We start from the raw sequence: 72,089 nt of genomic DNA on the forward strand, positions 1-72,089 counted from the left end.
GAAAGCCTTGGAAAAAACTCGCTAATATGCACTCCTTTGTAATGGAATTACGCATATGTAGGAGTTATATCAGCACTAAAGACTTAAACGTATAAAATAAGGATAGCCTGAACTGACTGAAGTCGCTTAGCCTCCACGTGCAAGTACCCAAATGTATGACGATGGCAAAGTGTGGCAACGTGTAAAGGCAGAACTTTGTCGTGATAGAAGGAGAGAAAAAGCTGAAAATATAGATGGAGTATACTTTCCTATGAAGTGAAAAACTCCTCCAAATTGTTGTAGTTGTAGGGTTTAACGCCGTTTTTCAGCGCAGGATAGGCAACATATGGCGGACAGTATAACTGGTTGAGAAAGAACCAGAGAAAATCCCGGGAAGAACCACCGACCCACGAGAAGCTACTGGCAGGCTTTCTCATTTACCCACGTTAGCCGAGCTTGAGACTCGAACCCACGCAGACAGACGAGATGACAGTGATCCGGAACGGCAAGTGATTTAGACTACTCGGCGCCCCATCTCCAACTTGTAGTGGTATATCTTCCACGTAGCTTCTGACTTTTGCGAGGTCTCTCGTGACGATAGCGTACTTCTTGGCACGCACAGAAGTAAAAATTAAAATATCCTTACAAGTTGGCGCCAAGTCTTATATGTAAGGGGATATCACTCTGCCTGACCATCAAATAGGTTGGCAAATTTTAGTTCCCTTGAGCTAAAAGTAGTATCTGGGAGGGCTTGACTTGCGAGGTATTGATAGTTCTAACGTATTATGGGTGGGTAATTTATTCGAATTGGAAATATGTGCATTGTAATTTACCTGCTGATTAACACATTAATATAATCCAACAGTGGATTTACGGTGTACATGTTGGTTTGATAAATTCCAATATACTTAACCAAAAACAATTACAATGCAGACCACTCCGGTGGTCTAGTGGTTAGAGCATCCGCCTCGGATGCGGGTTTGAACCCTGGCCCAGTCATACCAAATACTTATTTTTAAAAATGGCACTAACAGCTGCCTCACTAAGCACTCATCATTAAGAGGATAGTGTTAGGACTGGTTAGTCTGGTGTCAGCATAATGTGACTGGGTGGGACATCATGCCGCATGATTTCCCAGTGCTAGACATCACTAGGGAGACAGCCACACTGCAGCCATCGTAACGATATGACTGAATTTTTTTTAAAGCTATGTTAAATTCTATATGACAAACAAAATACAATGACGAAATTCACACATAAACACAGCCTGAATTATAGCATATTTATTATGAAATCTAGAGAAGTGGAATTTTAAGATTAAAATTTTGACTTTTTGGCTGTAATTGTCAGAGTTTGTGCATTCATTTTGCATTTCCTTTGTCCGGTTTGTGCATTAATTTTGCATTTCCTTTGTCCAGTTTGTGCATTCATTTTGCATTTCCTTTGTCCAGTTTGTGCATTCATTTTGCATTTCCTTTGTCCAGTTTGTGCATTAATTTTGCATTTCCTTTGTCCAGTTTGTGCATTCATTTTGCATTTCCTTTGTCCAGTTTGTGCATTCATTTTGCATTTCCTTTGTCCAGTTTGTGCATTAATTTTGCATTTCCTTTGTCCAGTTAGTGCATTCATTTTGCATTTCCTTTGTCCAGGTTTTCATCCGCTAGTCCTTGGTGAATCATTAGTTGTCTGACAGTCCATAGAAACAAAGTATTTTGTGTCACTATCAATATGGCATCAGAAACGTTTTAACACAGTAACAAGGAAATAATTCATATCAAAATTGCTTAAATCACAGTTGGTTTTGCATTTATTGCTTTAAAACAACTTGAACTACTTGTCACAATTTTGGTGTACACAAAGATATAAAAAATCAATTTTGGTGTTGGAGCATCTTTTGGTGTTACTAAAAACAGCACATTTCAGTGGGTTTTTTTCTGCAGCATGTATCTTTATATGTTGCTTATCTTGCGAGACTTTGCTCTTAAAATAAGAGAGAGAGAGAGAGAGAGAGAGAGAGAGAGATTAGGATTTTTAACGTAGCTTTAACAATTTTTCATTCATATCACTACGATGTCTCCTGTGTGACAGTTTATAGTGATGTCTAGCACTGGGGCATCATGCTGCAGATATTCTGTCACCAGGCCGACCAGTTCTAACACTAACCTCCTAATGCTGAGCATTTAGAGAGGCAGCTGTTAGTACCATTTTTAACAGTCTTTGGTATGTCTTGGCCGGGGTTCAAACCTGTGACCCTCTGCATCCAAGGCAGATGCTCTAACCACTAGGCCACCTTACAATAAGTAACAGAAAAGAGTGAAAAGCACCAAGCTTTGTAAAATTCAACAGATAATCTATTTCCATAGAATGCAAAGCAAAAGTGCAACAAATAAACAATTATAGTATTGCAAATTAAATCCCAAATAATGCTAGAAGTACAAACACACATCAAGATAACAAATGTTCTGAATAAACTTGAATGGAAATCCAAATTAAACCAAATGCTGAATGTGCCTATATTGGCCAGTATTGTGGTATTGTAACAACATTGTCTTTTGTTGTATCACAACAACAAAAATCCAACTTTGAATTCCCAGTGAATGTCTCTGTCCAAAAATCTTACCTTTTTATGAGCAGTCTGTATTTCCTGAGAAAACTCACTTAAATTGAACAATTTAAGAAATAAATTCCAGCCCAAATTAACCACTGAACAACAACCGTAATACAATTGTGCAAATTACACTGCCATCTCACCTCTATCTGCGGGTTCGAGTCTCGGATTCAGCCAATGTGGGTATGTCAGAAAGCTTGCCAGAAGCTTCTCGTGGGTCGATGGTTCTTTCCGGGGTTTTCCTGGGTTCTTCTTCCACCATTAATACTGGTCGCCATGTATAGCCTATCGTATGCTGAAAAATGGCGTTAAAAAACACCACCACCACCACCAGCCCAAATTAATTACTCAACAACAACCATAATACAATTCTGCTAGACCTTAAAACAAGAATCAATAATTTTCCCAGTGACAAGATTAATATAATCTTTGTTGAGGTCTGGATGGACACAAGGAAGTCCCTGTCAAGGGGTTATATTATTTGTTTCCCCCGAGACAATGCCAAGAGGGGAGAAAAAATAATGTAACCCTGCGACTGGGATTACCTTATCTTGGTACTAAACACCATCAGATTATTGTTCTCACCCAATTTTGTCCGACTGAATTAAAATAACCCTGCATCCTTGCAAATAACTTAGCATATTTAAAACACAGCATCAATTAGGGAATATTATTGTTCTCACTCTTTATAGAGGTCATCAGGTTTTGGCCACTTGTATGAAAATCCTAATAATTATTTAAGTGGAATCTAGCTTTATATATGCTGCTCTTAGAAAAGGAAAACAAAATCTAGAAAAAAGTTATAACAGTAGTGTGTTGAAAGTATTGTGCAATGAGCATCTCAAGCCATGTGCATGTGTGTATATCCAGTGCATTGAGATGAATATGTTAATGACGGCAATGGGGTGACCTTTTGACCCTAAATACACAAGTTCTACGCATGAGAAAATAGAAATATAAAATCATTGGATATTATTACTGTACAATGTATTACCACATTTCATTGATGGATGTCATATGCAATTGATGATATAAAATTAATTATTTTATATAGTTAAGTTTTAACTTTCACCAGTTCTAATTTGCAAGATGTTTTATGGTAGGGTACAGTATGATACTGTGCTTAACAATGGGCCTGCTGTGTACAGTTATCATGAAGTGTATACAGACATCAGGAAATTTCTAATTTCATGACTTTCTTGGAAATCTATATATTCTGTCCTAGAAAGAAGGCAAGTGTTGCTAACTAGTGAATAATATGCCACATGGATACATCTGTGTTCAACAGTGTGTGAACTGATGAATAAACCCCTACTGTTGATAAGTGCATAGGTTTTATTTGCAATACCATTCAGAGATCTCGCTAGGATTTTAAAACAAGGAGTACAGGACTCCCAGTTTGGTAAAAATAGGAGTCCCACCATCAAAAGTAGCAGTCCCTTCTTTCCTACAGAATCAACACAGACGTGAGTGCATCTAATTTTAGATGGAGAGGTTTCCGTAATGTAATCGCTCACTTTAATACAGCTTCATTACAACAGTCCATTGACAGGATTGCAAATTTATGGTTTATTTATTTGTCTACGTCCTTGTAGTAATTTTAGGCAATGGTTAAATAGTATCTGATTTGCTGTTTTTTTTTCCCCCAGGATTTTCGCAAATACGTGTAAAGTCGGAAAACAGCTTAAACCTTAAAGCGCATCTCGCGAATTCCACAACATAGCATTGCCCTCTACGTTTCTGACCTACATAATTTGCAGTTTAAAGTTAAATCTTTAATAAAATAATACCCTGGCTTTGCTTTCAATTATTTGTGTATTTTTCTGAAAATATTTGCCCGATGATGAACGAAAACAGACAATCTGGTACATCCCAGACTTAGCGAAGTCCGCCATTATTTCCCGTTAGACCTACTGGTTCACTTACAGTTTCAAACTAATTTTAAGACGAAATAGTGTACAAGAGGCAGTTATATATATATATATATATATATATATATATATATATATATATATATATATATATATATATATCCAGATCACTGATTCTGATCTTAAAAAATATGTTTGTATGTTTTATCATCAAAGGATATCATGCAGGAAATTGATAGTTGCTAACTTACTCGAAAAAGGGTTAATGGTCAATCAGCTTATCAAAACATATGCTTGTGAATGGGCAGGAGTTTGTCAACGTAAATGGTATCAAAACTTGGCCTAGCTACTGACCTATTGATGAATACATTTCGCTACAAGCACTAAAACTAACCGGGCTATGGCTAGGGGCATTTTAAAAAAAGTATGGTCAGTCAATGTACCTCTTAAATAGTTCTTGTTCGTCCATCAGAGTGATACTGAATTTTGTCAATCTAAGTAAGGATTTATTCCAAACACTAAGCTAGGCATCACACACTTTCTTACACTTAGCTACTGTCCTATCCGAACTATCAATTCTAGCAGCAGCAGGGGGGGGCGAATCGGACATTTGTCTGAATCGTCATTTGGCTTAATTAATACTTTCTGCACTCAGCGGATCCGGTGTCGTCAGCGCCCGGTAAAAAAAAAGACGACGTCGTCGTCGGGGGATCGTCCAATCGTCATTTAGTTTAATTGATACCTTCTGCACTCAGCGATCCCAGCGTTGTCAGCGTTCGGTAAAAAAGCGCGACGACCGCGTCGATGTCATCGCCCCCCCTGCTGCTAAGTGGCTACAATGATCTTACAAAGAGAGTGATCACTAACTCCTCCTCTTGTAGATCAATTAGGTTATTTGACTGATCGGTAAGTCTAAAATTAATTCTCGTTAAAAACCGATTATGGCATCTCATATAGACCGGATTAATTGGACTCTCAACGATTAAAAATCCCGGAGGGGCTGTTGGTGAGAATGAATAAAGGATATACCCCTGTTGAGTCTGATTTGATTGCTTGGTATCCACCTGGTAACTCCCTTCGATAACATCACACACTAGATTAATCGCTATCACCGATGCGATATTTACGTTGTACGGGGCAATATGCCTACCACCCTCTCCGTTATCGTGTCTGAGGATAGTTGATGGGGCGAGAAAATCATTAAGAGATTTTTTTAGTTCTGGTGCGTTGTATCCTGGAAACTTGAAATCGGGTAAATTGGCTTCTGTGATATTATACTCGGTTAGGAATTTTTGTTTATTATCATCGCTGTTAGCAGATATTGTTTTAACGATTCGCTCATTGATATATTCCATGTCTGATATAAGTTGATTTAACACCTCAACGTGTTTTCGTGCTTTTGTTTTCCGTAGCTGTTCTAGTTGTAATCGGTAATTACGATTAATCTCGGCAAACGCACCAGTGATACCATTTAAACTAACTGTGACCACGGCGGATGATTCAGGAGTTTCCTTATACGGAAAATACCATTGCATGGTATTCCTGTCTTGAAATATAAACCTACTGGGTAATAACGTGTTTCTTATAATAGACAAATCATCTCGATACCGGGGGGTAATCTCATGATACGATTGCTCATTCGTGTGCAAGTCCTCGGGGATTTCATGAGGTGGATTCTTGGGCCAACCTAGTATGGTTCTTATTGAACTGCCATAAATATCAACCATATACCCCGGTGTGCTTGTTTCAATCGTCGACGATAACGTCGGTTCATGAACCGTAATAGCGATTTTTGATTCTTTTCCTGTGATCGATTTTATCCTGCGTTGAAATTCTTCATTGATTTGTTCTATTTGGTATGACCCAGTTGGTATTGTAACCTCCTTCCAGTCTGGGGTCCCATCGGGTTTATTTGTCCATGCAAAAACCAGCGAGTTATTAGGTTGTTGTCCGTTAAATGCGTTCGCTCGGATATTAGGCCAACTGTGATATATTCGCAATTTTGCCAGCGCTATTTCCTTCACTGGAACCGGTGATGGGAAGTTCACACTGAATTCGGGGTTCGTTGATGTTATTGATATCATATTTGTTTGTACCGGAGTGGTGTTCTCCGCGATCCGCTGAAGTAATTGAAACCCTTCGGGGTTCAGCGACATTATTATTATTCGTTGTTTTTAGTGTTTAATTTTGACACCGAATATTAATAACCTGTTTGTTTTCAGGAGAATGTTTTAAGCCATTGAAGTGGTTTCCGGCTTCCAGTTGAAAATTTTCGATTTTTGACATCGCGGAGCCATACAACTGGACCATCGTGGAGAATTCAACATCGGATATGAACGAATTATCGATCGACAACGAGATCAACCCGGATAATTTCGAGTACGCGTCGGATACTATTTGATGTTTTACTGTATACTCGTTGAGTTTTTTCTGAGAACACGATGATATCTTTCTAGTGATTGCGTTGGCAACTCCAGCAATTGTTGTCATTGCGGAGATAGCGATTGGAACAGCGATCGGGGCTATCGTGGTCACCGTGGATAAAATAACACCGGTACCGGCTACTATACCCGACACCGAGTACACGACCGCGTCGATGGCGGTTATTTTTCGGCGGTATTTTTTTATTTTTGCGCGGTATTGTTCGGAAAGCGTTTTCAAGTTCGCGGAGAATTCTTTTGCGGTATCGAATCGATATTGATGTGACGTCGGTGATACCTCTGATTCAATTATCCTGGTGGTCATTTTATTTTAAAAGAGCTAGTGTTTTTAATTACTTAGATTCGCTACAAATTCCACATACCATGTAATGTTTGCCTTGGTTAAATTTCTATCAACGGCATAAATTGTAAACGGTTCAGTTGCGTCCTTGTCTATAATTGTTGATATTGTATTGTTAAACCCGGATGAACTCGACGATAATATATTAAACTGCATCATTGAAACCAGTGTCAATCGATAAATGCCCTTAACAGTCGCGGTAATATTTACTATATTCTGTGTAGGAGTCCAAGTGAATGATCCATGCCGAATCGTGTATACTGTGTTGATGGTGTTCTCATGAGGGATTTTTATTTTTTCGAGTTGCTCTGTTATATTTTTTTTGTTCGCTGCAACATCAAGTTTGATCGTTCCTATTTCCTGTGTATTTTCGGTCATACTAGTTCTGATCGCTGCATTATTAGCAGCGAGTTTAACTATTTCCCTCCAATGCCCGCTCATACCTCTTTCGTTCGCTTCAACATAAGTTTTGAGCGTTATTATTTCCCCTCCATACGCGTCTACACTAGTTTTGACCGCTGAAACATCAGTTCTGAGCGTTATTATTTCCCCTGTATGCGCGTCTATATTATTCTTGTTCGCTGCAACATTAGTTTTGATTGTTTCTATTTCCCGTGTATTCTCGGTCATACTTTTTTTGTTCGCTGCAACATCAAGTTTGATTGTTCCTATTTTATATGTATGCACGTTTATGCCTTTTTTGTTCGCTGCAACATCAGTTTTGATTATTCCTATTCCCCGCCTATACGCGTCTACATTTTTTTTGTTCGCTTCAATATCAGTTTTGATTGTTCCTATTTCCTGTGTATGCTCGTCTACACCCTTTTTGTTCGCTTCAACATCAGCTCTGATTGTTATTATGTCCTGTGTGTGCGCGTCCACATTATTTATGATCGTTGTAACATCAGTTTTGATTGTTTCTATTTTCCGTCCATGCGAGTCTACATTATTTATGATCGTTGCAACATTAGAGCCGATTATTTCTATTTCCCGTTCATGCACGTCTACACTCCTTTTGTTCGTTGCAACATCAGTTTTGATTGTTTCTATTTCCTGTCTATACGCAGTGATATCATTTATAGTTATTGTAATCTCATCCGGTTTGACATTTTTTTTACCAAGGAATTTATCAACGGCGCTATCAACCCTGTTAAAATTTTTCCGTAACGAGGTAAATTGGCCCGACAGCGTCGTAAACTCCAAAATAGTATTTTTTATTGTTGCAAGATTCGGTTCGGTTATCGTCGGGGTCCCAAAAAAACTAGCAGTAGTGAGTTGTATATCGGTGACAGATTTTTTCACCTCGGTGACAGATTTTTTCACCTGCGCGTCGAGTTCGGTCACCGATCTATCTAACCTTGTAAAACCGTCTTGGACTAATGTTACCCTATCCGTCACCGTCGACAGATGTTGACCCGGTTTGAGTCGTCCGTCGCTTGAATACAGCGCGATAGCGTTCTCGGCGGCATCACGCTGTCGTGTTAAAACGTCATCCAGCGACACATTACTGGATTTTAATTTACCCTGGCGGTCTTGAAATACAACTATTTCACCTGGGTCAACACTGGTTAAGTTTAACGTATCAGCGATTTCATCCTCGATTAGTTTTTTATGTCATCGGTGGTGGGCGTTTCCGTAGATTTTTTCAGCGCCGAAACCGGTCGTCCCCAAATATCAATCATCGTTATTGTAAAAAAAAACGGTGTTTTTAATTAACCCGCCGGGCCTCTACGAACCCACTAGTGTATTCGTTTACAACCACATGAGGTGGTTTTCGCGATGATGAAATCGCCGCGAGCACGTTCAATACCTCACGGCCACATATCGGTGGGTCACTTAATCGCTGTGTTGGCAGCGTGGAATAAAAAACCGGGGCTGAACACGCCCGGATATACCGCATGAACTCGTTTGGCGGGGCTAACCCGTATGAATCAAAATAGACGATCGCACGCGGATCAATCGCGTACGCAACCCAATGAGTTCCCGCTCCGGAGGACCCATCGAGGTTAATTATGCCGGTTTCAATATTCCTTGGTGCCGCCGGTAATTGATCCCTCATAAAAACACCTCTGAAGTTTTTTATCGCTAACGCGTCGGCGGCGTCTATTAAATCAAAATTAGACATAGGAGTCATTAAACGGTTCCCGGTAGTCTTAGACCCTTTCCCGAATACCATGAATACGGGGTTCCCGGTAGTCTTAGACCCTTTCCGGCTACGGATCGTTTTTTTTTATAGCCTTTCCCGGTTGCCTTCTTCAATGCCATTCCCGCCGCGGTACCAACGGCCCCCAACGCCGCCGCCTTAGCCACCGCTGGTGCGGCCGCGGCAATCAACGCTGGAATCGCAGCTAACAGCGGAAATATCCCACCGGTCTTTTCCATGTTTTTAATCGCTGCGGCCGAAAAATCTATTTGAACACCCTTTTTATTCTTCATCGCATCATTGAAATGTTTTATTTGACGCGCCGTCAACGATATCTTATGATTACCACCTGCCATCTGTGACGGCTTCAGCGTTATTGTGGTCCCGCATTGTTTAGCCGACTTTGATCGTAATTTCTTGACTTGACCATCAGTCAACTCTACACTGACAACACTATACGACATTTTATTGTAAACGCGTTTGTGCTTTCAATTACATGTTTTCCACTGGCGCATCAACGATTCTCATTCGTCCGCCAACACCTTCTAGCAGCATTGATTTATCGCTGAGAATGACAGCAACCGCTCTATAATTGGCACCAGCCGGGGCTATACGAGCTCGGAAGTGTATATCAACGACGGATTGTCTCGTTAAATCAAGATGTTCCAGCGAAAAATAATAAATCGGATACAGGTTTTTAAAATCATATTGTGATATTTGCAAACCAGTGTCGACGTTTTGATCACGACCCATATATGACAGCAATCGATGATACACACGTGCGATATGGTTGTCGCCGTAATTAAGCTGTATATCCTCGGATGGTTCCTGTTGTCCGTTTATTCTCAGCGAAACATCCCTGACTCCTAATTGATCAAATATCATATGGCTGCGTTCTTGATTACCCAATCGTTCCCTATTCTGTAGCGCTATGAATATATGACGCGGGGCTGAAACACCCTGTTTTGATGCCAAGTGCCATGTAAACGTATCGGCGACGTTATCCTCTTTAGCATCAGTTGTTACCGCTAGCCAACTCAACAACGATTTTCCTCCCTGTTCCATAAATGCTACCAATCGTGCTTCCGTGGTAACTGATGGAGTCAGCACCGGCATCCACAATGCCATTTTAGTTAAAATGACTTTACCGGCAGCGACGCCAGCAGCACGCCATATTGCATTGTTATCATCGCCCCTTCGCGTCAGCGCGATTGTATGCTTAGCCCCATAGATAACTTTTCTGACATTTCTGCAGAATCCAAATATGTGGTGGAGTGGAATCGCGCATGAAAACTTTCGGCGTGGTCTTTGCAACATCCCTACTCGTGTTGCGAATCCTAGATTGTAATTATCGTTAAGACTTTTTATAATAGTGAAATCAGCGCCTGGTCTTGCCCTGCGGTCTGGATTGGCTGCTTCAGCCTGTGGGTCAACTGCGTTATCTCTTGCCGTCAGCACGTTGACGTACTGAAGATGATCAGCGTTATCGGTGGAGTCCTTTGCGAACATCATAGATGGGCCCGCCGATCTTGTATAATCATCCGAGTATCTCGCTAACCCAATTATCGTCGTTGCAACATCAACCTCGCGTTCTATTGATTCAATTTCTCGCCCGTCAATAAGATATCTGGCGCTCTCAAATAACGCCATGATACCGTTGTTGACAAAGCCAACTCGAACACGATTGTCATCTGCGTATGGTGCATTATCGGCAGCATTTGTCACGAGTTCTCCCTCGATTTCGATAAACGCTTCACACGGCAAAAAATATTTACTGGTATCTTGGACTTGAAGTTCAATTCGCTATCGTAGGTCGGGTTGTACTGCATAATAAGAATAATATTGATAATCACGGACAGAATCATCCCTGCGCACTGGGGCATCCATATCAAACGCGGGATCAGCGGTTCGCGCAAACATTTCTATTATTATTCATGTCGGTGTTTTCAATTGAAATCCATCAACGTCGTTTTCGTCGTAAATTCTTTGAATTCTGTTTAAGACCACTTCCCGCTATCGCGTTCATGAGCGCGTTGGTTGCCGCATCGGCGGATGACTGAGCCGCCAACGAGGGAGTCGTCATCAATGACTGAGCCGCCAACGACTCTAGTTTTTCTTCCACGGCGTTATTTATTACTTTGCTGACATTTGCAGGCATCACCGTCGTTGATGGCATCACCGGTGGTTTCTGTTTTCTTTTTCTCACCAACGACATTAGTTTGTCCTTTGCTGCAGAAAACGCCTTTCCGGCAACATCTCCAATAGCGCTGATTCCCTTATCACGAATAACATCAATAGCCTTCATTCCTAATTGTTTGGCTAACGGCGCTACTTTTGGAGGCATTCTTGTAAATAACCCCGCAATGGTGCTACCGAGACCATCTCCATAGTACGCGCGGTAAACAGGCAATCGCGAGTTTACCACGTAGACGAGTACTGGTTATCGTGGTTGTAGTGTATGATCATCTTTATTATAAAAACACCAGTTTTCCAATTAGTGATTGATCACCCCCCCCCCCCACCACCACCGAATCATAAATTTTGTCAAAAACATCGATTTTCTCTAAATGATTTCCTGGGGTTTTCATCGGCGGTAAAAATCCGCGTTTTTTGTCAATTTTTGTCAATTTTTGTCGTTTTTTGTCGATTTTTGGTCGTTTTTGGTTGGTTTTTGCCGGTTTTTGGTAAAAAAACATCGATTTTCTCTAAATGATTTCCTGGGGTTTTCACCCGTAAAAACCGACCAAAAACGACCAAAAAACGACCAAAAACGACCAAAAATTAACAAAAATTAACAAAAACGACAATTTTATAATTTTTTTAATCATCCACTAACTCGTCTATGAGCGTTCGATATGCATTAATGTCCATGATACCGCCTGCAAATAACCGCTTGCAAATATCAGCGGCCTCATTGATTATTTCCGGAGAGTTATTTCCGGCTCGTTTTCCTCCGATTAGTACCTCTAGCCGTGATATATCACTGAGAACACTATTAGGACAGGTAACGCCGTAGGATTCTTTGCCAACAGAGTATCCTTTTCCTTTTTTTAGTTTTACCCTTTTTTCAACTTCCTTGTGGAATGCGTCGTAATCGGGATCACCACGATGTGGTAATGCATTCTCATGTTTACTCGCTAAATACACTATTCTTGTCCAATCCTTTAACGTCTTTATATTTTTCTCGTAACCGCTATTGATATGCTCCTTATCTCGTATGCTCTTAGCAAAATTAGAGGCAGTAAAATCAACTAATTCTTCCCTGCTGCTGAAGCCTCTAATTTGATCTATTGTGCTCTTCTTGAGTACATTACGGGGTATATTCCCCCCTTTCTCTTTTTCTTCCGGTATTTCTTCCGGTATTTCTTCCGGTATTTCTTCTTCTGGTTCTCTTGCGGTAGCACCTAGTTCTTCTTCGTCGGCCATTGTAACATAAGGTTCTTGTGGGTCCATTATAGCGAGTGGTGGTGGCCTCCGTGTTGTTTCTAAAGACCTCTTCGTTTGTTCGGTCTGAGCCGCTATCTTTTCAAGTACGCCAAGCAGTGACGCCTTTTTCTTTCTTTCTTCGTCGGGAATATCCCCGTATATCGCTGTTTTCACGTCTTTGGTTGCACTCGTTATCGGAGCAAAGAGTTGTTCGCTTCCAACAGTAAAATCGGTTTGTAGTTGCTGCCGCGTTTGAAGTTGTTCTCAGACCCTGTCTCGTAACGGTATGAACTTTTTAAGCGCCGCTAGCCGCTCTCTGGCTAGCCGAGTAGTAAGTGATTCGCCTACCATTATTGCAATTGCTCCGCAATTTCTAATTTCCCGCCGAGTGTACCATCGGGGGCTCCACGGAGTTTTCGTCTATAATCCTTCTAATGTTTTTGATCTTACTAGAAATCTCCCGGCGTCGTTCATAAACACGTCCGAGTTTTTTTCGTATTATTTCAACGGCAGTGAATAGTCCAATGAATGCATTTGCGTCATTGTGGTACAAGTTTTCATTAATCGTATGTTGTAATCGTTTTATAAAAAAGTACTCGCGGGCCAGGGTAAAACGCCCCCGTTTCGATTGCTCGTTAATAATCTCATAATCGGATAATATTTTTTCGCTGTCGAGACTATCAGATAATTCAATTCCTTGATTTTTTAATTTTGAAATCTCGGCTAATATATTATTGATGTCTTCGATATTCATTATTCTTATAAAACATCTTGTTTTTAAATATAAAAAAATGAACTCTAGGCAGTGTGTTAACATTCGATAAAACCGTAGAATAATTCGTTTTCTTTCGGTGTAGCGTTCGCACTGTCATGGCGACTTCGTCAGCGCCATGGGCGCCGGTGACCTTGTCACTCGCTGATATTTGTGTACGAAAATCGAATTCTGTGTCCGGTCCTTTTTGAGATCGCTGTTTGATATACTCGTTCTGCTACTTTTCGTATTGAGGCGATACAAATGTCAAAATATTTTCCTGCCTCATTCATCGACTGAAATATTTTTTCCTCGTGAGTTGTTGTATCAAATGACTTTACGGGTTTTGCTTTCTTTGAGTATTTACCAGTTTCGCCTTTTTTGGTATTTTGACTTTGCGAGATAGCTTGCAAGTTTATAAGAGAGTTATCAGTCTTATTATTATTAATATGATCAATCACAAGCCCATTCTCGATTAATCCGTTGAATACTTCAAATACCATCCTGTGAACATAATACTTCTTCTTTCCGGCACCAAACATCAAATACCCCTGATTATTTACGGTGCCAACCGGTTTCTTCAGTCTACAATTTCTAACAACACCGTCGCGAGATGCCTCGTAATTAACGAGCACAGGGTGAGGTCTGAACTCCTGGTCCATTTGTATAATAATACTACTTGTCTAATTCATTATTTGGTTTAATTATAAACCTTTCAACGTAGTCTTGGGGGGTTTTAATGACGAAGTCAGCGGTGGGGTCAATGACGGCGTTTTTTATTCGTTTGTCATAATAGCGTTTTAACTCTCTGTATCGCTTTTCGCCACAATTAATACACAACTGCGATTTTCCTCTTACACCAACGTGGCAAACCAAGCACGGGAGGGGGCCAAGAGAACCATTACGAACGCTTTGTAAATGATACCCGCAGAATTCACCTCTACATGATTTATTGCACGGGGTTGTCGACCCAATCATCAACCATTTGCATTTATTCATTATACTATATTCTTTCATTTAAATACTTGTTTTAATTATATGGATGAGTTCGAGAGATTAGCAGCAATTAAGCCCTGGAAAAATATTAAGTTCAATCTCAATAGAGTCCTCAAGGACGCACCAAAAGCGTTAATAAACGATAGAACCCTGCTGAGTAAAATACGCGATTGTATCAATGAATTCAAGCGTGATGGTGCATCTCATAGTTGGTCAACATTTCGAATTGATGGTGTTGCTGATGCTACCATGAACGACAACCGCGCAGCAACGACAATATCACAACTTGGCTCCAGCGAGTATTTCTTCAGAGTAAAATTCATTGTCCGGGTGGAATCAGGTAATTGGATCATACGTGATAAATTTGAACCGGTTCTCAGCGACAAGAAAACAGTCATTGTTAGCCGCGACTCCAAGCCGGGGCTGTTAACCGGAATTGACAGACCATACTATGAATGAGCGTATCCTAAAACAGCAGTTGTTTATGGAATATACCCGTTAAATAAGAAACCTGATATCGGAAAACTAGCGCCGATGAAACAGTCAACGGGGATAAATTGTGTAGCAGAACGAATAATAGAGCATTTTACAAATGCATGTCGAGGAAACAAATTGACTGATTTACGACGTAGCAAAATCAACCAGTGGGAGGAGACAGTGCGCGAGCGAGGAGCAACCATCAGCGACATAGCGAGATTAGAAACGTCGTTAAGATTTCCAATAACCGTTACAACGATAACCGGTGAAGTATTACACGAATCGAAGAATAAATCAAAGGGAGCCCCAATTAAAATTATTGATCATAACGAACACGCGTGGACGCCCGCGATCACAGTGTTTCCACGGGATAGAACAGTAAAGTATATCCCCGGGGAATTTATACAAGATAGTTTTCTCGCGGAGAGGAAACTATTTGATGTTATTGCCTGCTTGTGTAAAAACGACCCTGTGTCAGTGTGGTTACTTCGCAGCGCTGAAAACGATGCGAATACTTTTTATCAGTTTGTAAGACCAAACGGTGAATTATACCGCACTGAAGCGTTTCACAACAAGATGAAAAAAACCGCCATAGAATTTGAGGAGCATGATGAACAACTGCTAACAAATTGTTTTACGATTTCATCGGTTGCGGCTCATGTTGCAGCAAGGAAAAATGCGTGGAGTCCAACACGCAAGGAATTTCTACCGGATGTACAATCCAGTTGTTTGGAATACTATCACGGTGGACTATGGAACACTGAATACAGCCGCGACGCTATGATTTCCGTTGATATGGTTGCCTGTTATCCAGCGAGTTTTCTCGGGTATGGATCCGCCGCTGAGTATTTCAAACGATTTGGACACCCCAGACATGAAATGACTCGTGTTGCTATTAATGGACCACTGCCTGATTTTGATTTAACCGGATTCGCTCGCATAGTATCATTTGAGTTCGCGGCAGGACTTCATCGCTGTTGCTATATTTGGATCGGTAGACACATGGCTGAAAAGAATAGCGCTGCTACGGTATATGATTGATTGTAAAATGCTAGTTTCGTTGATTGTCAGTGACGCGATTATATCATACCGAGCGCAGACTGAAGTCTGGTTACCAGAACCGGAGCGTCTAGATAGCATAATTGACGAATCCAGAAAACACATCGATGCCGACGAGGAATATATCATCGAATGGTCCAGGAGGATATTCAACCAACGAAACCGCGAGGCAAAAGATCTCGGTAGAAGAATAATCGGCAAGTTCACACAAGGTGGAAAAAACTGCGACTACAAACGATATTGCTCACGACTGATTATAGATGACGCAGAATATGATTTCGTAATCAAGGACGCAGTGGCGAAAAATAAATACGTGAACTGTAATACAGCTTTCTTGTCCAATGGAACAAGGTTGGGTACAGTTGTTACCTACAGCGATGGAGGCAGCCCAGCATACCCGCATTTGAGGGCATCTATGCTGGGTTACGCCGCTATCAATTTATTCTCGACGATAAATAAATTTCCCGACACCGCGGTTAGAGTAGCCGTTGATTCGTTTTATATTAACGTAAAGTATAAGGAAAACGTAGCCGAGTTTACTAGTCCGGACGAGAGTTGGGGTACATGGAGAATTAAAAATGAAATACGACGCGATTATTCCCCGTCAGCAGATGTCACCGTTGAGAACAACTACTTACGCGGTGATAAATTGTCAGAATGGTCTAATGCACCACCGTGTTCTGATCCAATTTGTAGGCACAAAACAGTTTATTTAAGCGGCTGTGGCGGGTCAGGAAAGACGACTCGGGCAATTGAATTATTTCGAACGCGGGCAAGTATGATCGTGCTTACACCGACCCATAGACTAGCGCGAGAGATAAAACAACGAAATGTTGACGCCGTTACTTATCACAGCTTTTTTCGATACAGCGGCGGTGAGTGGACTCCTGATCGAATGGGTGAAAAATTTATTCCTGAGGTTATCATCTGGGATGAGATATGTACTGTTTCGTTAGATGTTTTACAAATGTTTCTTGATTGGTTGTTGCTCGCGAATACAGCGGTGATCATGTGTGGCGACCATGGCCAACCACCACCATTTGTCGGCGAGGGTCCACATGATTGGTTAAAGGGTTTTGTGGACTATTATGAAGAAACCGATACTGATTACCGGGCACTTGATGAACAACTGCGTGAGGTTAAAAAATTAATCAGATTACAGCCGGATAGAATTCAATGTGAAATAATACGCGAGGTGATTCCGGAAACACCGTTAAATGAATTCTGGGAAACATGGAGACCAAATGATTTGATTGTAGCGAGTAGAAAGATAGTCAGGGACACACTTCAGCGGAAGTTGTTTACGTTGCATAAGGAAAAGTTTCCAACGCGTCCAGTGCCGTTATGTTATAGACCCGTGGACACACGGCGGCAGAACATTGAAGTTGAAATCCCGGGCCCGACAGCGTCGGGGACAAAAAAACAGGTTCTCGTGCTGAATGATATCGTGCTCGTTGATATCAGCGTCGTCGAGGACGCGCTACGTGCTGATAAATCCCCGTGGACGCTAGGATACGCAACAACAATACATTCCTCGCAGGGACTAACCATCACGGACACAATTGTTTGGATAGTTGATAATCGCATCGAATGGTCAAATCTAGTCTATCTTGCAGTGTCCAGAGTACGGAGGATAAATCAGCTTCGAAGAATTGTTATTGACGGAGTCAGTGACGGAGTCACCATCGATGCAAGCGTCATTGATAGAAAACTCTCGGGTTACCGCCAACAGGATAAAAAAAAACAGCGGCGTTTTGATATTGATGCCGAATTAATAATCTCGCTACGACAACAACAGAATAATCACTGCGCGAGTTGTAATTGTATAATGAGTTGGCGCTATTCGGATAAAGACGCTCGCCAATTTACCGTGGACAGAATCGATAACAGTCTCGGTCATGTTAAAAACAATGTGAGATTGACCTGTCTTGAGTGCAATAGACGCAACGGCGCTAGTTAAGACCACGCGGGGGCAATTGAGTATCGTCAGGTATCACTTGTAGTTGCTCGCGTGTAAATATGCGCTGAGAAGCTGTTGAATCCAGTCTATAGATCGGTGGTCTACCAGTTGATCGTGTTATCGTTGATATGTTATGTGTGGTAACACTCCAGATAGGATCAGTAGCTCTTTTTTTACCGCCTTCAAGCTCTCCTGGTTCATATAGATATCTCACGTTGACATCGCCGAGAATCGGCTTGGAAACGCTATCTATTTTTGATCTTCCGGGTATATACTCGTATTTAATCGCGTCGCTGGGCTTCATGTTGATTGCTCGGGTAATCTCGTTATTTAACGCTGCAATTACGCCTGGCAACCTTTTGACCCATTCACGAGATCGTTTTTCTTGGATGAATTCCTTCGCGTATTGATATCCAAATAACCGTTCAGCAAGAGTCCGATTGAATCGTTCAACAATTGCCTGATCACGATGTAGCGCAGTATGACCTCGTCCTACCGCGACGCTATGATGTTTCAGCGTTAATAAAACAGCGCCGCGAAATTCACTACCAGGATCAACTTGTAATAGATTTGGCCAGCGCAGAGGACCTCTCCGATAAATTCTTTCAAACGCAGCGGCTACTTCAGTTGCTGACTTTGTTTTTAACGGCTCCGCTTGTTTGTATCGACTCGCAACATCAACTACGGTTAGCGCGTATTTGTAACCGTTGTCATGCGGCAGAAATAGTATATCAGCCTGATGAACTTCATTAGGTACGTCAAAGCGCGAGAAGTTGATTTGTTTAGGCGGTGGTAGATAGATTTGCCATATAGCCTGTTTGGATAACCAATTAGCCGCAACGGCCCTCGTTACTTTTGCAGCGCTTGCAAGCTTACCAATTGCGGCCTTCCCCTTCCAGTATCCTCTCGGAGAATAATAGATGGATTCCATGTTGTTATTATAAACGCTAGCGTTTTCAATTACCAGCGCGAGAAGCTCCGCTTCCAGTCATTAATTTACCTTTCATAGCCGATTTTACCAACCATGAGGGCAATTTTTCTTTGAAGGATTTATCAGGAATAGCATTTAACGCGTGAATTAATTTTACATCCGCGATATGACGCTGTTGCAGATCGCTACTTTTGTAGTAAGCAACATCATGAGCATGACACGCCTTATCGATAGCGTTTATTGGGTACTCACCGGGTTTGGGCTGATTTTGATCATCGAGTCTAATATCTAATCGTGTTCCGGGGCCACAGTAGCTATATCCTGGGAGGTGCTTTTCTCCTGGATACTTTGCCCACGGTGTTCCGGGGAGTTTTGATAACTTGCCTGCAATATCACCTCCTCGCTTTTTTTTAAAACATCCCCGGGTTTAATAGAAATAAATCTAAATTTCTTTGTACCGCATTGTACACACTTACCAGTAAGCGCCGATCTGTTATTTCTTGTTGTAGCGGTTGTCATATCATTTGTGCCAGTACGTACTCTACACTTCACACAATATAGATCCATAATTTATGTATAGAGACATGAATATAATTGATTTTTCGGCGACTAAAACAAGAGAACCAGTTAAGCATGTTGCAGCGTTACCAAACTCGATCCGGATGATTATCATCGGACCATCTGGATCCGGCAAGACGCAATTGCTACTTAATTTAATAATGAGATGGATGAAGTGGGATAAGTTGTATTTGGTTGCTCCTAGCGTAGATGATCAACGATGCTACGAGGTGTTGAAAGATTTTAACGAGAATGCATCAGCGATCGCTAAAAAAAATGTTATTGAGTTTATTACAGATATCAATGATGCACCAGGTATCGATGATATTGATGGCGGCGTTAACAATCTAGTCGTGTATGATGATGTTATGTTAGACAATCAAAAGAACCCAGCTAGGATATTTTCCAGAGGCAGGCATAAAAACACTGACGTGATATATGTCACTCAACGATACACCCAGATTCCAAAAGTAATTAGAGACAACTGTAATATTCTTGCTGTATTCAACGGCGTTGATACACACACGCTACGAAATATTTGGCAGACATGGTGCGGCGGTGACATGGACTTTAATGTTTTTCGAAACCTTTTTAGTCATGCTCAGTCGAACCCACATGGATTCATAACGATAAATTTACATGATCCTCGGACACGATATCGTATCGGACTTGACCAAATATTCGGTTAAATTGTAAGCAGCGGGGGGGGGGGCGATGACATCGACGCGGTCGTCGCGCTTTTTTACCGAACGCTGACAACGCTGGGATCGCTGAGTGCAGAAGGTATCAATTAAACTAAATGACGATTGGACGATCCCCCGACGACGACGTCGTCTTTTTTTTTACCGGGCGCTGACGACACCGGATCCGCTGAGTGCAGAAAGTATTAATTAAGCCAAATGACGATTCAGACAAATGTCCGATTCGCCCCCCCCCTGCTGCTCTAGCAGCTTTAGCACTCTTCTGAATCTCGTTACAATCTTCATAAGTTTGCCGTTTAACCCCAAAATACTTATCCAAATTTACCAATGGCATTTTGTCTGTCTCAACATGTCTTGATTCTCGTGCACTACTTATTCCGATATATTCGGAAATGAACACAACAACGAAAGCTAAAATTGTTTATTTGATGTACTGTACCTTCATAGATGACCACATGTACATCTCTGGGTCTTTCTGACTCTGAATTCAATCACTGTAAATATCAGTACATTTTCCCACACGCCCGCCAGTCAAAGCCTTTGAACTGGCCGCCCAGCTATTCCATCATGTTCTTTTTTTTATGTACTCTTATAATGGCAACATGTATGTACATCAAGGGGTCTTTCAGTCACTAAATTCTGTCATTGTAAATATCAGCAAAGCTAACTGATCAACACATTTTCCCACAAATTAGGTGGCTGAAGCAGGACTGGCAAGCTTTGAATTTTGCCGCACACCTATTACATGCGCACGGAGGACTCCCGCATCAGTGATTTTCTCCATCCCAGATCAAAAATTGGCATCCAAATACACGTAGTTAAGCGTTTCCAAGATCTCTGCGATTATTATATTTGATTCAACTGGGACTGACGTTGGGTGTTTAACAAAGTTAGAAGAAACCAGTCTGACATAACACATTTCTGTTCTTTTTTGCTTGATTTTATGTAGCACTTGAGAGAGTTCAGTTTTGTGTGGCTAGTTATGTGTATTGCCTGTGTGTCTGGAGCTCTATCAAAGAAGTTTTATGTGTATGTAGAAACATGTTTTGCATGATGGTACCAAAGTTCGCTGGAGAGATTTTAATTTGCTTTTTGTTATGTATCTGTTGGTGTTGGCTTTTATAACAAACCCATCAGACACAGTGGAAGACATCAAGGTTTCTTTTTAAAAGTAGTACCCAGTGCGTAGACTACATCACTGAGACAGCACGTATGAGATAACTAGCCTGAGATAGGGAAAGAAAGTTTAGCTAAACAGGTAGATTTCTCTTTCACATGGGTGAGACTATATAGTCCTCTACTTGACCTCAGGTCACAATTAGCATTTTCTAATAAAAACTATTACCGAATGGAAATCTTCTGTCAGAAAGGTTCAAAATGTTAACAAGGAAAAAAGTTGGTTATAGTTAGGTCTGTTACTACAATTATAATATAGAGCATGGACTATGTCAGGTACACCTGGGAAATCCCAAAAACCTACACCCAGACCCAAATAAACATGTTTAATTCTATTGATAATAATCCTAATATTAAACCTATACACATAGAGAATATTTTACTTATGTATTAATGTAAATTAAATACATATTACACTTAAATTCACCACAAACTTCACAATTAAAATGGTTTTCCTCCAGTATGTATTGTCATTTCTTCATAAGTTTAGTCCTCTGACTAGACACTACACCACATTTAAATGGTTTTCTTCAGTGTGTAAGCCAGTCTTCACATACATTTTCAAATTATGATCCTGATTTAACATTTATCCCATACTTAACACTTGAATGGTTTATCTCTAGTACCAGGTATGTGGCTATTCAAGGTGAAGCAATTCATTCCTTCCATACCCAAGTCATTCCATAGTATACATCTCTGTGTGTTCCAAAATTCACTACTCCAAGTAAAAATTGAATCAAAACACAAACTACACATTGGAATGATTTTACTCCAGTACTCATCTGCTTTATCAAATAACTTCAACTAATAATTTATCACCCACTTCACAATTAAAATGGTTTTTGTCCAGTATGCGTGATCATGTGGTTCATAAGTTCACCCTCAGACTGTATAACAAACTTCGCTTTCGAACGGTTTTCTCCAGTATGTGTCTTCATATGTGTTTTTCAAAGTACCATCCTGATCGAACATTTATCAGAATCTTAACACCTGAATGGCTGACCTCTGGTATGTACTGTCATGTGGCTATCCAAGGCACCACCCAAAGCAAAACATTGTATTGTCTACTTCACATTTGAATGGTTTTATTCCAATGTGTATCTTCATATGTTTTTTCAAACTGCCACCATAACCAAATATTTTATTACAATACACATATTTTAATGTTTGTTTGATTTTTTTCAGTATGCCGCCTCAAGTGGGTCTTAAAGTCACTGCTCTGACTGAACATTTTATTACATTTTATTACAAACTTCACATTTGAATGGGTTTTCTCCAGTATGTATGATCATGTGCCTTTTCAAATTACTGCTGTTTGGGAACATCTTATCACAAATTACACATTTTAATGTTTTTCTCCTGTGTGCATCCTCATGTGTCTCTTTAAATGAGAACTCCGACTAAACAGTTTATTACAAACTTGACATTTGAATGGTTTCTCGCCAGTATGAATTCTCATGTGGGTTTCCAAATTACCCTTCTGGATGAACATTTTATCACAAACTTCACAATGGAAGGGTTTTTCTCCAGTATGTATCATCATGTGCTTCTGTAGAACACTGTACTCACTAAACCTTTTATCACACACATCACATTTGTATGGTTTTTCTCCAGTGTGTTTTCTGGTATGCCGTTTCAAATCACTATTAGTTCTGAAGAGTTTATCACAAACTTCACATTTGAAAGATTTTTCTCCAGTATGCGTTCTCATGTGGTTATTTAAATGAACATTCCGACTGAACAGTTTATTGCAAACTTCACACGTGAATGGTTTTTCACCAGTATGAGTTCTCGTGTGGGTCTTCAAAATACTACTCTGTCTGAACATTTTATAACATACTTCACATTTGAATGGTTTTTCTCCAGTATGTATCCTGGTATGCTTTCTCAAATCAGCACCACTGATGAACATTTTTTCACAAAATACACATTTAAATGCTTTTTCTCTAGTGTGTATCCTGGTATGCTTTCTCAAATCACCACTATTGCTGAACATTTTTACACAAATTACACATTTAAATACTTTTTCTCCAGTATACATACTCGTGTGATCCTTTAAATTAACACTCCGACTAAAGTTTATTGCAAACTTTCATATTTGAAAGGTTTTCCTCCACTATGTATTCTCGTGTGCCTCCGTAAAGAACAATTCTGATTAAACATTTTATCACAAACTTTATATTTAAAAGGTTTTTCTCCAGTGTGTATTCTCGTATGCTTTTTCAAACCAGCACAACTATTAAACAATTTATCATAAAATTCGGATTTGAATGTGTTTTCTCCCATAGCGTTCATGTTGATCCTTACTCTAACACTCTGACTTAACATTTTATCACGGAAGTGTCTATTCGCACGGCGGCCGTGGGCTAAATTTTGGAAAGACTCTTCGCCGTGCGACCGATAAACTCATTAGAGACGAGTAAAAATATTGCATATTATGTAAACTCGTCTGAACTTAACTCATACCCATCGATGCCCTTATAGGTTTGGTGACCTATTTTTTAAATTATTTTTTCCTTTTTTTTTGTGGTGGTCTACAAACAAAAAAGGAAATTGCTTAGTAATAGTCTATATTTCGTGTGACGGCCGCGTACTAATTTTCGCACCGTTGGCTATAACGCGTGTCGCTCTGCGATCAGCGTCTGTCTTAGATTGGATTAGAATAGAAATGTCATCCAATGCAGTAATTACCCTGGTCTCCTGGAAATACGTAGACATGTCACGCACAAGACCAACAATGGAAATCCACCTACGGCATTTATTTTTAAACGTATGCATTATCTTCAATTATGAAAGAAGTACGTTACTCGCATTTACAGTGCGAATGTACACTTTCATTCTGAAAGAACTCTGCTACTCAGATAGTATGTGCGAATATGTACACAAAACAACGCAGAACAAGTTTTAACTAAAGTAACTTGCAACTATTGATACAAGTGCTGAAACGAATTTATTTCGCAGATCAAGTACGTGATAGCCGCACAAATAGCTTTACATAAATTAGACACACTGATGTGTTTTTAGACGATGTACATAGCGGCCATGCGAATAGTCTTTCGCAGCTATTGTGCACGGCGGCCGTGCAAATAGCCTGGGTTTTTTTACCACAAAGAGAACACTTGTATGGTTGTACTCACCTGTATTGTGTGCTTCTTGAAATCACCGCATGGAGGCCAAAAGCCAGCCGGTTGGAGGCCAAATAATCTGAATTAATAGTCAGTCCGTTTGGACAGCTGGATTTGTTGACATATCAAGTAAATTTAATGAGCAAATTGAAAATTTTATTATAATAAAAGAAATTACTGAAACCACGAGAAAAATAAACAACATCGAATGGATTACGGTCTCCTAGCCCTAGCACAGAACGAATCTAGGTTATGAAGCAGGAACGCTGTAATATCGCGGTACTGAACGTTGTCATCAATCAATAATTAAACGGTTTTGTGTTTCCTGGACGTTTAAAATTTGTGAAGTTTCTATGAAAGTTTCTAAGTTACCGTACTAGGTCACCGGCCATATTACAACATTTTTCATTTTACATCAGATCTACATTACATGATTAAAAGTACTTATACTCGCACATAAAGGACAAAAAAATTATCAAGCGTAAAGAAGAAATAATAATTTAACTAAGCGAAATAGAAATATAAAACGCTGTTACTTCCTCTTAGCTATGATCTCCCACCTAGAGACAACGCCAACCGGAAATGACGTACATTTATCCCCACAAGAAGAAAGTAGTGAATAGGGCAACCCTAGCGACAATGGGATTTTAATGTTAAAATAGGGTATATCCACTCTGGCGACAAGGGAGATTTAACATGGGGAGCACAGGAGATCCACTATAGGGACAAGGGGAATTAACATTACAGTCCCAGTTGGGCCGATATAGGGACAATGAGAATTTAACATGGGGAATTTGAACATGGATGGGCCTGTAGAGCGACAAGGAAATTGAACATAGATGGGCTTGACTAGCGACAAGGGGAATTGAACATGGATGAGCTTGTCTAGCGACAAGGGAAATTGAACATGGATGGGACTGCCTAGGGACAAGGGGAATTGAACATGGGATATGGAGATAACGCAGACAACAGACAAACACTGATACAACACATTCAAAAATGGGGAGGCAAGAAAAGTCAATTATTCTCGAGGCCTATGAATAACCCTTACATTCACTTCACCTAAGATCTAATATCCACACACGCGAAAGAGCCAAAACTAAACACTCATCTACAATCCACACACGCGGAAAAGCCAAATAAAACCCAAACTATACTATCCACACACGCAGAAAAGCCAAATTAAACCCAATCTCTACTATCCACACACTGGAGAAGCTAAAAACATAACCACAATCTACTATCAACACACGCGAAGGAGCAAAATCAAGCCCACAATTTACTATCCATACACCCCAAGGTACAATAACTAAACACTAAATATATTCTGCACACGCGATGAGGCCAAATCAAACCCCAAACTCTACTATCCACACGCGGGATAAGCTAAATACATAACCACAAGTTTCTATCCACACACGCGAAGGAGCATAATCAAACCCAAAAATCTACCATTCACACACAAGGGAAGGTTTAAACAACCATGCACTCTACTATCTACACAAACTTACATGAGCGCATACAACCCCCCAAAAATCTACTATCCACACAAATGTACGTGAGCTCATACAAACACACACACGCACACACACACACACACAATTACATTAGTAAAGAGTAAATGTTTATAATCACACTACCTCACATTCACATCCATTGGCAAATGGAATAGTATCTCTTTTCCATAGCTTTGGTTAGCCCTAAAAAGGGCTGTTCTTTTGGAACTTTAGAGGCACATGACTAATGCTGATATCTCCCATGTCTGGCACAGCACACGTATCGTCTGCTTCAATCCCCTTTCCAATTTACCCTTGTGGATGGGAGTGCAGAGGCTTGATGAGTAGTCTCATTACTCAAATCTTCAGTTTCTGGGATAATGAAAACTTCCCTCAGTCTTCTTCTTCTTTTTCTTCTTCTTCTTCTTCTTCTTCTTCTTCTTCTTCTATCCCGTAGTCTAGGATGCTGTCCTTTTCTAGGTCTCATCCCAGGGTGAAACCTGATTCTCTCTTCTTTCTCTCTTCTTCTTTCTTTCTTCTCTGCCCCTCCTCCTCCTCTTTCATTCTTCCTTCTTCTACAATGGCCTCCGTTGCCAGCTCATTCAGGAGGCGCCTAGCGTATTCCAGGTGCATCTGGAGTTTCAACAGTTTGCTTATTCTGCTACTCATTCTTCACTGATGTATCGTCGACAATGGGTAGCCAAACTGACTAGTGCTTCTTATAAATACTTGAAGCGCGGACGCGAAGGAGAACATCCCTACACGGTTTCGAGTCGGAACGTTCAAATATTGTCATGTTAGGGATAGAGAGAAGTCAAAGAGCATGCTTCATGATACCCATAACAAAATAAACCACAAACATATTTTTTTCAAAACACATGTTTTATTCAAAATAACTTACGACTAACAATTCACACATTTTTTAACCATACAAAATTCAATTCAATCACAAACATTTTTTCAACTAACACTCTACAAGGTTGACAACATGGTGAATGAAATTGAGATTTCTACTGTTGCAAGTAATTGAGTCATTGATGGACACTATGTTTCCTAGCTGAAAGACAAAAGATAAGTATAATGGTCAAAAAACCATCGATCTACTTTGTCATCGTTTCTAGAAGAATGACGATCAAAATGAGTCACTAAATGTTCTTTTGGTGATAATAAGTGATCAATTCGATCCGGACTTTCTCTTTGAATTTGTCTGACATGTAATCGTTTCTTAGTTTTGTCTTTGCACTCTGATCCAAGAGGACTTCAATGCGATGGATCTCTTGAGGCGTTAATGGAGGACAGGAATGGTCACGCAAGTCTTTATACCACCGATGAAACACGTCTTCTTCAAACATGAGACTCCAAGCTTCGTCCAAATATTCGTTCAATTTTTCTTATTGACTGATGTTTTAACATCCATAGTAATCTTTCTTCATCCATTCCGTAATTGTATGTAGCAAAGCAGGAGTCTAAATGCTGTTCTTGTTCTGGCCATCGGGACTTCATCATGATGACTTCTTCGTCTTTGTCTTGTCATTCTTCTTCCATGGTCTCCTCAAATTCCATGTCCAAAGTTTCTCCACTTTGTAAAGAGGGGTAACAGTCTTCCAAGGCTTCTAATAGTCTAGAATGATTTCTCTCAAACTGTTTATTTCTATCGTATTGTCAAATTCTGCATACAGAATGACGTTCACCGTCTCTGTTAGTTTTGAAGCAAACTGAATTTCCACACGAATCTGGATGGATTTTGTAGGGTTGAGATGTCCCTCGTCGCTGTCTTGGTCGGGAGTGAAATCAAAAGCCCACAAAGCATAGCCTCCTGCATAATCCTCATACATAATGCCGTGACTGGTGTTAGTTCATAATTGTCCCGTGGCTTCGTACAGGGACAAGTACGACCTCAAGTAATTCTTCTTCTCAAAGTCAGGTTCAAAAGGTGAGGTACACAAAGTCTTGCAATCGCGACTGACTTCGATCTTGGACACACTGTAATGTTGAAAGTGGAAAGGATTTTGAGTGTGAACTAAGTTGAAGGCTGTATTCTCGACCATACCTAGGATTAAACGTTTGGGTAACTGTCCTTGGAACAGATGATCTTCGATCATGGATCGCTGTCCAGTGGGAATGGTGAACGTTTTCACTTCCACACGTCGTATTCGATGCTTGGCGGTCGTTCTGCTCAAAGTGTGACTGATGTCGTTTCCCACTTTAAGTAACCCTTCCACACAACGCACGTAGAGCCTGGCTTCTTGGATGATGATTTTGTAATCGGCACTATCAGCCATTAAATGGAAAGTGGTACTGCTACGATTCAGTCTCAAGCGGACATCCACCCCGATTAGCAAATACTTTTCTTGCAACCACATGTCCAATTGCAGACGATCCATCAGTTGTAAGCTCTTTCCCTCTTTGATTTTGCCTCTACAAAATCCTTCATTAGGTGCTCTTTTTTGTATCAATTTCGGTTTCGTCAAATTCTCCCGCATCGTCAGGTTCCCATAACACACAGGCATTGATATCAGTGTTCTTGGCGTCTATTCCCTACGTCCCGAGATTTTCCAGGTAGGCACGATAAGGGTAAGTATCCATGCTGCTACTGACTAGTTTGTTATTCAAGTACAAGTCCACTCCACTAAACAAGGAATACTTGAAATTGTTGACGGGAGATACTTTCTCTTCACCGTCTTTAGTATATCCTGTCTTATCTACAACTTTGACTTTCTAATACAAGTAACTGCTATTCAGATCAATGTAATCTTCGGGCTGTCCTTTGATTTCAAACTCGATTGGAGCTGAGGCTGTCAAAGAGGAGACCGGGTGAAATTCCACCCATTGGGATTTTTGCATCGTCATCATGGTAGGCGGCATGGCAAACAGATCCAGTTCTGACTTGGAACAGGCGCAAGACTCTCGGTGCATCATTTTCTCTTTCTCAATACTTTAATAATCAAAAACGTCTAAGTCTCGAACGATTCTTCTTTTCTTTGTCTTTCTAGCTTTAGACGTGTGAAGTCTTGTGACGGTGTTTTCTTCGTCGCCTTTTTCTACCGTGTCCTTGCTGTGGCGTCATGGAAGCGGGAATGCCTGACTCGGTAGCGTTCAGGGCATTTATAGGTGTTTCTCGTCGGCCCAAAATGTCTCTGCCCGTTTGCAACAAGACCTTTCTGCCTGCCCTCAAAAAGGCTTCTTTTGAATTTTGTTTGTCGATGATGACATTTTGGAGAAATTCTTTGCCTTGTGTCAGTGCGGCATCTTTCAATTCGTTCAATCCGCGTGTCACCATCGGTTTCAACACAGGAGCCACCGAACGAAAAGCCGATTTTAACATATCTCCCAAACCATGTCCTTGCTGTCAAGCAACACCTCGGTACACTGGATACATGACTTACATCTCGTTAGAGAACCGTTTTCGAAAATGGACCGTGACTTTTCCTTTGGTGAATGGTATATTTTGTCCTAGATCTCCTTTTATATCAATGTTGACCGTGTCCAAATAAGACTTACTAACAGGTAAATAATGAGGATGTACAAATTCGCGGTGTACGTGATAAGTGTTTCCACCTTCCTCGTCAGCGTTCGTGGCAGAATCCATTTTGAAAGGAATGACACGTAGTAACGGTACGGAGGTGTGTCCCACCACGTTATACTCCACCACATCGGAGTACACAAACATCAAATTCAGTCCTTGGTTCAATTCTACCGGGGTACGAAAATACTTGACAAAAGAATCGTTGTCGGAAATGACTACTAATTGGTTTTCTTCTTGTTCCACTTTCTTCTTCAAGATCAAATTCAGTGCTTGGTTTAGTTCTACTGGGGAACAAAATAACTTGGCAAAGGAATCGTTGTCGGAAATGACTGGCAATTCGTTTTTCCTGATCATGGCCATCCTCATCTCCATGTCCCCGCCCAACATGTCAAACAATTCAGGACAAAATAAAATGGATATGGTTTTACCCCCCTCAGGAAACTTCATCATTAAGCGACGAGGTTTTATTTGAGGTACTCCAGGGTGACACTTTTTCTGACACTCCAAAACTTTAAAAAACACGACATTAAAAACCCGGAAGCCATGGTGTTCACTAAATGTTGACCACTAAAATATTAGCCTGGGGGAAACACGTGATAGGTGGTCGACCTTTGATTTTTCGTGCTAGTTGTTTTCTTATTATATTTGACATGCGTATCCAAGTACTGTTGCAATTGCTCGTTATGAACTTCCACTGAAAAATTTTTTGATTGGGAAGGACATTGAGGACTTGGGGCGGGTGAATGATTTCTACCAAAGCCACTTCCCAATGGGCTTCTTGATCTAATTGGATGGCCTGATGTAATGTGGCCGTGTAACAGCACAAAGTGTTGTTGGGAAACACCACCATGGAACTGTCACTGGGTAAGGTTAAGTAAAATTGATTTTGGTGGCTCATAATTCCAGTTCTGTGACTGTCCGAGGGGTTACTGGAAGTCAGAGGAGTATCTCCGCCCAAAATGGGGTTAATGTTGTTGTTGGTGTGGTGACTGGAACTGGCACTGGAAACAAGATTCAGGTTGTTGCCGTTCGAGAAGAATTTCAGGGAAGGATTGGAAAGCAGGTAACCGATGCAACTGCTCAATAAAATGGTCCACAATTGTTTGTCCCCTTGTTGCAAACTCAAATTGGCAATAGCTGCCCCGATGACACAATACGCCACAAAGATTTGGCAGAAAATAGATGATTTGCGTTTTAGGCACACGTTCTTCACACCAAACCCACAAGGGTTGTTTCTGTAAATCTTGCAGTGAAGAACTGGGTGAAGGAGTGGTCGCTGCAGTGGTAGCGGAAACTGAGTCTGACTGAAACGGCATGATAGTCACTTCTTTTTATAATCGATGACTTGCGAAGCGTCGATCCAAGAATCGAAACTGGATGGATATCCTTTCCAACGTACTTTGACTTATTTGACACGTAGTTTGCCTACTTTACGGGTTCTGCGTTCGAGAATGCTTTCAATGTCGTTCGCGTCGTCTTCTATTTTGGTGACACGTTGTAACTCAGGCAAGTAAAACGTTCCTTTTAACACTTCTCCGTTCATGTCTTTCAATTTATAGACGGCAGGCTGATGGCCTTTCACACGTTCAGTGACACGAAACAATTCGGTGGTCCAGTTAGGTAAGTATCCTTTGTCAAAAGTACGTTTGGTTTTGCCAAAGCGCACCCAATCTCCTTCGACCAACACTTCACCTTTCTTGGGGACAGCCCCCGTAGGGGACGTACCAAACAGTCGATCAGAAACCAGCTCTTCGTTGTCGGGAGTCACTTCTTGGGGCACCAGATGCGGTAAGATGTCAATATACTTCAGAGTGTGGTGATGCGTAAAATATTTCCAGATGCGTTCTTTCAAAGTGCGTTGAAAACGTTCCACGATGCAGGCTTTGGTTTCAGGATTATCGGTGGTAATAAAATGAATGTGACGTTTCTTTAACTCCTTTTGGAAATCTTGGTTCGGAAATTCGGTGCCTTTGTCCGTTTGCCATCGGAGAGGGTGACGACCACTTTGTTTCAACACTTGTTACAGGGCTTTCACTGACTCGTTGCTCGATTTTGAAGTTAATGGCACGACCCAGGCAAATTTGGAAAAGACGTCGATGACACAAAACAAATATTTGTAGCCGCGATTGTAAGTAGCCAAATGAGAGACATCATCTAAATCGGCTTGCCATTGATGATCGATGCCTTCCACTAGGGTGCAACTTCTGGAAAACTTGTGTCGAATGGGCTTGTGTACAGTGTAGGTAGCTTGTTCTTGTAACCATCGTTGCACTTGAGGTAAACGGAGATTTTTCAGTCGAGTTTTGGCAGCACGATGCAATTTGGAACTCCTCCGTAACCTGCAGGATGGGATGGATAATGCTGGCTAACACCTTCTCCATTTTTTTGTTTCTTAATAAGGCATCCACTCTTTGAGGATGATACTCTTTTTCTCGTGGGGTATTTTCTTGGTTTGTAATGCTTTGCGTGTCCGTCCAGCGATACGTGTCGAGGAGGAGGATGTCTGAACAGTGGATATCGCTTTATGTTTCACTTCCGTCTTCAACTTCGTTTTGTCTTCTGATGAAGAAGTGGTGGTCATCATCTTTTCAATCCATCCGATTCTGGAGGTAGGTGGTGTTGTTATCTTGAGTACTTTTTTCTGGTGGAGTTTGAAACCTTTCTTCTTCTTCTTCTTCTCCTTTTTCTGTCTTAGTCACTGGTAACAGTAATGGTGGTGTGGGTGATGGACTTTTCACTAAGGTCTTAAAAGTTGTCAGAGTAGCGCTGTTTCCTCTAAAGCTTTCTGGTAAGAGTTGCAGTCGTTGCAATAGTTTACCGTACTTTTGCAATTTTTCCGTTTCGGACAAATCGTGGCGATCCATCAACGACTGCAATTGGTGTTGTAACTGGGACATCTCGCTCAAATTGTGATTGGGAGGCAAATGCGGGGTCCGTTGTTCTTGCCAACTATGGTATTCCATTCATCGTTTTTAAGGCACTAAAGCTAGTTTTCGTCCGTCATTCGATGTCAATGGTTGGCCTCCGGAGGTCCTTTCTATCTTGCTCCCACCAGTCCTCCCAACATGGTTCCCAAGACTCCTTTCAGCAAAGGTCTTAACAAGAGTGGCGAAATTCCACCACGTTGGACCATCCTATCCTTTTGAAGAATGGTTATTTTCTTTTGAACCATTTGGGAAAGAACGTGACGATGTCTGCCTAAGCATTGTTTCTGGTGTTTGGACAAAAGGATCGTACCTTTCAAGACGTTCAAACAACATTCGCACACGGTATCGATGACCTCTTTGGAGGCCGTTTGATTGAGTTGTTTTTCGCAGGGATGTTTCTGGTGTTTGGACAAAAGGATCGTACCTTTCAAGACGTTCAAACAACATTCGCACACGGTATCGATGACCTCTTTGGAGGCCGTTTGATTGAGTTGTTTTTCGCAGGGGTGGAGAAGCTTTGGACAGGACAGACAACATGTCCCCATGTTTGACTAAACAAGGAGGGAGTCCTTTCCTTTTCTATCTTTGGGGATTAGAAGAGGGATATTTTCTGGAGGGTGACATCTTTGCTTGTGGGATCCTGGACATTCACCAAAAGTATACTGGCGTCGATGACTAAGCACTCGTCCTTTTATCTTCTTTTTTTTTTGGAATATCGCTTCGTCAAAAAGTGACATTATGTTTTCCAAAATTGCCAAAGAATACTCTCCTTTGATGACTCCTCTTTTTCTTTGGATTACTGTGTCTTTCTTGTGGTAACGACGATGCTTGCCTACGCGCTTTATCGGATGACGAGACTGTCTTCCTCTCTTCCTTTTTGAGACAGGAGAATGACGATGGTGACGGTGTGCCCTTCTTTGAGGTGACATCTTTTGGGAGTTCAGGAGCACAAAAACACCGATTCCTCTATTTTGTCTCATGTCTTTTTTATACTGGAATGCGTCGCCACTGATTGTCTTGACGTCGTGTCAACTTGACGACAGGCAACACACGTCGTTGAGGGGTTCGCAACGGTCTAAATCGAGTCAGTTCTGGCTTGGACAAATCCAGTAAACTCTGTAACATGCCCGATCTCTCTTGGACTTGGATTTTGGGAGCAGGTACTTTGTGAGCAGCAGACACAGCTGCTAAAGGGGAGGAGGGTGTCCCCTCTTAGGGAGAAATTCTTGGAGACACGGGCTTCAAAGGTGTCATCAACGAAGAAGTGGATGAACCTGAGGCTACCGGAGACGCGGTCACCGTCGGTGCTGGTCGTGGTTTACAAATGTAAGGTTGCGTCCTGGCCGAAGTGCCTCTCTTGTGGGCAGAAGCTGTTTACTTTGCGCGTTTCTTTTTCTGTGGTGGTGACCTGGTCTTGACACCGTTGCTCTTTTTCTTCTTGGTACTTCGATTGGCATTTTTGGGAGTGGCTTTTTTTCTTGGGGAGAACTTTGGGGGCATTAAGATCCCATCTTAAGATGGAGCGAATGATGACACCTCCTAGAGTACCGCTCCCTCCAGGTTTCAAAATGATTTGCTGATTGGTTTGATGCGGGGATCGGCCAATTGGATCAAAGCGACTTTGTTTCTATAAAAAAAGCGTTTGGTTTGATGCAGAATCTGAATGATCCCTTTCATTAATTGACGTGCTGTCAGTCACCGTGAACCATCGTAAGACTTCTTTGAGACTGGCTTCTAAGACACGTATCTGTCGATGTTTCTCACAAGTGATGCCATACAAGGCACGAATCAGTTTGACGGGAAGATGAGACCGAAGGGCCGTCGTGTTGACGCTGTGTGAGACTGACGAACAGTGTCCGAGGTTTTTATGGACTTTTTGAGGGGGTTAAGTCGAGGACGGCGACGTGTACAGGACAGGCCCTCCGTCTTCACACCAGTGGTGAAACAAATGGGTACGAAATCGCAAATCATCGGGAATAGTAGGTTTCAAATCGACGAGTAAATAGGCATGTGGAGTCTGAGTGGCATCGTCGTACGCCTGAGTGATCCAAGGCTTCCCTAACTGTATGGCTAAGACTTGCACTTGCGATTTATGTCGAGGAATTTTAAACAAGACCACGTAATGAGCATTGAGACTGATGGTGCGATGGACTTTACTTTGTTGAAACAAATTTTGAGTGATGTAAATGTCACTGGCATTACGGTGATGCCCTTTGCGCATAAATTAAAGTTTTATCTCTTCTTCGTCATTTCCTAACATGTCGTCGAAAATGACAAAATGTCTTAGACGGGGTCAGGCACGATTCCGTCGTCTTCTTTAGGAATGCCTTCCACAAACACGATGGAATCGCCTTGACTTTCTCGCAAGAGACTGTATGCCGATTGCCACTCTTTGTAACACCACACGATGCGTTTATGTTCGATCAAACGTTTGATCAATTCGGTTTTGCCTGTACCGCTCGGTCCAGCAATGAGCATGTTAAAGAGATGGCGGAGATACAAAGCCTCCCAAATGTTAAGATCTAAGTGTTCGTCGATGACTTTGAAAGTAGAGGAAGAGGAAGCAGAGACAGTAGAGGTAGCCATAGTGTCAGGAATGTCACTTGTGACACGAAAATAGACAAGACAAGAGTTTTTATATTTCTTTTCAGGACACGTTTATTGATGTTTCAACGATAAACACGAAAGACAAAAATACATTAAAGCCAAAGGCTTAAGTACAACGGTAAAATGCACATGAAAACGATCAACGTGGAATAGAAACATGTTTTGGGTAATGTTCTGACAAGTTCTACAAGGTAATGTCACACAAGTGTCCACCCGAAAGGGTCTTTCAGGAATGTCCATGACTGCGAATGCTCTCTTGTAAAGTATCCATTCAGATTACTGATATCGTCCCACTAAAGGTAAATAGTGACAATTGGGAAACCATCGATCAGGTTCCAGCTAGGCTGAATCTTGTGGTTCCCAGTGTTGAAGTGACACACCGCAACTGAAGCACTTGACTTTATCCCCTTCGCCCAAGCAGAAAAATCCGGCTCTGGCTAATTCTTCGGGAGTCGGTCCTCCCACATACTTTGGCCATTTTCCTTTAAACGATTGAAGACGATTTTCTAAGTTGCAGCATTCAAGCAAACACACAAGGAAAGAATATTCGTCTTTCACGGGATCTCGATGAGGGTAGGGTGACATGGACAGGAGTTTGCTCAGGGTTGAATGACATCCGTAGGGTGGTAGACGTAAAGGTTGACATCCACCTTTACCAGAAAACCCAGTAAGGTGTCCACGATAACGAGTGGCATCGCTTTCGCATCCATCAGGTTTGACACGCACAGCATCACTTTCCATGATAGGGATAGTGATAATAAAGTTCTCATCATGATTTACTGCATCACTAACTTCACAACGTACAGCATCGCTCACATCGCAAGGGTCAGCATCGCATTCCACTTCAAAGACCCCAAACTTTAATTGCGCCTGTCTGAACTTGTTTTGTGTTTTTCTGAACGTATTCACCTTGTTCGCTTGGTCTTGGTAGCCCCAATGCACTATCAATCTTGCACATGGTCCCTTTTTATAAACTGACCAATATCGATGTGATCGTACGGTAAAGTAAAGCGGTTGGGAAGTCGCACTCGCTTCTGGTACACAATTTGATAGACTTTTTCCAAAGGTCGACTGACGATTTGGTGAGTGGTTAAACGTACAATCTTGTTCGGTTGGTGAGTGGTCACTTTAAAGTTTCCATCCTCTCCAGACTGCAAGGCTTCCTTCAATACCCCAAAGTTGACCACTCAACTGGTAAGATAATTCAAAGTCAGTCCTTTCACTTTACACTCCGTGTACACTTCTCCTTGTTTGTCCCGGTGTTCGTAACCGTAATTTTTTTGGACAACACTAGCGAAACTTTGAATATTGTCGTCTGGGTGTCCAGGCTCCTAAACGGTCTCCTTCGATGTTAGGGTGTTGCTGACCAGGTCGATCGATGTAGATGCAACTGTCCGTGTCAAAGTACAGGACACGATCCCCTAACAGTTATAAAGGTTCATACAATTTTAAGCGAGCATGGGCTGTCACATATACCGCAATGATAACATTTCGAAATTAGTCGGCTTCTACAAAGTCCAGATCTTCATAGTAATTAACCAAGATCAAATTCTCGCGAACGACGTCCACGTGTTTCGTGAATTTGGTTTTGTCTTGAATCATCTAGAAGTAGCGGGAAGATTCTTTCAAATACTCCGTCTTGGGTAAACACGGCCGATGTGCCATTTTAAACCACAAGCAATTTAACATCACTTTGGCCTTCGTTTTTCTCAATGTGGTCTGAAGTGATGCCTTCTTGTTTCCAGTATTTCTCTTGAATGTCTTTTCGTCTTCGGAAGTGTGACACCAAGAAGGATAGCTACTGAATTCTTGTTTCAGTTTTAAAGAGGCATCCACGTAGTCTGTGAAAATGCCTTTCTGACTTGGGTCACCCTTGTGGACCTGTTGTGTCTTGGGAAAGTGGTAAATTTTGTACACTTCTAACAGTTGGTATCCTATGTCCAGAGCTTTGAACGATTCCACGCTAATCCACGTCCCCGTCCAGGCACGTTCTTCCTGGGTGTGCTGACAAGGCTCATCTTGGTTGCACGTTTCGGCATAAGTACGGTACAAAGGAAACATCAGTTTGCTTTAGCAATGTTAAGGTAACACGGGATGGTACAAGTTCGTGGGAGGCAAGACTTTACATTTGATGAAGCTTTCATAGTGTCGAATGCTTTTCAGGTCGATGTGTTACTTAAGCAATTGCGGGTGTCCAGCAGGAAAGCGACAATATTTGCATACGTAAGATACAGCGAACACACGTCCAAGTATTTGATTTCTTCTCCTTTCTCTTCGTCGCCTTGGTACAGCGAACAGGTGGTATTGGTCCATGCTCCGTAGAAACTATCCCTTGGGTTCAGTGAGTCCACCCACTGGTAACTTTCTACGATGCGTTTAAACTCGGGATCGATTTTCAAACGGTGATCGTACTCGTGTTCCCACATTTCCACCACTTGGTATCCTTACTGTTCTAACTTTAGGCGTCTCTGACAAGTGTCCTGGTACAAGTCTTCCATGGTTCGCTGAAAAACTGATTTTTTGTGCTACGATCAGTGTAACAGACAGGACATCTGTGAAATAAGCAATAGTCAAACTCGTACACGATCTTGGGGTTTTCTGAGTCCCAACCATCTACAGAATGCGTTCCAATGATTTTTACACCCCCTCCGTTGCGGGCATGTTGAATCCATTTTTCTTCTTTGTCGCACAAGTAATGTAACCAGCGTAAGGCTTTGACTGAGTATTGAGGACTGGTGACAGCTAGAGTGTTTTCAGGAATGAATCCTTGGCGGTACACTAAGGAATATGCTTTGGCTATGGTGCAAGCTTGTTTCAAAGGATCGACCTCTCCGTGTTCCATGAACAGTTCTCGAAATTTTCCACAGCAACGCCGTAAAATGACCACGTTGGAACGACAATACTTTAACATTTCTTCCTGAAAGGCGAAAGGGTCCGAGGCATGGGCCTGGTACCAAGTGTAGAAAGCTTCTCGTTGTTCGGTACACATGTTGTCGGGGTCGTAGTCTTGAGCCTCAGGCAAATGGGGATGAACGGCATGTTGATTGGCCTCGGTATTGAAAAAGTGTGGAAAGTAGCCTTTGGCCATTTCTGTCATTCCGAACATTCTGGCATTCGGCTCAAAGGCATGGCCAAGAAACTCGTCGAATCTTTAAACTGTACTTGTCCTACATGCATGGAAATGATTTTGGCTCCGTACAAAGTGACTATAGGACGTGCGGTGCCTTGTTCCGTATATTACCTCAAGAGAAACTGTCCATTGGATCCCGACAAATTCTGCACCATCACTATGGCATGGCGATGACAATCTCCGTAACGTTCAATGTCCTCATGACTCCACGTTCCGTCGATGGGGTCCAAGACCCATCGGGCTAAATCGGCCAGTGTGTTCGGTCCTCGACAGATTTTTTCACGTCCTCCAGGAATCGTACTGCAGTGAGTGCAATGACTAAAGAAAGGTTTTTGAATGTACTTTTCACACGCTCGATGAGCCACACAGAAATTATGAATGTGAATGCCGGTCTCTTGCGTGCAGTCCCTTTCCTCTTGTAGTCCTCGACTTCCTCTTGTTGCGGTTGATATTTTTGCATGTATCATTGATGATCCAAGTCCACGATTTGGTGACAAATGTGACATTTTTTCTCTCCTGAACATACGTGTGCTTTGGCACTATTTGTACGTATGACTTGTCCACACGTAGGACACAATCTCGGGAGCTGACAGGCAAATTTCTTCTGTAAACCTTGCGTCTTTAGATGTTGTTGGTAACAGGCAGAGCTGAAAAATGTGCGCAGACAAACAGGACAATGTACTCTTTCTTGCCCTTCGTCCAGACAGGGTTGAAAGGCCAAACATCCTGAGCATTTCGATCCACAATGTTTGTGTTGCTCTCGGTTGTTATAGCCATAGTCACATTTCTCGCAATAATATCTGTATCCCAGGAATCCGGTGATGGTGGTAATGGTATCGAAATGCTCATCGTGATGATAGATGTGAATGCATTTTCAATCCTTAAAATCTTGGCCTCGAAACAACAGAGGCCCATGGACTTCTTGAGGGTGCACTTTCAAAGTGTAGCGTGGAGCTAGGACATCTTGATATGTTTGCATTTCAGGAATGCCACAGGGCGTGTCTTTGGACAGGCCGGTTTGTTATAACAGGAGTTCTGGTTCATTTCGTTGTTTGGCTCTTTTCCATTCTGTTGTGTCGTTCTTGTTGGCATACGCTCGTCCCACTACGAAGGTTCGGGCTAAACACATCTGGTCTTGACGGTTGTGAATTCGGACGAGGCTTGTTTTGGTGTTGCGAAGGTCGTGCACCAATAAGACCTTATTGCGACAAGTCCCTTGAGGAGGAGAGACGTGGGTCATGAGCAGTGTCGCTTTTGCATTGGTGATGTCAAACTGGTCATTAGATTGTTGTACGAGTTGAATCTTGTCCATGACTTTGGAAGCAGTCAATTCTACCGGGCTGCTAAACTCGATCTAAACAAGGGATTTCAAGTTGTCGTGTTGTATGGAAAGTCTCAAGCGATCGTATTCTTTGGGATGACATTACCGCTTTAGTGTGGTTAACAAAGAATCCCACACCTCGGTGATGAACCCTTCTGCTTTCTCCAATCATATGTCGGACTTGAAATCGGTCGACTTTGTAAAAAAAAAAAGAAGAAGAAAAAAGGCACTTTTAAAAGAATCCAAAGGAGATAAAGGGTTGGCTTCCTTATCTTAGCCCACTTCAGAAAAAAATGGCACCCTTAAAATAATCCAAAGTCAGTTTTTGGGGTTGGCTAGCTTTGTAATATAGTAACCTTTGTAACTGATACCGTACCGGTAAATTTAAGCAAGGAGTTTATTGCTCGCTGCCAGTTGTGTTTATTCATCATCCGGGATTATATTTGTTTGCCATAGGTAAGCATAATTGATGTTGCAGGGTGAATAGTGTACACAATAATAACTTGCTTCAATAATAATTTTGTAACACATGCTAGATAAAGATTATCATTTGCACTCACAGTGGATGTATTTTAAAATAATTATTTTTATTTGAGAGATACTGTCGTATAGGGGGTTTCACAGTTAGTATCTAACCAGAGGGCATCTCGGTGCAACTCACCTCTGGATAGTTCAGTCAATTAAGATGGCAGAGGTAGATGTAGGTGATGAAAATGTGACAAATTATGCAAGCAGGATCGATTTTAAAATCGATACCTCGCTATTTTAAAAAGACATTCTATCAATATGTGATCAATTGTTTTTACATCTTTTATTTATTGTTTCACTAAATTGCGCTGCTCCCAGTTTTCAAAAAAAAATCTCTGCCCATTTTAGGATTTCATTATCTTTCCATTTACCTTATGCTCTAGTTTGTATTATTTAATTGTGCGAAAGTGTATCGCTGCATAAAAAGTTTTTGTAATTTATCTTGCTTGAAGAATAACGAAAATGTGTTTATTTTTACAGCTTCAATCATACAAGTTAATGGAGGTTGAACTACAACGAGAATAAAATTCTAACTTCTTAAGATTCTTTTATTATTGCTTTAGGCTGTTACTTTTCTATTAATGTTCATTACATTTATCATGAAAAAACTTGAGTTTTTTCAAAACGCAAAAATATCAACCATGCTTGAACAGTCAGGCGCACGTACGAGTCTCCTTGATGATTTTTTTTTTACCTTTTATTTCCTTGAACGGTTGGAAATTTTAGAGCATACACTTTGGAGACATATATATAGGTGTTAGTCACACTATGCATTTATAGGACATTTGTGGCTCTCATCTATATGCCTGTCTGTCTGTATGTATCTCTGTCTCCTTTCATCTGGTGCATGGGTATGTATATCCTCGAAAGAATGTGTGTTCGCATACGTATATTACATGGACATACTTCGTGTTAAAAACGAGTATAAAATGATGATAGATAGAAAGAGGGACTGATATATAAAGACAACAAATATGAATATTTGTGAGTATCCATTTATTATTGACGCTAGAGCATGTTCTTACAAACAGTCTCTTTTTTAAATGATACTGTTTGCAATTTTACATCCGGTCACGTGAATCAATATTGATTTAAAAGGCGAACCCAAGTAATAGGACGGAATCTGTAAAATAATTGGATCTTTAAAACTTACATATTTGATGCAAGGAAAATTAAACAGAATTAAACTAATTTTAAGAAGGCTGTTCTAGATGAATTTGCTGGTGGCATTTAGAAATGTTGTCTAAAGACCTCAGCAAATTATAGTTATTACGTGTCAGCATAAGCAAAGAAAAATCATGCTGAAAGTCATTGCATGTACCATCCGAGACTTGATGTTTCAAAAGTCAAAAAGAAAATGAAACCGAAAAAACACAAAAACGTCATTGGGCATGTTATTTATTCTGAATATTTTACGATATTTACACCCAAATATGAATAAATATTCCGTCTGCATTAATTACACTCCTTTATCGTTATAATAGCTAATGTAATTATTGATTTGTCAAGTTCCTCTGAATACATTAAAATACTGTGTTCCATTTTAAAACAAAACAAAAAACAAAAACAAAAACGAAAACTTTTCTGGTTTAAAATATTCAGCATTACAAATCAGCTGACGTATCGAATTCGTGTCATAATTTTTGTATCGAACTTGTGTTATAACTTTCTTAATTCGTGTTATAAACGAACTATTATCCTTGCGAAAGTAACTGAGAAAGAAGGATATATCAACATATGAAAAATGCAAATTGTTGTACTTGTTTTCGTTAAAGTTATATAGCCACAAATGTGCAATAAATGTTTAAAACCGGAGAGCAAAGTGAAATGTCCCTAGAAATGTATCTGAAATTATGGATAATGAATCTATAATATCAGGTATGGACAGTATATTTATTTGATATCATTTCAGTATGGAAAATAAATATTATTTAATTATATGATATAATGTAAGTATGGACACTGAATCTAATTATCTGATTTTAATGTCTATAATTATACTCCTAGTATGAACAAAAGATGTCTGACAGATATAATCGAGTTCTTGGTTTAACCAAAATGATCTGCGGTACAGCTGAGATTCCTTCCATTGTTGACTTTATGTTTCGCTAACCAAGTGTAGAACGGTGAACTATCCGGTATAGGATTTTTTTGTGGGCATGCGCATTGAAGCTAAGGGGGGTCATTTTAGGCACTACGAAGAATAACACCGTTGCAACCGTGAATCCCCCCTACAGTTAACCTCGATATAATACAATCTTGGTCATTTTGCACCTTATAACTTATCATGTGTGAAAGGCAGGTGCCTTCAGGCAATCGGGTGATATTCTCATATCTTTTGCGATTTTGTTATCTGACATAAGCTATACACGCTACAGTGGCAGCCATATACGACGTTCGTGGATATATTTTTTTATTTAATAAATTTCGCATGATGAAAAAAAAAGAATAAATGATAATAATGCAAAGTTAGTTGCTTTCATTTTATTTTCAAATAAATGTTTGTTTATCTTTTATTTTATATCGTGTGGAATAATGTAATGGAGCAATTTTGACGATATTGACTAGCAATGACAAACTTTCAGTTTACTCGCACACACTAAGATATCAACTTGAAACATAAAAACAATAAACTTAACTAGTAAGAGCTTCATATTGCGGCGACTGGACACTGGCGAAATGCTCAGCATTACTCTCTCTCTCTCTCTCTCTCTCATTTGTAATCAAGTGTGTATTATATGAAGCAGTGTTACAACCTGAAGACTACAATTAAGCATATTTGTTATAACATCTCATGTACACTACTCTTAGAAAAATGTATATGTATTCCGTAGAATATTATCTGTTAAGCATTATTGTTTTATAAATCAATATTGATAATATGAGAGAAAAAAATTAAATGGGAATATCGTTGTGCAGATACATCTAGTTTTAGCAACAAAAAATATACAAATTTTTTAATTAGAATGAGCAAGATATGTTAGTTTCTGCTTTCTCTCTCGTATATATATATATATATATATATATATATATATATATATATATATATATATATATATATATATATAATCTTAGGTCACTTGTTTCAGTTCGAATAAACAGTAACATAGGAACGACTGAAAACAACAAGCTTTGAAAAATGCAGTATCGTTTTCTCTGGAAAAATTCTGCAAAAGTGAGATGAAAAAATTATGAATTTACGGTTTTATAGAATCAGATCCAACATAATCCGAGAATTATCCAAGAATTACATTTTAGTAGTCCTAATAACAAAATGTCCTACTGATTTCACGTTCGAATCCCGACGAAGAATCTAAGATGGAAGACGATGACGTATGCTGCAATCTTAGTGTTGTAGTCTACAGTTCCTTGTAGAATCAAGAATTATCAATCCGGTTTCTCATAGGTGAATAAATGTTTTTTTTTTTTTAACTGTTGTTTTTTCTACGATATTAAACAAGCAAAAGTATATTTCAGAAAAATAACAGAATTAATCTTTTGGAATCCAAGTAGTTTGAAAAAACTCCAAAATCAATGTAATTTGAAATAACTTCAAACAGCACAATATACAACTAATACTTCAACTACCTAGCTTCTACTGAAATTAATTCTCCAAAACATTAGTTATATCGGCTTGCAAACGTAAACAAGGGCTACGTGATCATCTTCTGGAAGGCTCTAGAAGCCAAATAACATGTCAAATATCACGTCCACTCTGTGTGACCTTGACGAAAACGAATCATTTTCCCTAAGAAATAAAAAAAAATAAAAAGTTGTTTACATCTTAAATCCAAAGCCCCATTATGACCTTGACAACAACCAATCATTTTAAAACAAATATAGAACTTGTTTACGAAGGTTGCTACTAATTTGGATCAGGATTTAGATCAGCATCTGTAGTTTATAAAGTCACGGTCAAACTCTTTCCTGAAAAAGTATCATCTCTGGTGAATAAATTTCCATTTCAATATCATGTAATGAAAAATAAAAATTTACAATTGACAAGCAATTAAATTGAAATAAATATATATTGTATCAGATACAAGCAAATCAAATATACATAACAATTACATAGTATCTCCTTGGCTGCTTGCAGAAAAAAAAAGATTTTGATCAAACTATTTTTAAGCGAACTGTCTTTCAAATTGGGGTGAATTATATTAGGTCAAAATTGACTATAATCTGGCATAAATGGTTCAATTTTCCAATCCCTCAACCTATTCTATCCCAAAGCTTTAATTCACTTTTTTCTCTCAAGTAAACTGGGTCTTTAGAAAAAAGAAAGAACTCTTTTGTCCTATCACTCTTTTGGTTACATGCATATGCAACACAGTGTACCATATTTGCTGTACAAAGCACAATCGTAAGATATATCACATTGACATTTATGTGGTGAAATTAAACACTTGAATGGCTAGTTTGAATAGAAGGGATAAATGTAAGTCAGATCCGTTTTTGGCGCGCGGAAATTACCGATTGTTTCCGAAAACTGATTTTTAAGTCCAATCAAACATTTATATGGTGTGCATAAATAACAAATGCGTTTTTTAAAGGACTATAATAATAATACACGTTTGTATAATATAGGTGGCCAGGGGCGTTTAACTTACCATGCTCCAACTTTTGTCTCCACCAAGTCAAGTTCTGGCAGCATTTTATTCTTTGACAGGAAGAACTGATGCTTCCAGATAAGGTCATTAGTAGACGATATTCTGTCCATTTTACCTCGACGACGGGCAGCCTGGCAGCGTCTGTCCTGTATGAAATCACGGAAACTGACCACTTTGAATAAGGCACACTGAAACAAAATCAACTAATATATTACAAATATAGATACTAACAAATGTATTTTTGTAACAGTATCTTGAGATTTAATGAATTTATTTCAACTTCCAAACACCATATAAACTCAACGGTCAGTCTGCCAGCATACCACAACTATGGCTGATGATGAGGTCATTCTTAACATAGATCATTACAAAGGGCCTATAGGGCAACTTTATGTCCATTACTGAACGGTTTATTTTCATAAATTCATATCGGTTATGTGAGGAGGACGATTTACTAAATTATGTTCACCCTTCTACTTCCGTACAGCGGTCTGCCTTCAAACTTCTGCCTAACGTTATTATATCCGGTCCCGTGACTTTTTAACAACTTCTCACTACTTCGTCACCATTTGGTGGAACTGGGTCCAACCCCAACAACTCTAAACAGCATATAAAGCTTCTTTTTAAGAAGCTTTTTAAGAAGCTTTTCACGTCTGAATTGCTGCAGTCCCCTTTACGAATGACGTGTATCCAGAGTACACCTATTGGAATTAACTCTCTAACTTGCTAGACCTCTGCGTTGGTCAAAATCCTGGCGAGTACTGAAGTGATCGTAAAATGACCTGGAGAGTAAGGGTCTGCTTCAAACAGGTCCCCCGCCCATATTTCCCTAACTCAGCCCTGGTTTGATACTGGGGTCTCGTTGAGTTGTAGTCTACCTAGTTTCTCACGCGCATGTCAAAGTTGTTTCTCCGGCGGCTAGGGCGAAGCTTGGGTGTGAATAAGCAACCTCTTCCAGTTTTACCAGTTACTTCGTCCCTTTGAAAATAGCCGTCACTTTTGTTCCATCTAGTGTCGATTTAAGCCGGATTCTTGCGCAACAAAGGTCAGTCGTCAACGTCGTGGCGATATTCTCCACCACAAGTAAGTTGGGTACATGAGGGCTGTCTTCACAACGTGACAAGCTACATTATAAACTTATTCAGCTAAACAGAATATACGTATAATCATATATATGTTGTTAGCAAGAAAAAAAATACACCACTATATAAAAAGGCGGCGCTGTTGGCATTTCATGATATCACTCGAGCAACTGCTCAAATGCTCTGTTTTTCGCCCCTCAGTCCATTTAACTTGTTTGCACATGAGATGTTTCATTATAGTACAGTCTTAATTAAACTGAATAAAACAAACTCGACAGCACCTTGCATTTCAACAATTACACCGGTTCCTGTTTTTAACCAGCAGTACCCGTTTATATTAACCAGAGTTATCAAACTTCATTTGAAATTGTAATAGTTTACCTTGTGTTTACTTTTCGACCAATTTAACCAAGCTTGTCAGCAAGTAAGTTATTTTCACAACACTTCGTCTCTTTTCTTGCATTAACAATATAGCTCAAGCTGACAAGAGTTTAACCGCATTTGTTGCAATATTCAATCTTTTGCGCACCATAATGTTTTGATGTTTAAACCAATCTTAATCAGATTTGAATTTAATTAAAATAATATATTTTTATTGGCTGCCTTAACTGATTATACACACAAGCGTTTTGACATTTTATTTGCCTTTTTTTATTCCTGTATGCACTGTAGAAACGTTGTGCTCATTCAGTCTTTACCAAATTACCAACAAATTAGAATATATAATGAATTCTTAAAAATGCTTTCTGATAACACATTATCTTAATAATGGTCTCAGTGTAAACTATGATTGTTCATTACTTGAACCTGCCATATTTGTTAAATAATACTAGAGTTATGTCCCTTTTATTTATTTGAAAGGCTGAATTTTAGCATGCCATGGACCATTTTTCATCAGATTTTGATCGAGGTTAGCCAGAATTATCATTGTTGAAATGTCATTGTTTTTCTCTTATAAACTAGTAAACCATTTCCACTTAAAAACTTGGTTGACAAGTGAGCAGAAAGAAAACCGTTGTTTATGTTCAAGACACTGGTAAATTCGTTTTGTTTATTGGCGTAACCCATACTGGCATGGTCAGTAAAGCTATAAATGAATTAGGAATAACGGACGATCGAACGGACGGAATGCACAACCTCTTCCGGGATCATGATAATCCTTGTAAAAAAAAGTTATCAAATTTAATTATTCAAATATGCCCATAAGTATCAACAGATTTTGGTGAGCGACGTAGGTCCCTCTTCGTTTCATTGTAATGACTAATATATGTTTGTTTTTAAGACACCATTGGACCACGCATTCCACTTCACAATGCATATTTTTATAATTTTGTTTAAAAATCTTCATTTGATTTGGAGATAATGATGCTGGAGACTTGATGATGTAATGCATTTAGATAACGAATTTGAACATAGTTCTGACGTGATTTCTGAGAATAAGATTCACTTCCTTAAGCCATGTATTTCCAGAATATACACATATAAACCGAGGTACCAGTCACGTAAGCAATATCAAAACAGGCAACGACGCTGTCATCTCCACCCCCACGCAGACGCTGCTAAATCGTAGGAAAATCAACAATATGAAAGTGGGGTTTTACCCTTTTCATCCTCTTTTGGTTCCTGCCACCCATCCTAGCCTCCAAAACAGTGACATAGTCTAAGCCACCCATACATATGTATCAATTTAATTATGAATACACTTGACCCAGCCATGGGGAGGAGACTAAAACGGACGTCAGTGTCACAAAGTGTTTCCGAAAAAGGGCAAAACACATGCATTTGATTCTACTTTATAAATGTGGTTGAATACGGTACACGTATTCAGATTGTTCAGTGCAGCTTCCAACAATTCGGAATAGATGTGTACTCGTGAGCGGTGTCGTATCGAAAGTAATTTGCTAGCTTTGCTGGTTACTACTGATATAGCTCCAACAATAGTTGTATATGTGAAAATATATGTTAAGTTAAGAATCTTCCCGGATAAAGCTGAATGCTTGGAACTGAATTTCAACACCGGTGATCAATGATTTTGTTACTGTATATGTGAAAATATCTGCAACAGTACAAGATAAGTCGGTATGTGATATTGGTGGCTCAAACTGGGATCAAGATGCCGCTGATTATTTATCAACATTACCATTCTACCCCACCCACTTTAAGTTCCCGTTATGATAAACAAATATGATGCAGATGCACGCACCTTTAAGGTGTGATGTTTAGAACTATCAACGCCATTTACATGAAGAGAACGGACAATAAGTAGACCATAAGGTTAATAAGGGAGTGTTTTCTCTCCTTCTTTGATTGATAATCATGTAATTCCATAAAGGTACTACGCTTTGTAGTGCGGGCACGATAGTGATTAGTTAATCCTATATTGTGTCCATGTAGTATTAGCATCATCAGCATAGTCTTTGCTATAAGGAACCGACACACCGGTGTCTCCGACTCTCCCATTATTCTTTATTTCATAGATATTATTTACGAAAGTTTCTTTCAACTTGACTGTCAAATCTTCAATGTCCACGTTACACGTTTTACGTTCACCTGTTTACATGTTTGATCTTCAAAATTCACACTCACCTAGATCATCACAACAACAGCGCGACTAGTATATTGAAACAAATATCGCTTGGGTGACAAATCGGCTCAGATCCGCACCAGCACCGTGTCTTTGAACAGAGTAAAATCCGTAAATGTTAACAGAAGTTGTGTATAATATTAAACATACTTTAACGTCAAATCGATAAGTGTTTGTGGTATTGGTGAACACTTCACGCAACACTTCAACAACAAGATGACGGCATATGGATCAATCCAACTGAGTGTGTACTGGCATAGTTGAATAAAAAGTCGGTTTTCCTCCAGTTCCACCTCGTATGGTCAAATAATTAACAACTTCAAACGAAGATGCAAGAACCTACGAGACAAAATATAAATGGTGTTGAGGTTTTACCCAGTGAGTGACAGGTCTTGTTATTAAATCCAGGTTAACAGTACTGATTTTTCGTATGTGTGGCATAATAGACGCAACCTCATCTTGCATAATAGTACTACGAAAATGCTTGACTGATGTTACCATCGCGGTTAAAACAAGATTGATCAAGGACATGACCTTTCGCGACTGGGTTCAAACTAAAAGACCTTAACCAGAGGGTATTCGATGGCATGTTCCCAGTAATCAAAGGGATCTTCCTGTTTCATACGACCACAGACCGCCTTTGGAATGCCATTCCTGATTCAGTTCCAAGATTCCGTTAAGGTGTAAATATTCCACGGATCTTTTGCATTTATGTTACATCTGACTTGGACAATTTGAATGTGGCTGAGGTGATGTTGCTTTTGGTTGCATTACGCTGAGCAAGCTGTGTGTATTCAACCACACGGGGACATTTCTGGTCAATGTTGGCGAAGAAAGTTTCAATGTTACCCCACAATTGTTTTTGATTGCGTTTCTGATTGTCGCAAATTGATTCTCAGTAACATGTGTGATTGCGAATTATGTGAATTTTCTACAGGTGCACCGATGATCATCATTTCGTCTCCAGCTCTCTCCATCTTGTCAGAAATTATTACAGCAGAGCATCTGTAATTAGCACCAAACGCACCGACACATGTATGAAAATCCATGACAATGACAGACTGTCTAAACAACTCCAAGTGTTCCAATGAAAAGTAATAAATCTAGCACATCATCACGAAGTAATAATGGAAATTCTGCACACCAGTGTCAATATTTTGATGCCGGTCCATATACGACCATTGATTGTGATATGCCTGCGCAGTATGATTGGTGTCAAAGGTAACACCAATTTCTTCAGAAGGCTCTTGATAACAGTTTAACGCAAACAAACCTGTCATTAATAAATGGTCAAGTATCATCTTACACTATGTACGTAACTGTCTAAATTTGTAAGACGAAATGCGATAAACAATTGTTTTGGGTACCACAGTATCACTTGGCGGGTGCATGTGCGAACAATGAGTTGAAGCGGTTCCAAAATGCATAAACGATAACAATCGCGGCTTTGCAGAAAGTGAAGGGGATAACACAGTCATCAACAATGATAATGTTTCTACTACAACTCTACCATCAACAGCAGTTGCACTAAGCCAAAATTGTATCGATGGTTGCAGGTTTCATGTGACTGTGTATTCGACCCCCAAAATAGAATTAATTATAAAAGATTATAAATAGACACAAGAGAGAACGGAAAGTGTTATCCCTGGATTCTATAGAAGAATGCTTGATAATAGTAATTAATTCTATATACTTTGATTGCTTTCATTGGAATGCGGAATAACTGTGTAAATTAGATTAAATACTAGGTCGTCATGTGAGGGTGTCTGCTACACACAAGTGCATATAACACAGATTAAATAACATCACTTTTTGGTGATGTATGCTATGTCGTTGGGGAATAGGAGCTCGTGTGTGCAGTCAAAGCGATGGGTGCCATTTACATGCGGACCTGGTTTCGAATCTTCACAGAATACGAATTAAAAATTATATAACCTCTATGAATTTAAAGATATATTCTGTGTAAGAAATATTCACTGTCAGCTATGTTTAATTTGCAGTTTTATAAAGTAGACTTCCAATGAGTGCAATAACATGTGCTTGTGTGTCCCCAAATTTTGGATATGTCGTGTCTTACTGAACACGCCTTGAGTCTACATTACAAAATCTCAATCAAGGGACGGGATAACATAAATAATGGCATAAAACAAACTAACAAAAAAAACAAACAGATATCAACTGCCTGAAAACATGGCATGCATTGATATTTAAAACACCTGGGGGATTTTTTTTTGGTGGGGGGTTGCTCTGTAATGAGATTGCAGAATAGTACGGGTGATACTCAATTTATTCTTACACTGTAAAGCTGTGTGCTTGGTATTGTTCCATTTTCTGGAGCGGTAGATCTCATATTAAAATATTTCTCGTTACACACTGCTGTTCCGAAATCAGAAAGCTATCTGACCCATAAAGAACAAGTAAACTAAATATTTTGTATAATCCATGACATGTACCCACCGAAGGAAACTGCTTCTTAAACATCTGAGGGATCAGAAGTTTTTGACATTTCGTCTAATCTATGTGACACCTGACACATTGTTTTAGAAGCACCGTAAAGCGGAAACATAAAATTATGACTTCGATTAAAATAATTTCATGGGAAACTTAAGTGTGTGTGCGTTTGTGTGATCAGGTGTGTGTGCAGGGCGCCGTAGCAGTTTTGTGATTGGGGCGGTGACGGACAAGGGACTAACCTTGTTCACATCGCAAGTGCAATTTACGGAAAGAATCTTAATTTTAGATTGTCGTATCAAAGTAAAGTCGTTTATGTAAGGATGATAATACTCTCTATTGTCTGCAAAACAAAGGGCATGTGGTCTCCAGTTTAACAGAACAACGATGTTTTATTCACCGTACCTATCGGCCGTCAATATAATCTACTCGTGTGTATTAATCACTTTCAATTATCCAATAACTGGTCATGAAATATTTAACACGCATAGCCTGTGCTGTCCGTTTTCCAATATCGACCGTCACCGCCAAGATAATAACTAAGGTGTCATATTTATGCATAATGTCATGTTTATCCGTACCAGATAAATAGTGGATTTCAAGCATAGATTCTTTTATATTGCCAAATTGCTGCCTCTGCGAGACCACTTATAGATGAAATTCAGTTTGAACCATTTCACATCTATATGGTCTAGTACTAAACAGCCTTTGCTGTGTGTGTTCAACATTATCTTTACTATAAACGATATCCATGATGAATTCTGACTGGTGATGAGGTTATTGAGTTCACCAATGGGCATTAGACCAATTGGCTGCGGATGATAACATTGATACTAACTCTGTCCCACTTGTCAGCAAATACTTGCATTAGAAAGGTGTTACTAGACTCTCATATACAATGAAATATAATCTAGTTAAACATCAAACAGAAAATGACTCTTAGGACCATCGCGATGTACTAGGGCAAACGCGAGGTCAGCGTGGAATCGTCGCAAGTTAACGAAATATGACCAATCACTGACTGCACCACCAGCTAAAAAAACACTCCGGGATTGTTTCCATAACGGCAAAGTGGAATTCACCATTCTATTCACTTTAGTTTACTTTAGCCTGCGAATATTGTACACCAGCATTAATTCCGTTAAGAAAAATAATTCTTAACTGTTATTCAACAAGGATAAACATGTCCATGTAACAGTAATTGGACACAACGAGTGTTAGATGTAAACTTTGCAAGCATGACCTGTGTTTTAAAAAGAAAAGTGGTGGACCCCAAGAACGCATACTCGCCTGGGATTCAAATTTTCCTGGAAAATGTTTCTGTAATTGTATGACTTTAAAAGAAGGGTAACTGGATATAAACGCTTATTGCTTATGGGCGTGATGAGTCTAGACATTGTCTACCAACTGTACAATTGTACCATGCAAGTATGTTATTAATAGCAGAATTATGATGTACCTCATTATTACCGAACTGAAAATATAATTGAAGTGGAGCAATAACTGCGAAATGAAATCATCAACAGAACTATGTTTATCATGAAAAACTAAAGCGCATGTTTAGTTGTAGATATTATCTGAGGGATTGCGTCAGCAACGACGGTTGTGTTTGGTTTTTTTTGTGCGTGTAACTGGAAACATGGCAACAAAAATATCTTAGGTCTACAAATCAGAATTGTTAGTGGAGAAATATTTATATGAACCTGTGTCTATGGCTGTGCTAACCAAATAATTTTGAGATGACTAGATCCATGAATATGTGTTTATTCATAAATGCTTGCAGTGGCACAAATTAGTCTCTACACGACAACGATTTAGTATCTACCAAGGATAAAATAGCTAAAACGCCGAGTACAATACTGTGTTGGCAGAAATGGTTTTTCTCCAAATGAACATGTATCACAATGTGCTTCTTCAGACTCAGATGCTCATAAACTCTTATAGTAAGTTGCAAATTTGAATGGTTGTTCTCCAGTATTTATCTTTTTGTGACTTCAAAGTTCCATCTCGCACTAAACATTTCATCTGCAACTTAACATAAGAATGGTTTATGTTATGTTATATCTTGCTGGATACCACAAAACAAAGGTTTTGGTCTAACTCCTTTAATGGCTAGATTAAAAATAACAATAACAGATTTTGTTTATAACAAAAAACATGCACACTAGTTTCTTATGATAGTGCTATCATAAGGCATTTGTGTCACAATTCATTGTGATAATGCTATCATAAGGTGAATGGGTCAAAATTCACTGTGATAATGCTATCATAAGCCATATGAGTCACAATTCATAATCGGAGTGGTGCGAGGAGTATGAGGTTTCAAGCCGATTTCCCTTGCTTTCTGTATCACTTGGAATCAGAGTGCTTGGAGGTTGGTGTACGAGTTTAGGTTGGTCCAATCCAACGATAGTGAGTCCATTCCCCAAAATGTTGGGTCTAGGACTGGAGAGACAACGAATAGAGTCTTGCATTCCTCATTGTCGCAAAAAGACCCACCAACATGTCTATCCTATCAGGGAGAGATCTGCATGATAACCGATGGATGGAAATACCAAACCTTCTGTACTAGTCGATTGTTCCGTGACGAAGGGCCGGTCAGTGCGTTGAGTGAGTTCCGGGATATGGTGAACCTGTATGACTGGTTGATGATAAGGCCGCTTCAAAAAGTCCAACACCATGACGCAAAAGTCCGGGGTCTGGGATCCCCCTAGTTGTTGATGATAAATCATCGTAGTAGGATTGAGTTCCTCTTCGTTGTTTAAGATAAGTCTCACCCCATGATACAAAGGTCTGGGTACTGGGGTCCTCCTTGTTGCTGAAGATAAATCAACATTGTATGATTGAGACAATCCTTGTTGCTGAGATAAGTCCCTGGCCTTCTATATTGTTTTGGCCTCAGATGAAAGGCTTTCACAACGGCCGTCCTCTCTCGAATTATTGATATGAAGACGTTTCCGGGGATAGCATGGACAGCTGGTGTCCCTAAATGATGGTAGTGGACTGGCTACACAGCCTCTCGTACTTTTATCGGAACAGACAGCAATCTCTAGTGGGTGAACGCGTAAATGCATACCCGCTGTGAGCCACGTTAGGTTGCTATCCAGTTCCGCTGATGGTTCCTCGGTTGGGTGCAGATGTTGAAAGGATGTTCTAGTGGGAAATAGGGAGGATTCCACTCATGAAGACAAAACATCAGCTATGCTATTGTCCAGATAACCTGAGGTTGCCACCATAAAAATGGACCGGACATGCATCATTACTCGATTCGTCAGACGAGTGAAGACTCTGAAGTTGACTTTGAGACTCAATTGGGGTAACCTGAATAGATATTCGCTGCTGTAGGAAAATTTCAGCAACGTCATGGGAACCTTATGAATAGAGACATGAAGGTATAATAGGCTGTGGTGTTCTGGTGGGAGCCGAGGGGGGGGCGGAAAAACGGATTGTGTGCGCTTCGGCCTGTGACCAGACGTAGAGAGTAGATTGCCGTTGGGACCAAGAAAAATGAGTGGAACGAACGATATAATCATCTCGGTGCTGTTTCCGAATGGTTTTCGATTGGTGGAGCTTTCAGAGGTTCGTGTCCTATGAGTGACCCTTGGTTCTTTTTGTTCATTCCTCGTACTATCCCTGTATCGACGATGTTCTTGCGGAGGGAGGGAAACGTGTCTCCTTGATGGCTTGCTAACGTACTCATCCATCTAGACGCTAAACAGAGGGCAGAGGTGAAAGGCTTTGTTCTTAGCTTGAGACTGACCCCATGCATGCCCTGAGGTGTTCTGAGTGGGAGAAGACAAGTTATGTTCGTCGATTGGAAGATAATCCGAGAACAAAATTTCAACAACAAATTCAACCTCTGCGGTGGCCTAGTGGTTAGAGGGTCCGTCTCGGATGCTGAAGGTCGTGGATTCAATCCGAGTCATACCAAAGACTTACAAAAATTGTTACTAACATCTGCCTCGTTTGGCGCTCAGCATTAAGAGGTTAGTGTTAGTACTGGTCAACCTGGGGTCAGGATAATGTGACTGGGTGGGACATCATGCTACATGTCTGCAGCGTGATGCCCCAGTGCTAGACATCGCTATAAACTGCCACATTGCAGACATCATAGCGATATGACTGAAATTTTTTTAAAGCTACGTTAAGATTCCAGATCACATCAAACAACACGTCAACAACGAAGTCACTGTAACGATATTGCCGACTAAATCCGAAGTGTAAACAATGGCCATCCGATCCATACGTACAGAATGTGACTATGTCATCTCCACCGCTCCGGTGGTCTAGTTGTTAGAGCGCCCGCCTCGGATGCGGAAGGTGGTGGCTTCGATCCCTGACCGAGTCATACCAGTGACTAACAAAATTCGTAAGAATGCTAATAATGGCGCTCAGCATTAAGAGGTTAGTGTTAGGACTGATCGACCTGGTGTCAGGATAATGTGACTGGGTGGGACAACATGATACATGTCTGCGTCATGATGCCCCAGTGCTAGACATCACTAGAAACTGTCACACTGCAGACATCGTAAAGACATGACTGAAAAATTGTTAAAGTTACGTTAAAAATCCAAATCACACACACACACACACAGGTCATCCCCAAAGTGGCGAGATCACTGTCAATACTGAGGTTCTGAATGATTAGCAGGTGGACTGCAAATGTTAGAACCACCAACGAACTGATGATGAAGGCGGGCCAGAAAGTGAATAACTCTCCCATACTTCGAACGTAACTAAAGTCAGAACCGTCATGTTCGTCGTAAGATCAAAATATGCTGTAGCGCTGATGCATGTTTTTGATGGAATTGGAGCATAAGGACAAAGTCCGGGGGGGGGGGGGGCGGCGGAAAAAAGTCCCCAGTGGAGGGTCGGAAGGCAGAATCTTCCCGTGCCCTCGTGTGGGGTAGAATCGATGACGGTACTGATAGAACAATTAACATCGTCTTGGTTGTGTTGAGTGGGCCTAATGCATGCAAAGAGTGACGAGGTATGATGTCGCTCACTAAACTGGTAGAATTAGAAACCTTGACTTCAAGAAGGTCGAAGAGTAAAAAGGATCTTCTTATGGCAGAGAGTTGAGGAATTTATAAGCGGCATCTGTTGAGGTATGAGGATCTACTCATGAGATGGTACAAGTCATTGCACGTGTCTCCAAAAGTCGGTTTCGAATTACTGGAAGCCTGCTCTGTTATTGTTTGAGCCCGTAATGTCGATGTTTGGACTCCGTGATCCCTATTATAGGGCATAGGTTGTATTTCAGCACATGATAGGTTATCACCGAAATAGACACATAAACACAGCCTGAATTATAGCATGTTTATTGTGAAATCTTGAGAAGTGCATTTTAAGATTCAAGTTTTGACCTTTTTGGCTGTAATTGTCAGAGTTTGTGCATTCATTTTGCATTTCCTTAGTCCATGTTTTCATCCATTAGCCCTTGGTACATCAATAGTTGTCTAACAATCCAATAAAGCAAAGTATTTTGTGTCACTATCAATATGGCATCTGAAACGTTTTAACACAGCAACCAGGAAATAATTCATATCAAAATTGCTTAAATTAAAGTTGGTTTTGCATTTATTATTTGAAAACAACTACTTATCACAATTTTGGTGTAAACAAAGATATAAAAATCAATTTTGGTGTTGGAGCATGTTTTGGTGTTATTAAAAATAGCACACTTCAGTGGGTTTTTGTTCTGCAGCATGTATATTTATCTGTTTTTTTATCTTATGAGACTTTTCTCTTAAAATAAGCGAGTGAGAGAGAGAGTGAGATTTGGTTTATAGTTTTAACAATTTTTCAGTCATATCATTACGGTGTCTGCTGTGTGACAGTTTATAGTGATGTCTAGCACTGGGAGTCTGCGGCATCATGCTGCAGACATTCTGTCACCAGGCCGACCAGTCCTAACACTAACCTCTTAATGCTGAGCATCTAGAGAGGCAGCTGTCACTACCATTTTTAACAGCCTTTGGTATGTCTTGGCCAGGGTTCAAACCTGTGACCCTCTGCATCCAAGGCAGATGCTCTAACCACTAGGCCACCTTACAATAAGTAACAGAAAGAGTGAAAAGCACCAAGCTTTGTAAAATTCAACAGATAATCGATTTCCATGGAATACAAAGCAAAAATGCAACAAATAAAAAATTACAGTATTGCAAATTAAATCACAAATAATGCTAGAAGTACAGACACACATCAAGATAACAAATATTCTGAATAAATTTAAGTGGAAATCCAAATTAAACCAAATGCTGAATGTGCCTATATTGGCCAGTATTGTGGTATTGTATCAACATTCTTTTGTTGAATCACAACAACAAAAATCCAAGTTTCAATTCCCAGTGAATGTCTCTGTCCAAAAATCTTACTTTTTTATGAGCAGTCTTGTTTTGGCCACTTGTATGAAAATCCTAATAATTATTTAAATAGAATCTAGCTTTATATATGCTGCTCTTAGAAATGGAAAACAAAATCTAGAAAAAAGTTATAACAGTAGTGTGTTGAAAGTATTGTGCAATGAGCATCTCAAGCCATGTGCATTTGTGTTTATCCAGTGCATTGAGATGATTATGTTAATGAGGACAATGGAGTGACCTTTTGTCCCTAAGTACACAAGTTCTACACATGAGAAAATAGAAATGTAAAATCATAGGATATAATTACTGAACAATGTATTACCACATTTCATTGATGAATGTCATATGCAGCTGATAATATAAAATAAATTATTTTATATAGTTAAGCTTTAACTTTCACCAGTTCTAATTTGCAAAATGTTTTATGGTAGGGTACAGTATGATACTGTGCAGAACAATGTGCCTGCTGTGTACAGTTATCATGAAGTGTATACTGACATGAGAAAATTTCTAATTTCTTGACTTTCTTGGAAATTTATATATTCTGTCCTAGAAAGATGGCAAGTGTTGCTAACTAGGGAAATAAAAAGCCACATGGAAATATCTTTGTTGAACAGTGTGTGGACTGATGAATTAACCCCTACTGTTGGCAAGTGCAGGAGTTTTATTGGCAATACCATTATTATATTTGATTCAACTGGGACTGATTTTGGGTGTTCAACAAAGTTAGAAGAAACCAGTTTGATATAACACATTTCTGCTTTTTGCTTGATTTGATGGAGTACTTGAGAGAGATTAGTTCTGTGTGGCTGGTGATATGTATTGTCTGTGTGTCTAGAGCTCTACCAAAGAAGTTTTATGTGTGTGTGTAAACATGTTTTGCATGGTGGTATCAAAGTTGGACTCTTTAATTTGCTTTTTTTGTTATGTATCTGTTGATGTTGGCTTTTATAACAAACCCATTAGACACAATAGAAGACATCAAGGTTTTCTTTTTAAAAGTAGTGCCTAGCACGTGAACTACTTGACTGAGAAAGCAGGCATGAGGTAACTAGCCTGAGATAGGAAAATATAATTTAGCAAAACAGGTAGATTTCTCTTTTGCATGGGTGAGAATATATAGCCCTCTACTTAACCTCAGGTCACAATTAGCATTTTCTAATAAAAACTATTACCTAAAGGAAATCTTCTGTCTCAAAGGTTCAAAATGTTAACAAGGAAAAATGTTGGTTATTCTTAGGTCTGTTACTACAATTATAATACAGAGCATGGACTATGTCAGGTACACCTGGGGAATCCCAATAACCTACACCCAGACCCAAATAAACATGTTTACTTCTATTGATAATAATCCTCATATTAAACCCATACACATACAGAATATTTTACTTATGTATTAATGTAAAATAAATATATACACATATAACACTTAAATCCACCACAAACTTCACAACTGAAATGGTTTTCCTCCAGTATGGATTGTCACTGCTTCGTAAGTTCCTCCCTCTGACAAGACACTGCACAACATTTAAATGATTTTGTTCAGTGTGTAGGCCAGTCTTTACATACATTTTTAAATTACCATCCTGACTAAATATTTATCACAAACTTAGCACTTGATTGGTTTATCTCTAGTACCAGGTATGTGGCTATTTAAGGTGAAGAAATTCTTTCATTCCATACCCAAGTCATTCCATAGTATAAGTGGCACTATACAGTTTCGCATTTTGCATAGGGTTAAGATTTTAAAGAAAAAGAATTTCCTCGGCTTTCCTCACTGGTTATACTCGCTATTTAAAATAGACCTTGTAAATCTTAGGTGTAATTAAAAGAACCTTTAATTCCCTTTATTTTGATGTATGATTGATGGCTGTACTATGGGTTATAGAGTATACAGCTTGGCCTTACTTCAAATGTGAACCTTTCAAAAAAGTGCTAGCTCTACTTGGTCATTTTCACTTCCTGAACTTCAGAGATAAATTGTAAAAAAAAGAGCCGATAACTTTTTTTTACATTTGACATATTTGGTAATTCATTCATTGCACTTTCAGAAGCTGGTATTGTCTAGTCTGGCAAAATTCATTTTCCCTATTTTAATAGCTGCTATGTATAGTGTACTTTAGACTAATTCAGGCTGACTTTTTAACACAAGGGAGCAGTCATTTTAGTTAGCAGTGTGCTTAAATCATGTAAAATTTCCAAAAGTACAATATCCAAAGAAATATCATCCACATTACATTACTGAAGCACATAGGTATGCCAACATTCCCTCCATTGTGCATGTTTTAAATGCAAACTACTTCACCTTACATACGTCACTCTCTCTAAAGTACATATTAATTGGTGAGCGCCCCCATACATATTTATGTGTTCCGAAATCCACCACTCCAACAAAAAAAATGAATCAAAACACAAACTTCACATTTGAATGGTTTTACTCCAGCATGCATCATGTGCTTCATCAAATAACCATGACAAAAGATTTCACCACACACTTCACAATCAAAATGGTTTTTGTCCAGTATGTGTGGTCATGTGGTTCATAAGGTCACCCCCTCAGCTAAATACTGTATCACAATCTTTGAATTTGAATGGTTTTCTCCAGTATTTGTCTTCGTATATGTTTTTCAAAGTACCACCCTGACCGAACATTTATCAGAATCTTAACACATGAATGGCTCATATCCTGGTATGTGCTGTCATGTGGCTATTCAAGGCACCACCCAAGCAAAACATTGTATTGTCTACTTCACATTTGAATCGTTTTATTCTACTGTATATCTTCATGTGTTTTTTCACATGACCAAATATTTTATTACAATACACATATTTTAATGTTTGTTTGATTTTTATCAGTATGCTGCTTCAAGTGGGTCTTCAAGTCACTGCTCTGGCTGAACATTTTATTACAAATTTCACATTTGAATGGTTTTTCTCCAGTATGAATGATCATGTGCCTTTTCAAATTACTGCTGTTTGCGAACATTTTATCACAAACTGCACATTTAAAGGGTTTTTCTCCCGTGTGCAATTTCACGTGGCTCTTTAAATGAGAACTCCGACTAAACAGTTTATTACAAACTTGACATGTGAATGGTTTCTCGCCAGTATGAATTCTCATGTGGGTTTCCAAATTACTGCTCTGGATGAACATTTTGTCACAAACTTCACATTTAAAGGGTTTTTCTCCAGTATGTATCATCATGTGCTTCTGCAGAATACAGTATTCACTGAACATTTTATCACACACATCACATTTGTATGGTTTTTCTCCAGTGTGTTTTCTGGTATGCCGTTTCAGATCACTATTAGTTCTGAAGAGTTTATCACAAACTTCACATTTTAAGGATTTTTCTCCAGTATGCGTTCTCATGTGGTTATTTAAATGAACATTCCGACTGAACAGTTTATTGCAAACTTCACACGTGAATGGTTTTTCACCAGTATGAGTTCTCGTGTGGGTCTTCAAAATACTACTCAGACTGAACATTTTATAACATACTTCACATTTGAATGGCTTTTCTCCAGTATGTATACAGGTATGCTTTCTCAAATCAGCACCACTGATGAACATTCTTTCACAAATTACACATTTAAATGCTTCTTCACTAGTGTGTATCCTGGTATGCTTTCTCAAATAAATACTATTGCTGAACATTTTTTCACAAATTAAACATTTGAATGCTTTTTCTCCAGTATGGATACTCCTATGATTCTTTAAATTAACACCCCGACTAAACAGTTTATTGCAAACTTCGCATTTGAAACGTTTTTCTCCAGTGTGTATCCTTGTATGCCTCCGCAGAATATCACTCTGATTAAACATTTTATCACAAACTTTACATTTGAAAGGTTTTTCTCCAGTGTGTATTCTCGTATGCTTTTTCAAATCAGTACTACTACTGAACATTTTATCACAAAATTCGCATTTGAAAGGTTTTTCTCCAGTGTGTATCCTCGTATGCCTTTTTAAACCAGCACCATTACTGAACATTTTATCACAAAATTCGCATTTGAATGGGTTTTCTCCCGTAGACTTCATGTTGATCCTGACTTTAACACGCTGACTTAACATTTTATCACGGAAGTGTCTATTCGCACGGCGGTCGTGGGCTAAATTTTGGAAAGACTCTTCGCCGTGCGACCGATCAACTCATTAGAGACGAGTAAACATATTGCATATTATGTAAACTCAGCTAAATTTAACTCCTACCCATCGATGCCCTTACAGGTTTGGTGACCTATTTTTTTCTTTTTTTTTTAAATTTTTTTTGTGGTCTACAAACATAAAAAAAGGAAATTGTTTAGTAATTATAGGTTACTGCATTTGTATGGGAAAATATGAATGAGTTTTGGCAAGGAATACTGCACGAACATGTGAGTGCAGTATCTCCTTCCGACAAAACGAGTTCATATTTTCCCATACAAATGCAGTAACCTTTTTATTATATGCTCATTTTTTATTCTACCTAAGGTTTAGTTATATAAACAAAATACACGACAAGAAACAACGTAAATGAATGAATGCCGTATTACAAACTAAATACACAAGCGCAGATTTGACATTACAAAATGACATCATTATTAATGCGCACATAGCTCCGCCCAGATAAATTTGAACTTAGTCGCGCGGTCGACATAACTTTCGAAAGAAAATGGCGTGTCTAGTTAAAATTGAAATTTGCAGTCATATTGTGAATGAATGCGCATTGCAACGACTTTTCCATATGATCTGGAGTGAATATATTTTGGTAATTTGTTTCGATTCGACGAAAGTTTGTGATTTTGGCCTGGATTCATCTGTGCAAATTATATATGAAATACATCGGACTGAAGTGGCGCGGGAGAAGCGTGTTTACGTCTGCAAATGTGTTTCTGTTTCTGTCATTGAATGTTTGAAATCATAACGTGGGGAAAATAGGAAGTCTTTCAACTGCAATTTTCAAAATGACGCTATGGAATTTAATGTGTATTTCATTTTGAGTGCAATAAGGAGGATGCAGTTGCACTTATCATCGAAATTACAGCACAATTTCGAAATGTGTAATCCAGATTGAAAACCTATGACATGGCTCATGTAATTCGGATTTGCAGAATTAAGAAAAAACATTTTGAGGAATTTCAGGATGTAAAACTGCAAGTATATTTTATTTTGCCATTATTATCACCAGATAAAGACAGTATATACCTTGTTCCTTGTATGTTATTTGTAAGGACATAATCGTCCGTCTTTTATATAATGTAGCTAGCCTAAATCCGTAACATTGTATCAACGCGGAATGTACCAAAACAGCTGGGGTTTTATTTATTTATTTTTTTTAATTTTTTTTTTGCAGTCCACGAAACATGTTTTAGTTCATTCAGAAACAAATTTAAATAACCACAACGTAAAGAGCCTCTTACGCGAGTCTCTATGATTTTTTTACAAATCAAAAGTGCTGGTGTCTGCGTCATTGTTTGTTTACAATAGAAAGTAGTTCCTTTATTCACGTGAATGCTATATATGTGTATTGTCGCGCGCGTTCAGTATCGGGGAATATTGAACGATTCTGACAATGTAAAGTTAACGGGGGAAAAAATGAGCAGATAATAATAGTATATATTCCGTATGACGACCGCGTACTAACTTTCGCACCGTTTGCTGTAACAGTATTCGCTCTGAGATCAGTGTCTGTCTTTAGATTGGATTAGAATAGCAATGTCATACAATGCAGTAATTACTCTGGTCTCCTGGAAATACGACGACCTGTCACGCACAAAACCCATGTTCGAAACCCATCTACGGCATTTATTTTTAAACGTATGCATTATTTTTAATTGTGTAAGAAGTACATTACTCACATTTACAGTGCGAATGTACACATTTTTAAGTGTATGCTTTCATTCTAAAAGAACTCTGCTACTCAGATAGTATGTGCGAATATGTACACAAAACAACTCAGAACAAGTTTTAACTGAAGTGACTTGCAACTATTGAAACAAGTGCTGATCTGATTATATTTCGCAGATCAAGTACGTAATAGCCGCATAAATAGATTTACGTAAATTACACACAACGGTGTGTTCTAGTTGAGGTACATAGGGGCAGGGGCGGATTAAGGCTCACTGGTGCCCTAAGCACTGACAAATCTTGGTGCCCCCCTCCTTTCCACGTACACCTGGGAAGATAATGATCAAGAAACAGAACATTATGATCAATTTGCACTAGTTTTATCTTCTTTTTTTTACAAATCTTCATTCCTTTTTTTTTCTTCTTTTCACACTTTTCTCAACTTTGTGGTGCCCCCTTTGGCCCTAGTGCCCGAAGCACGTGCTTAGTCTGCTTAATGATTAATACGCCCCTGCATAAGGGCCATGCGAATAGTCTTTCGCAGCTTTTGTACACGGCGGCCGTGCAAATAGCCCGGGCTTTTTACCACAAAGAAAGTACTTGTATGGTTGTACTCCCCCTTATCGTGTGTTTCTTGAAATCACCACACGGAGGCCAAAGATCCGCGAAATGGAGGCCAAAGAATCTGAATTAATAGTCAGTCCATGTGGACAGCTGAATTTATAGACATATAAAAAAAATTAATTAGCAAAATATATATTTTATAATAATAAGAGGAATTACTGAAACCACGGGAAAAATAAACAGCAGCGAATGGTTTATGGTCCCGTAGCCCTAGCACATAACGACTTTAGGTTATGAAGCCGGAGCGCTGTAATATCGCTGTACTTAACGTTTTTATCACTTAATAATTAAACGGTTTTGTTTTTCCTGGACGTTTAAAATTTGTGAAGTTTCTATGAATTTGAGTTTATCGTACTTAAAGATAACCGGCCATATTCCAATATTATTCATTTTTACATCAGATTTGCATTACATGATTCAAGTAGTTATAATTGCACAAAAAGAATTAAAAAAATTATAAAGCGTAAAGAAGAAATAATAATTTAATTTCTTGAAATAGCAACACACAGCGCTGTTATTTCCTCTTAACTACGATCTCCCACCTAGAGAGGACGCCAACCAGAAATGGCGCACATTAACTCCACAGGACGAAGTAAATGCTTCTTGTTGTCGAAAAATAAAACACCATAACTATGGATAGGGAACATTTAGATGAAACTCTTGAAAACTAAGTTACTGATCAGCTATATATCGATGTGCGTGCACAACGCACTAGATTGTGTCGCTTTCAAAACTGTTCCATTCTTTCCATTTATTTTCAAATAAATGTTTATTTATTTTATTGTACCGTGCGGGGGGGGGGGGGGGGGGTAGGACACATTCAACACTTAATTACTTCCTTTCTTATTTGTATGGAATAATGGAACAAGTTTGATTGACAATATTGACTGGCAATGACAAACTTTCAGTTTACGCGCTCACACACTAAGACATCAACTTGAAAAATAAAAACCATAAAATTAACTGGTAAGGGCTTCATATTGCAGCAACTGAACACTTACGCAATGCTTAGCATTATTCTCTCTCTCTCTCTCTCTCTCTCTCTCTCTCTCTTTTGTAATCGAGTGTGGATTATAAAAATGCAATATTTATTTCACCGGAAAAATTCTGTAAAAGTGAAGATCTAATTATTAATAATAATAATACTAATGAGGACTTTGTATAGCGCCTAATCTTTAGAAGCTCTAAGCGCTTTACAACATTAGACAACTCCTATAAGAAAAAAATATATAATGATATGATTACAAAAACAAACACCATGAAATTAGAAAACATAAAAATCATGCTGAGAATATTTGAGGTAGGAAACATTATTAGGTCTTTAAGTTTGTTCTTCCAGTCGAAATAAGTGAGTTTTCAGAGCACTCTTGAATATGATCACTGTGTCTTTGTGTCTAAGTTTAGTGGCCAATTCATTCCACGTTGCTGGGCCCTGGTATGCAAAAGAACGTTGTCCATATGATTTTGTTTTCAAAGTGGGAATAATGAGTATACGATTGTCAGAAGAGAAGCGTAAGTATCTTGCTGGTGTCTACACATGGGTGAGGTCGGATAGGCATGTTAGACTAGAGTCCAACATTGAAACTTACTACAGAGAACACATTTTGTGTTTAATTCTGGATCGAATGTATACCCAGTGTAGGGTAGAGAGCAGCGGGGTGGTGTGCTCTGATCGTGGTACTCTAAGTATGATCCGAACAGCTGTGTTTTGAACTTTCTGGAGCAGATATTGAGATGAACCAGACATAACCGAGTTACGATAGTCCAGTCTTGAAAGTACTAATGAACACACAAGTGTCTTAGTGGCATCAACTGAAAGATATTTGCGAACTGAGCTGATGCGTCTCAGCTCAGGATATGCAGCCTTGCATATGTTCATGACATGTTGGTGAATGTGAGAGTACTGTCCAGAGTAACACCTAGGTTTCGTACTGATTGTGTGAATTTAATGTTGGTGTTGCTGATATTTATTCTTTGAGGTAAAGGATGTGAATGAGAAAGTATTTGTGTTGTGATCAGAATGGCCTCAGTTTTATCATCATTCAACTGCAGCTTGTTACATGACATCCATGATTTCACATCAGAAATGCACCTCTCTACACCTTGGATGGTAGTATCAACTTCAGTTGGGTGGCTAGATTTGTATAAATTAAACATTTATATGGTGTGCATACATAACAAATGCGTTTGTTAAAGGACTCTAATAATATCACACGTTTCTACTATATAGGTGGCCAGTGACGTTTAACTTACCATGCACCAATTTTTGTCTCCACCAAGTCAAGTTCTGGCAGCATTTTATTTTTTGACAGGAAGAAGTGATGATTCCAGATAAGGTCACTAGTAGACGACATTCTGCCCATTTTACCTAGACGATGGGCAACCTGGCAGCGTCTCCTATATGAAATCACGGAAACTGATCATTTTGAACAAGGCACACCGAACCAAAATCAACTGATATATTACAAATATAGATCCTAACAGAAAGCGTGATTTGCCTTCTGTAATGAATGCATTTTTGTAACAGTATCTTGAGATTTAATGAATTTATTTAAACTTCCAAACACCATATACACTCAAAGGTAAATCTGCCAGCATACCACAACTATGGCTGATGATGAGGTCATTCTTAACATAGATCATTACAAAGGGCAACTTTATGTCCATACTGAACGGTTTATTTTCATAAATTCATTTCGGCTATGTGAGGAGGACGATTTACTAAATTCCCCCTCTTCTGTAAGTATTAATTAAGGCATTTTAAGTATATCATGAGTAAAGTCTCAGTGTTATATCCATTAAACTGTTTTCCCGGGTTCTTCCTCCACAAGTTATTCTAGTTGATATGTGAAGCCTATCTTTGCTTTGAAATGGCGTTAAGTATATGCCCGTCTGCTTACGACGTCAACCGGTTAAAGAGTTATGCCCCGGACACGATTTGATCTTTGACCTTCACTCTGAAAGTTACCTGGCTTTTGCACCACATGTGTTCGACACGAGCTTGATTTTGAGAAAGAAAACAATAATCTAAAGAAAAAATTCATACAGAATGATAAAATATCTTAGATTACCCCCATGACCCGTTCTGACATAAGACCCTCTCTATCATAATATATGAGAGAAGGTAAGGAACTTCCAAATACTTCATTCCGCCCATAACCCTCCATTTCCTTCAGCTATTTCCGTCTTTAAAAGCACACGTCCATACCATATGGCTTGTTTTACTCCTAAGATATTTTTCTATCCATCAAGCCATCATTGACTTTTCTGCGTTGTATCAAACTGAAGTTAAGGGCTCCGAAACGTGCGATTTTCGCGAACTTTAACTCTGAGACAAGTCTGAGTTCATGTGTTAATACGTAAAACCTTTTGAGCCAATCATATTTCGTCGTTGACGTGCGTGCCGCATAGTTTACCAATTTTGAAAATAGAGTCGCGTACATACAAATTATGTGCAGTGAAGAAGACATTGTCTAAGTCTTGCATGGAACAGGATTACTAAAGTTGAATCAAGTTAATGGTAAGTAAAAACTTACTTTTGCATCTGCCACTGTTCTGTAATTCAAGATGGGATGCATTGTAGAGCCGTCAACATGGTACATGTAGTTCTTGTCACCGGTTTTCTCATGTGCACGCACTTGTATCAGAGTAAAACTTTTTGCATCAACAGATCGTCTTTCTCCGATAACTGTTATCAGAGAAATGCGTCCTTGTTGAATAACAGTCGGGGCATTTCTCTTCTCAATTCCGTCAGTGTTGATTTAAAATATTGGTTGGTAAACTTAACAGAGGTGGACACATCTGTGAATGTCATTTCGCCATTGTAACATGACGTGGGACAATTCCGGGATGACCTAGAGTTAGTAGTGATATATCAGTGTGGTTACAGCTATGAATCTGCGCTTGACCCTATACAAAATTATATGTCAGTGAATCGGAGGGTTCGGAAACACCGTTTGAATGCAGATATTCATTGACAAGTCCAACGCAGTCACGATCGGTGTTGAGAACCATTTTTAGGTTATCTAACACTCCATCGATAAATTATGCAGCCTCAGCACCTCGGTAAGATTCTATTACTTATATACAATGATGAAAACTAATCATAAACACAAACACCAAAAACAGTTAAGAATCAATGATTTTGTTACTGTATATGTGAAAATATCTGCAACAGTACAAGATAAGTCGGTACGTGATATTGGTGGCACAAAACTGGGATCAGCATGTCTCTGATTATTCATCAATATTACCATTCTACCCCACCCACTTTAAGTTCCCGTTATGATAAACAAATATGATGCAGACGCATGCACCTTTAGGACTATTAAAGCCATTTACATCAAGAGAACGGACAATAAGTAGACCATAAGGTTAATAAGGGATATTAATGTAATCAATACATTCCCATAATCCAACAGTGGAATTGCAGTATATTTATTGAACTAATATATTTCAATAAAAATAATTTACAAGTTATAGAAATATATATATGGGTCTATTTACAGGAGAATAAACTTTAGGCATGAATATGTGAAAGAAACCAATTTTTCCTAGTATAATACGTTTTTTCTGTTTTTATCCGAAAATACTTACCCAATCATAATACCTTAGGAAAACTATCACTACATCGCAAATCTAGCCATCCCAGATACTTCTTTTAGCTCAAGGGAGCTAACAGTTGTCTGCCGACCTAGTTGGTGGTCGGGCAGAATGTTCTCTCCTTACATTAAGACTTGGCGACAACGTGAAAGGATATGTTAGTTATTACTGGAGCGGAAGGCATGCTCACTGGGGATGTAACTGCCGGGAGGCTGGGATGTTTATCTGTATTAAGAATGGGTAAGTATTTTCGAAGAAACGCATTTTACATGGAAAGTTTGTTTTCTTCTTCAAATAAATTACCTAATCATACTACCTTAGAAGGATACGTTAGAGGTGGAAGGAATTACATCCCCTTAACCCGGAGATAAAATCTCCGATCCCCTAAGGTATGAGAGACAGCTTCTAGGTAGCCCCACTCGAGGCGATTCAATATGTTGCGGCGCGGCTTCAAAAGGGAAAAGGTATCCCGGAAATTCAGAGGAAATCGTAAAGCCGAGTCTTAAGAAAATTCGATCGACTTGGAAAAGTAATGTTGAACTGATGATATATGTCCTACCAGATCAAAATGGAACCTTTGGGATGAAAAATCTCGGAGACAAAAGTTAGAGAATGTGGACTCCGGTGTCCGTCCCACAGCACGAGTGACGTCGGTTAGAGAATAGTTCCGATGAAATGTTAGGCTGGTCGCAACTGCCCTAACCTCACGAGCCGAGATGCGTAAAACGTTAATTTGAGCCCGGATTATTTCGCAGTACGCTGACAGAATACCGAACTCGATCCAGGATGAGATAGGCTGAGTTGATATATCGTTTTGTCCTGATTTAAGGGGTAGAAAACATGTGATCTCCGTCGACGGACCAGCTCCGTTCGATTAAGGTACCACTTCAGAGATATGACGGGGTCTTGTAAATGGCCTCCAGTTGATGTGTCCAGGTGAGAAAAGGGTTTGATGACAGATTTCCGGTTACCTGTGGAAGGGAGACGGTTCTTGCCAAAGAAAGAGAATGCCGTCATGAGAATGACTGACCCATCTTGTCGGAATTGCAGGTAATTAGGGTCTGCAGACAGGGCATGTAATTCATTAATTATGTCTGCCGTTGCTAAGGCCATGAGGGAGCAGGTCTTGTAGGAAAGGTGCGCCAGAGATGCCCGTACAATTGGTTCAAAAGGAGTCTTGTTCAGCCAGGTTAATATCCAAGATAGGTTCTATTTAGGGTAGAGGGCTAACGTTTCAGGTAGTGTATAATCAAAGTTGCAAGTAGATTGGATTAGTCAAAGTTTTGTCCGATATATTCATGTCCATGATGACGAAAGGTGTCAGCTATCGTGGAAAGGTATCCTCGGAGCTAATTTTCTCTCTTCGAAGAGCCAGAGGAGGAAATTAGCTATCTGCGGTATCGATGACTGGAGAAGTAAGATATTTTCGTTTGTGCACCACTGGGTGAAAATGTGCCATTTGACTTCATATGTTTTAGAGTGGAGGGACGTCTTTCCACGACTGCTTCCGAGAATTATTTAAGTCTGTGGGCCTGTTTGATATGATCCAGATTCAGGTTCAGGAGCTCCGGGCAGGGACGAAACAACTGGCATCGTGGTTGTTTGAGTAGATAAGATTCGAATCAGCCGTGGAGTTCTGATGCAAGATTGATGAGGTCACTGATCCACGACTTCTCTCATCGGAGTGGTGCGATGGGTATGAGGCTACAAGCTGATTTTCTTGCTTTCTGTATCACTTGGAATCAGATGGCTTCGAGGTAGCTGTACGAGTTCAGAATGGTTTATCCAATCCAACGATAGGGAGTCCATTCCCAAAACTGTTGGGTCTGGTACTGGAGAGACAAAAAATGGAGTCTTGCATTCCTTATTGTCGCAAAAAGGCCCACCAACGGTCGATCTCATCGGGGAAAGATCAGCGTGATAACCGATGGATGGAAATACCATTCCTTCTGTAGTAGTCGATTGTTCCGCGACGAAGGGCCAATCAGTTGAGGAGTTCCGGGATATGGTGAACCTGTGTGGCTAGTTGATGACAACGCCACTTCAAAAAGTCCCACACCATGACGCAAAGGTCTGAGGAATTGGATCCTCCTTGTTGTTGATGATAAATCACCATTCTAGGTTTGAGTTCCTCGTTGTTTAAGATAAGTCCCATACCATGACGCAGAATTCTGGGGACTGGAATCCTTGTTTTTGATGATAAATCATCCTAGTAGAATTGAGTTCCTCTTCGTTGTTTAAGATAAGTCCCACCCCATGACACAAAGGTCCCTAAATGATGGTGGTGGACTGGCTCCCCAGCATGTGGAACTTGCATCGGCACAGACAGCAATTTCAAGCGGGTGGACGCGTTAATGCATACCCGCTATGAGCCACGTTAGGTTGCTATCGAGTTCCACCGATGGTACCTCAGTTTGGTACAGATGTTGAGAGGATGTTCCAGTGGGCAACATGGAGGATTACACTCGTGCAGACAAAACATCTGTAATGCAGTAAACGGCGACATAGGACCATCATGTGCGGGGCCGCGTTGAGCGATCCTATGAGAATAGAATACCTCGAAAGTAATACGCACAATGAATCGTTTCAATGCCTCATCCTAAGGAACACAAAATATGATGCCTATGTATTTAAGTCCACACCTAGGTGAACGATTCGCTGAGATCCTACTAGGTAGGATTTTTCCTTGTTTATGAGAAGTCCAGATTATTAACAAGGGCTACAGCTAACTCGCTGATGTTGGTGAAGGATATTGTCCAGGTAACCTGAGTTTGCCACCATAGAAATGTACCGGACTTGCGCCATTACTGGATTCGTCAGACGAAGGAAGACCCAAGGGCTGAAGTTGAGACTCCATTAGGGTGCCTTGAATTGATATACGTTGCTGTAAGATAATCGCAGGAATGTCATGGAAACCTTATGAATAGAGACATTAAGATATGGGACTTTTGAACTCAGAGTGATGGCAAAGTCTCCCTCATGAATATTGTTCAAAATACGCTGTGGGGTTCCGGTGGGAACCGAAGGGCGTGGATAAATGGATTGTGGGTGCTTCGGCCTGTGACCAGACACAAAGTCGTTTGCCGTTGGGACCAAGAAAAATGAGTGGAACGAACGTTATAATCATCTCGATGGTACATCCGCATGATATTCGACTTGTGGAACTTCGATAGGACGGCTTTCAGAGGTTCGTGTCCTATGAGTGACCCTTGGTTCTTTTTGTTCATTCCTCGTACTATCCCTGTATCGACGCTGTTCTTGCGGAGGGAGCGAAACGTGTCTCCTTGATGGCTCGCTAACATACTAATCCATCGGGACGCTAAACAGAGGACAGAGGTGAAAGGCAGTGTTCTTAGCTTGAGACTGACCCCCATGCATGCCCTGAAGTGTTCTGAGTGGAAGAAAATTTATATTCGTCGATTGGAAGATAGCTCGCGAAAATGTCAAAAACGAAATAACGGTAACGATATTTTCCACTAAATCCGAAGTGTAAACAGTGGCCATCCGATCCACAAGCACAGAGTGTGGTATCTCATCTCCACCGCTCCGGTGTCCTAGTGGTTACAGCGTACGCCTCGGATGCGGTAGGTCGTAGGTTCGATCCCCAAAAGAGTCATACCAGAGACTTACAAAAATCGTAATAATGCTAATAGTGGTGCTCAGCATTAATAGGTTATTGTTAGGAATGATCGGGTGTCAGGATAAAGTAACTGGTCGGACATCATGCTACATGTCTGCGTTATGATGCCCCAGTGGTAGCCATCACTATAAACTGTCACTGCAGACATCGTAGCGATATGACTGAAAAATTAAAGCTACGTTAAAATTCCAAATCACACACACACACGCGCGCGCGTGTCATCC

General features: G+C 39.8%; 2 protein-coding genes across 2 annotated transcripts; both read right to left on the reverse strand.

Annotated features, from left to right (window-relative positions):
* Positions 1–21,790: 21,790 nt before the first annotated feature.
* LOC149792912 (uncharacterized) lies at positions 21,791–23,763 on the reverse strand. Its single transcript, XM_089966761.1, has one exon. The coding sequence runs from the start codon at positions 23,456–23,458 to the stop codon at positions 22,763–22,765; it is 696 nt and encodes a 231-aa protein (XP_089822887.1). The 5' UTR covers positions 23,459–23,763; the 3' UTR covers positions 21,791–22,762.
* A 35,823-nt stretch (positions 23,764–59,586) lies between these two features.
* LOC149792913 (uncharacterized) lies at positions 59,587–61,280 on the reverse strand. Its single transcript, XM_089966756.1, has one exon. It carries the CDS (start codon positions 61,242–61,244, stop codon positions 59,985–59,987), a length of 1,260 nt encoding a protein of 419 aa, XP_089822882.1. The 5' UTR covers positions 61,245–61,280; the 3' UTR covers positions 59,587–59,984.
* Positions 61,281–72,089: the final 10,809 nt, after the last annotated feature.

Source organism: Sinohyriopsis cumingii, chromosome 8, assembly GCF_028554795.1.
Source record: "Sinohyriopsis cumingii isolate HCF-2022 chromosome 8, ASM2855479v2, whole genome shotgun sequence".
Lineage (NCBI taxonomy): Eukaryota > Metazoa > Mollusca > Bivalvia > Unionida > Unionidae > Sinohyriopsis > Sinohyriopsis cumingii.

What these genes read in the sequence shown, in the direction of transcription:
- LOC149792912 (XM_089966761.1), bottom strand. Translation starts at nt 23,458, where the DNA reads ATGTATACTGGAGAAAAAGTATTTAAATGTGTAATTTGTGTAAAAATG.
- LOC149792913 (XM_089966756.1), bottom strand. Translation starts at nt 61,244, where the DNA reads ATGTTAAGTCAGCGTGTTAAAGTCAGGATCAACATGAAGTCTACGGGA.